The sequence below is a fragment of the Haliotis asinina genome, chromosome 1 (assembly GCF_037392515.1).
Source record: "Haliotis asinina isolate JCU_RB_2024 chromosome 1, JCU_Hal_asi_v2, whole genome shotgun sequence".
Taxonomy (NCBI): Eukaryota; Metazoa; Mollusca; class Gastropoda; order Lepetellida; family Haliotidae; genus Haliotis; species Haliotis asinina.
The window spans coordinates 28,624,989-28,697,077 of NC_090280.1; the positions used below are offsets into that span (position 1 = coordinate 28,624,989).

The 72,089-nt window shown below is 39.2% G+C and overlaps 3 protein-coding genes across 3 annotated transcripts; all 3 read right to left on the reverse strand.

Moving 5' to 3' along the window:
- Nucleotides 1-13,754: 13,754 nt before the first annotated feature.
- Nucleotides 13,755-32,245, reverse strand: LOC137271621 (putative ankyrin repeat protein RF_0381). The gene is made up of 5 exons (XM_067804061.1): nt 32,054-32,245; nt 21,131-21,215; nt 16,548-18,441; nt 14,889-15,035; nt 13,755-13,935 (listed from the first exon to the last, which is right to left on the reverse strand). The coding sequence occupies exons 1-5, from the start codon at nt 32,243-32,245 to the stop codon at nt 13,755-13,757; spliced, it is 2,499 nt and encodes an 832-aa protein (XP_067660162.1).
- An 8,387-nt stretch (nt 32,246-40,632) lies between these two features.
- LOC137271631 (putative ankyrin repeat protein RF_0381) lies at nt 40,633-45,660 on the reverse strand. Its single transcript, XM_067804071.1, has 2 exons — nt 45,636-45,660; nt 40,633-41,981 (listed from the first exon to the last, which is right to left on the reverse strand). Exons 1-2 carry the CDS (start codon nt 45,658-45,660, stop codon nt 40,633-40,635), a joined length of 1,374 nt encoding a protein of 457 aa, XP_067660172.1.
- Nucleotides 45,661-62,518: 16,858 nt separating this feature from the next.
- On the reverse strand, nt 62,519-70,313 carry LOC137271642 (putative ankyrin repeat protein RF_0381). The gene is made up of 3 exons (XM_067804081.1): nt 70,221-70,313; nt 67,426-67,510; nt 62,519-64,470 (listed from the first exon to the last, which is right to left on the reverse strand). The coding sequence occupies exons 1-3, from the start codon at nt 70,311-70,313 to the stop codon at nt 62,519-62,521; spliced, it is 2,130 nt and encodes a 709-aa protein (XP_067660182.1).
- Between the last annotated feature and the right edge of the window lie 1,776 nt (nt 70,314-72,089).

The window sequence follows — 72,089 nt, forward strand, 5'->3', positions numbered from 1 at the left end:
ACAATTACGAAAAAATAAACCGCAAACGAGCGTTATATCTGATCCAACCTAGCCTCATATGAAGACAAGCAAAATTCACGGAGGACGTGTCAAAACGAGAATTTCTTATCAGAAACGTTTCCGCCTCCTATCCGTGTGTGTGCGTGCGTGTGTGTATATGTGTGAGAGAATGAGATAGAGAACACCCATAACTGCAATTAGATCAAGTTCCACGTTACCCAAACGTAACACCTGTGCATTTCTAATATCTAACATCCTACATAACCAATCATTTCTCAATTTAATAACCACACTTCATAACCTGAACCTTTAAAAGGATATATTAAGTACTACGTGGCAGATAGTATATCCTATGTAGGAGATGCTAAGTCTTAGGTAAGTCCTAAGTAGGGGATACTAAGTTCCACGTAGGAGATACTAAGTTCTACGGGGTGCCGGTCAAATCGCCCCAGCGACAAAACGCCCCAGCAAATGTGGTCAAATCGCCCCAGATATTTGGTCAAATCGCCCCAGGTTTGGTCAAATCGCCCCAGGGGGGTAGTCAAAACGCCCCAGTTTATTCAAAGTGGTTTGATATATGCCATAAATGCATGGTTTTGTCAACTTCCATACTATATTCTTCACATAATATTATGTGTTATATTATTAGTAATATCCCATGCCTAGGTAACACCGTAATACCAATTATTTGGTAAAGAATTACAATCTGTATAAAACTTCCATGTTACAGCCTTCACATGATACTATGTAGTAATGTTTCTGATAAATATTTAACAAGTAAACTGATAAGAGCAAAAGTAATATTCATGGATAGACAGCACTTATAACACCAATTATTTGCATGTTATCTATGCTTTTGTTAATTACAAGAATTAAATGAAAGGCTTGTATAGAATGTTTTTTTGGCCGTAAATGTACAGTTTTTATCAGCAAGTATGGGACTTAATACGTATCAAAACAATCTACAGCTGCTCTTGTCAAAAAGTGCGGCCGTAAATGCATAGGTTTGGTCAACAAGTATGGTATAATACTTATCAAAACAAGAGTCATCAGAAGATGACATATCCCCCCGGCCCCCACATGTTTGAGAGGACAAATAATCTGAGAGTTACTCATTGTGTTTTAGACTAAATTTGAATTGTTTCCATGGAATTCATGAAAATTATAAATGCCATACATCTGTAACCAGCAAAGTCACAATTTCAAGATCTGTCTCATATATCTGCTGATCTGTTGAAAGATATGAAATGGTTTTCAAGTTCTGCTCCGGAAACAAAGCCCATCCGTCCATTTTGAGACTAAGAAAAACCAAAAAAATATAAATACCAAACAATCTGTAAATAGCAAAAGGCACAACCATAGGCTACATGGTATAACTACATCTATCAAGTTTGGTCTAAAAATATTGAACGGTTTCTGAGTTATGCTCCGGACAGGACAGGTTCCCCTATACCCTTTACATGCGCCATCTGCAAAGAGACACCGAGGGAGAGCAGTCCCAGAGACCACTCATTTCATGGACGAGTGGAAAGCATGATGTTATGATTACACAATGCCAGACAAACAACTATGCATTTACAGCATTTACAATAAATATTTTATACAAACCTTTTAGTGTATTCAGATTGTAATTCTTTACCAAATAATTGGTATTACGGTGTTATCTAGGCATGGGATATTACTAATAATATAACACATAATATTATGTGAAGAATATAGCATGGAAGTTGACAAAACCATGCATTTATGGCATATATCAAACCATTTTGAATAAACTGGGGCGTTTTGACTACCCCCCGGGGGCACTTTGACCAAACCTGGGGCGATTTGACCAAATATGCTGGGGCGTTTTGTCGCTGGGGCGATTTGACTGGCACCCAGTTGTACATAGGAGATATTATGTCCTACGTAGGAGATAGTGACACCCAAAACATTTTTCACCGTGGCCCCAATACGCTTAGAAAGCTAATGTTGCACACACGTCATGTAATGAACCATGTGACGTTGTGAACAGTAGAAGATGCAATCATTAGTAACATGCTACAATATATTGAAAGCATGTTGCTAACGGCCCCTCAGTGCTCAAAGAGTGAATATGGGACAATTGTGATGAAATTGCAAACCAGTAGTGAGTTAAACATTCTGGAGCTCAGTGAAAAGAACTACTGTCAAGTGAAGGCTGAATCAAGTAAGATCAGGGACAGTGAATTCTTCTGCGCAATATTGGGATCAACAGTTTGCTATCAGGTCCTTTATGGCCTTCCTGAGGAGAACTAGTCTACTTCAGGAATCAGATGATTTTAATGTCTGAGCATGTAATGTTCTCCCCTGACCGCTGTAGTTATCCACACTGCTGGGACAGGCGCTGCAGGAGTAGAAGAGCGTTGCCTCAGGCTGAAATAGCCTTAGATCCACCTTTTTCTATGACGTCAATGACAACGTACCCCATGAGATGACACATCCAGTATGACATCATAGCATCACACCATGACACGCCGTAATTTTGAACCAGTCAGCCACTATTGATTCCGACATAAACAATGGAGTGCATCATTTCAATCCAACTCTTAACAACATCTCATCTATACAGTGAAGAAACCATCAAACGATGAAGTGAACAGTCATCATGATATAGTCTTGACCAAAATAAATAGAATATTAATTTAACGGTAGGCACAGTATTCCAGTATACCCTGTCTGGCAAAGCCAACAAAATTTTATTATCGATTCAAATTCCAAATTATACCAACGTATCCAATGGGAACAGGGGCTAGGGATAAATGCAAGGATGATATTGAAATATTATACCTAAATCCCATATGTGTGTGACTGAAAATGGACCAGCCATACACATGAGACCAATATACCCTTCCATGATAACTTCCATGATAACTTGCACAGTGCAAGTAGAGAGACGCGATCTGGTGACCATGTGGAGGGGTTATCAAATATCTGTTTTATTGGCTCTGTCTTGCATACAGAGTCTAAACAACCTATGTTAATATGTTATCAGCCCATAAATTACTCCCTACTCCGTCAAACTAAAATGATTTTGCATTGAATGACTGCGTCATGATAAGACAAGATGTGATGTATTTTAAATCTAAAAGCCTTACATGTTCTTATACACTGGTATGTCAGCTTTGGCTGTAGCAATGTTGAGGACTCGTCATAGCGACTGTACGTGCATTTGCAACATATTAATAAATACAACTTTCTAAACTTCTATCAGACATGGTGTGTAATTGTATAGTGTTATACTTAGCAATCATGTATGAATGACAATGCATTGGTGTGTATAATTATTAATACAATTATATATCACCATAGTCCATCTCACATGTATGCTCATAGCGCTGGTACATTTTGCATCTCTCACTGCATGTCAGTCTCAGTCATATTACCATTCTCAATGCCCCGGCGGATTATCCAACATACACTAGGCGCACCGAGTTCATATTGCTTTCCCGTCGTAACGATACATGAAAGGCAAAAATAAAATAGAAATAGGTTTCATGTTTCATGTTTTTTTATCTACTCGACTGAGTAGATCTTTGGGAGAGGGGTACTGTACATTATCTTCATCATCGCCCTGTTTTTCACTCTCGGTATTGAATATCACATCAACATCATCGTCATCGTCATCGTCATCGTCATCGTCATCATAATCATCACCACCACCAATAAGGTTTTCTACCCACAGTCTATATTTGTAAAGTTTGCCAAGCACGTCATGAAACACATGGTTTAACTCTTGTATTTTCTTGAGTGATTCACGTCTTTGGACCACACTCCATAAGGTACAGATCAGAAATATATCGGGCATACGTCTTTTTAAACGTGCTTCAGATGAATGTCTTCAGTTTTGCTTGGACCATGTCTTGTTTTAAACCTTGTTTCATGCATTTAAACAAGTCTTTACTAAGCTCACGAAATACGTGACTATATTAGTCTTATAGTTTACTCTTCGACATCAGCCATGTTATTCTTATTGTCATCACTGACTTACTCATCATAGTTCATCAGAGGATACTGTTTATCGTGTAAATGTTTCTGTAAGTAGTGGTTATCGCTAAACACTTGTCCAAAAAAGTCACAGTCCACAAACGGATGGTGTGCTTTCTCAGTGGAGAAGTTGTTGTTGTCTTCCTCCCACTTCTTTTTAACTTGGGGCATCCCTGGTGGACCCACTGAAGCCTTTCATTAACACCAGTTTCTTCTATGCTTTTGCCAATCAGAAGGATCATGAAATGAGAGACCATGGTCATCACAAGATGGCATGGTTGAGAGGTGTTCTTCACACGTCTGCTCACTCCGAATGTCTAAGTCAGACAGAAAGGTCCTACGTTTTGGTTCAAGGCAACCATTGACAGATTATGGCGATGACGTCATTCTGTAAATAGACATGTTACGCGTGGATCTTTGATGGCTGCTGACATTAAGTCATTGATAATAGCCACATCCAACACACGGGGGTCCAGAAACGCATCCGTTTCCAGGTCAGACGGAATGACTTGATGAAATTCAATTGAGGGATAAACACAGGTTTGAATGGTGTTATACAAGGGCTGCCACCGTTTGTAGAGCTATAGAATGTTTTCAGGATAAGGTTTAATGTTCATCCATTCTAATACTTGCTCTACCGAGTAGGTTTATCCACAGGAAGTCAACCCCGAGACGATCCTGGTAAATGGGTGTAGGAGCCTAAATTCTTCCAAAGCACCCACATGTGACTGCACTGGTGGCTGCTGCTGTCATTTATTGCTGCTTGAGATCTTCTATTCCATGTTTGTTCGAATATGATAGGATAAGTCAAGAACCAAAACATATTGTTTGGAGCAAACGGGGCAGGGATGCATGTTCAAATGTTGATAGACCAACTACAAATGATACATTTAGCCGGTTGTCTCAATTTAAACATATGTTTTCATTCACTGTGTTAACACTGCTTCAGTGGTGGTTGCCCCATGGACGACACTTTCATTTTCCCTCTTCAGCTTGAACTAAACTGATGGACAAAAGAAACGCTGGCAACATTTTTTCTTATGAAATGAAAACGTAAGACAATATATGTAAGCAATTATGACTGTATATCAAAGAGATGGTAACTGACAACAGGTGTACACGCTCTAACAAAAATATGGTGGATATTTAAGAAATTATAATGAAGTTTGTTCAAGCAGTTGGGTTGTCCATAAGTCGATCACACCGAAATCACCCAAAATTAAGAAAATGTCATCAGTATGGAGTGTGTCCACCTCTAGCACGAATGCACGCCCTGACACGACGTCTAACAGATGTAACCAGTCTCCTGACAGTTGCTGGGGTGATTTGACGCCACTCCTCTTGCAGGGCTTGCGTTAACGTCTGTCGGTCATGAGGACGTTGTTGACGTTGCTTAAGACGTCTCCCGAGGTGATCCCACAGATGTTCTATCGGATTCAAGTCGGGGGATCTGGCTGGCCAAGGAAGAACCTGGATGTTATTAGCGTTCAGAAAGTCCCTTGTAACACGTGCACTGTGTGGAGTGGCGTTATCCTGTTGAAACAGAGTTCTTGGATTATTCTCTATGAAGGGAAGCACGACTGGTCTCAATACCTGGTTGATATATCCTTGAGCATTTAGATTACCATTAATGACAACCAAATCAGTCTTCCTGTCACCACAAATACCGCACCATATCATCACACTGTCGCCACCATCGGGTTGCACCTCTTGAACACAACAACGTGACGTCCGTTCCCCTCTACGTCTGTACACGCGCAGTCGGCCGTCAGCATTGAAGAGTTTGAATCTGCTTTCATCCGAAAAAAAACACTCTGTCCCACTGTCGTCTTTGCCAGAGTTGCACAGTTCGAGCCCACCTCAATCGGTTCCGTCGATGTTGCAGGGTCAAGGTCATTCCACTGAATGGTCGATAAGCCCTCAGTCCATAATGGCGGAGACGTCGGGCCACGGTCTTCCTGCTGATGGGGTGTAGTAGTGCATCTCTTGCTGATGACGTAACAGTGAGGAATCTGTTACGAAGGTGAAGCAGACGTAAATAGCGGTCTTCATTTTGCGTTGTTACCCGCGGTCTTCCACTCCGTGGTCTGTCTGATGTCTGACCAGTCTGTCTGACACGTTGCACTAGTCTCTCTATCGTGGTTTTATGACAGCCCATGATTGTCGCAACCCTGGACTGGGTTGCACCCATCTCCAGCATTCCTATCGCTCTCTCGTGCTGTACAGATGTTAAACGTGGCATTCTTGTTCATCAAATCTAAACGGTCGAATGTCAGAGAAGAGTTTTAGTCATTATTTATACCCGATCTTTGCACGAAATTTTCGTAAAAGCACTTTTGAAATTATATGCAAAAACGCAGATTTCACCCACAAATCATGCTGCACGTTCATTACATGTTATCAGCCAAGAAGGTTGGGTTTGCAAGAATGTTCCTATATTGCTGTAAACAATGTTTTTGAGTTTGAATCAGTTTTGCAACCAGGTTTGTGAAACCAGCGTTTCTTTTGTCCGTCAGTTTACTTGTTGCGTGAAAGACGACAGAGCAAACGTGTCTGTAGAAGGGGTAGGTCCATCTTGACCACGTGCAACTCGTAATAGATCACAAATTATTAATTAGTAAAGGGATTGCGGTAGACACAAGCCTGCAAATTGTAATATTTGGTCCATTTCTATCTATCATCCAGATAGGGTCACCAGTATCTCCTGTTAATTACTTTTTGTTCCGATTGAAAAGTGACTTTCAGGCAGTGATTGTAGATGAAGTGTCACTGTGAGTGGTCCACGGCTAAATGAAGCTAAATGAATGTTTCTGTCCTTTACATAGATATTTACGTTCTATGTATTTTTTCAGCTTCACTTTTTACATAGACATCTCTTGAGGTAGATGAGTGAGTGAGTGAGTGAGTTAATATTTAACGTCACATCGGCAATATTTCAGCCATATCGTGACGAGAACATTTAATACTGAAATGTAAGATATGTATTTCATAAATAAGCCTGTCGTCAAAGGACAGTAAAACAACCAGAATATCACAGTTACAATTTAAAACTAGTGTGGAAAGTTAAAACTAATATCACTATTGGGACAATACAATATAAGATCAGGCTATAGATTGCCAACAACTGAAGGTAGATCACCATACAAGGGGCCATGGGGACGCACAGTACCTTTGCCACATGCATGGACCCTAGTTGGATTTACATCATCCACTCAGCCGTTAGCAATTTAGTCACATCTAGCCAAAAATTAAAAATACACATATACTACGATTAAAAACAGTGGAAGTCTAAACTTACATGAAATGTTTTGGGACTTACGTACACTCTCAGGAGGACAATAATTTTTACCCTTTGAGGGTACAGCCACTAACAACTAAAGTTACTAATCTAAACTACCATGAATTAAAATGCAACTATCTACAGAACATAATAATCAAAATTCATTGATGAAATCAATTTCTTTTAAAAATCCAAGAATTAAATGAGAACTTAAGGTGTTAAAAAGGTCCTTAATTGTTTTGACATTGAAATATTTATCCCTTGTGGTGGAGAATTCAACACAGTCAAGCAGGATATGCTTGGCCGTGGTTCTCTCATCACAAGGCATGCAAAACGGAGGATCCTCACCTTTCAATGATATATTCACCTATATGAATGAGTATATCTACTATGGCCAATACGACATGATTACCTCTTCAAATCTGGACTGACAACCCAAGTAGGAATAACCAATAGCGGTGTCCATATGTTTACGGAAGTGACGTCACAAACCACGCTCACTCAGACATGGGTAGGCAGAAAGCCACAATGGTTGATGATAACGATGGGAACCGGTGTAGCGTGAAAGGCAAACAATGGTCGGATTATGTACTTAACATTTTATTTCTATCTGATAGACACCCCAGGTCAGTTCACCCTCGAATCTGTGAGACCCTTCAAGTAACTAAAAGCATATGAATATGTGGAAAGTGGACACGTTTTTCCGACACAGTACCACAATGTCGATGACAAAACACCTCTGTGCTTGCTGGATATCTGCTACGAGAAAATTATGTCTGTGAGATGACTGTTTAACTTACATATTGAATTGTTAGGAATAAAGAATATATTGCTGATGCCTACTACAAGTGTGTCTGGAAAGTTTTGAAACCACCCTGTTGGTGAGATTAGCCTAGATCAAGGCTGCTTTTGTATGTGTTTTTTATAAGTAGGAATTAATGTGATGACATGGTAACTCAATGCCATTTAAAGATTTAGCTTAGATCAATGCTACTTCTTTATCTGTTTTCATAAGAAGGAAAAGCTGTGATAAAATGGTAACTCAATGCCATTTAGATGCATGTGTTGTTATAGTTGACAAGGAAGGTTTGGGGTGGTGTTTATGTAACATGTATGACTGGCAGGTGAGGCAGATTACTCACCTTTCCTGATTATGTCATTGACAATATGTAAGCAAAGAAACAGTAAGTGAGGGATTATTTGTTTAAAATTTGTATTGTTTGAAAGAAATGCGAGACAAACACTTGGGAGTTTTTGCATTACATTCTTGCTTTAAAAAACGAAGACTTGCAGTATTGGACCAGAGTGAAGTATGAAATCTGGATATTGTCAATTAGATACTTTCCACAAATGTTTTAGAAAAATAAAGGTTGTGTACCTGTCTCATTATACAACACACCAAACGAAAAAAGAAAACCAGATCGGGAGGAGTTGTTACGCATGACAAGTCAACGATCAAATGTATGCAGCTTGTGTGGTTCTCTCGTGTTTATGTTTAACTTCTGCCTACCGGAAGTACTCGGGCGCGTCACGTGATCAAAACACTGACGTCACCGTGGCCTCTCCTATATAGGGTTTTATTTCATGTAATTTATTGATGCCTACCTGGGTGTCCCACTTCTTCTGCATCAGATCACGGATATAAGATCTAATGTTAGCTTTATAATCAGTGTATGGAATAAGAAGTGGTGTCACAGATTTGTTTAGAGCTGCCTTGGCAGCAAGATCGGCCATTGCGTTACCAGAAATGCCAGCTTGGCTTGGTAACCAACAGAAGACGATGTCGTATTGGCCAGTAGCAAGATTATTATACAATTCAATAATTTCAATTAAAAGTGGATCTTTACAAGATAAACTTTTAATAGGCTGAAGGGAAGAAAGAGAGTCGGAATAGATTATATACTGTTTATGTTAAGGGTGTTTTTGGATATATTTAAGTGCCGTTAGTATTGCGTTAGCTTCAGCTGGAAAAATAGAACTGTAGCCTGGTAATCTAGAAGATATTGTTCTGGATCCAATGACAGTGGCACAGGCCACTATGCCACCGTCCTTGCACCCATCTGTAAATAAGGATTTATAATTGCTATATTTATGTTTTAATTGATTATATTCTTGTTTGTATTGTAATTCATTTGTTTCTGATATTTCAAATGTGGTCAATGTTAGGTCCACTTGGGGCCTGACCAACTCCCAAGGAGGAGAAGAAAGAAGACGGGAAGGAGCTATGTTTTCCAGCTCAATGCTGGAAGCAGCAAGAAATGGCTTAATTCTGAGCCCAAGAGGCGGAACAAGGGAAGACTTTTTGTTATACAAATCCTCATACAGAGGATTAAAGACACAATTAAATGCAGGGTTAGACTCATTAAAAGCTATGTTTGTAATGTATTGTAAGGATAGTTTTATAAGGCGTAAGTTGAGAGAAGGCTAATCAGCTTCGACGTATAGACTGTCGATAGGAGAGGTTCTAAAAGAACCGAGACAAAGTCTTAGGCCTTGGTGGTGCACAGGATCTAGGATCAAGTTTTAGGTTGCTTTTACAAGCTCCACCATATACGATGGAGCCGTAATCAAGTGTAGATCGCACCAGTGATCTATATAAGTGAAGAAGAGTAGTTTGATCCCCTCCCCATTTTGAATTTGAAAGAACCTTTAATAAATCGAGTGCCTTCAGGCATTTGGCTTAAAGGGATTTAATATGCGGTAAAAAAGTCAAATATGAGTCGAAAATAAGTCTCAAGAACTTTGCCTCCTTGACCACTTTGATTGCGGTACCACTGAGAAATAACTCTGGGTCTTTATGGGGTTTGTATTTACGACAGAAGTGTGTACAACTAGTGTTTGATTTAGAAAATTTAAAGCAGTTTTCAAGACACCATTTATCTCTTTTGTTTAAACACAACTGCAGTTGCCGTTCAATAGTATGCATATTTTTACCACGGCAAGAAATATTAAAATCATCCACAAATAAAGATCCATCTATTAAATCGTTTAAAACTTTAGATAAACTCTTGAGCTTGATGCTAAAAAGAGTGACAGACAAAATACTGCCTTGTGGAACACCCTGATCCCGATTGTAATGATCAGACAGGGTAGAACCCACGCGGACTTGAAATTGCCTGTTACATAAAAATTTGGCTATTAATTGAGGCAAACCGAAGTCATGTAAATCTCTTAAAATGCCATATTTCCAGGTTGTGTCATATGTTTTCTCAAGATCAAAAAGATAGACACAGCATGTTGTTTATTAATCAGCGCATTTTTCACAAATGATTCTAAACACACTAAAGGATCGACTGTACTTCTGTTTTTACGGAAACCACATTGTATATCTGTGATAAGGTTATTAGTTTCCGAGTACGTTCCATGGTCTTTCAAACACAGCTAGTTTGTGAAATAGGTCGATAATTGGACGGGTCCGTATGATCACGTCCAAGTTTAGGTATTGGTACTACTATGGCGTCACGCCATGAGGGAGGAAAGTTACCCGATGTCCAAATGTCATCAAAAAGATTTAGAAGAGTTTCTAGGCAGGATTCAGGTAAATGCTTCAGGAGTTGATAATGTATGTTATCAGCGCCTGTGGCAGTATCATGAGCTTGATCAAGAGCAGTATGGAGCTCATTAATAGAAAAAGTTTCAATCTTCCACATTATCTCAGTTGAAATTAATAGTTTTCTTTTCTTGTTGTTTTTGATACTGCTGGCATTTAGGTATATAATTAGAAGAGGAAGAGTGTTTAGCGAGGGTTTCGCCCAGTGTATTTGCGATATCTGATTTCTCCGTAAGTAACTCATCTCCATCTTTAAGATGATGGACAGTAGATTTAGTACCTTTTCCTTTAATTTTCTAGACCATATTCCTTACCTTGGACATGGGTATGCGAGAATTTATTTTAGATACATAATTTTTTCCAAGATTGGCGTTTCTTCTTTTTAAAAGTACACCGTGCTTTAGCATTTAAAATTTTAAATTTATTTAAATTATGCACCATAGGATGGCGACGGAAATAAGGTTCTGCTTTATCCCATGCCTTCCTAGCTTGTTTGCAGTCATCATTGAACCATGGTTTTCGAATATGTGAAACTACAAAGGACTTTGGTATACACTTATCAGCTATGGAGTTCAATTCATCAGAAAAGCATTTAGTAGCATCTGAAACGTCAATAAAACGTTCAGGTTTAAGTTTTTCAGAACACAGTGTTTCATATAAAACCCAGTTAGCCTTTTTAAAATTCCGCCTTGATGATGGAGGAACATCAGATGGTGTTACAGCTTTTAATATAGTAGGAAAATGGTCACTTCCACAGAGGTCATCGTGGACTGACCATTCGAATTCATTAAGTAGTTCTGAATTTGTCAATGACAAGTCGAGAGCAGAAAAGGTCCCTGTACCAGGGTGTAAATATGTGTTGGAACCATCATTATAAATACATAAATCATTGTCAGAACAAAAGTCCTTCAACAATTTACCTTTAGTGTTTGTAGTTACACTACCCCAGAATGGGTTGTGACCATTTAATTCTCCCATTATAATACAGGGGTTCGGGAGTTTTCATGTAAAGCTTGAAGATCAGTTTTGTGAAACGCCAAAGACGGTGAAATATAAAGTGAGCATACTGTAATTATAAACACTACATGTAAAGTAATTCTCACTGCAACAGTCTGCTAATTAGTAGTAAGTGAAACAGGGCTTTGAATAACATTTTGTCTGACTAGAATTGATGATCCGCCAGTGGCCCTATCACCCGGAGGTGAAAAGCAATGATACGCATTAAAATGACGAAAGTCAGATGTATCTGTTTTGGCGAGATAACGCTGAAGGTGTAAAATCTTGGACTAATAGCTGTAATTCATGTAAATTAGTCCTCAATCCTCTGCAGTTCCACTGTACAATACTACTGGAATAAACTATCCTTTGGGGGAAATTATTGGGGATCTGCCCAGCACTCTTTTGGAGGGCGACAAGTTATGTGCCCTAGAATGGACGTTTTCAGGTACGTCCATGTCTTCAAGAGACCCATATTTATTAAACAACTGAATTTTATTTTGTGACCCTTTAGGAGCTCTGCCACTTTGTTGTTTTGAAGAATCAGGCTTAGACTTAGGTTTACTTTTCACAGTTTGTTAACTATCAGCTGTCGATTGAGACTTTGAGTGTGACTGAGATGATGATGATCATTTGTGATCAGAAGAAGACTTGGATGTACTAGGAAATGAATCCTCAGTCTGAGATGATATGGCAGGGTACAAAAGCTGTGGAGAATCGCAATTTACCCAGGTCAAGGTAGTCTGGCAGCCTGTGGATGATTTTGTTATTTTAGAGGTAGACTCCGATGATGTTTTTACTACTGTAGTATAACTTTCTGGAAGATCAGACCTCTTTACCAGTTTTTTGGCCTCAGAAAAGGAGATATTTTCAGTAAACTTAATTCTGTTTATCTCCATTTGCTCTTTCCAAATAGGACATTGTTTAGAAAATGAGGAATGGTCGCCTGAGCAGTTGGTGCATTTTTTGACATTACTGTCACAATCTTCTGTTGTGGGTGTCTTTTCACTGCAGTGAGCACATACAACAGACAATGTGCAAGTATTGACACTGTGGCCGAACTTTTGGCATTTGAAACTCCGAAGGGGATTCGGAATGTACTTTTCCACACTGATATTACAGTATCCAGCTTTAAGTGATGTTGGAGCAGTAGGTGATGAGAAAGAAAACATATAGGTATTAGTTTGAATAGTTGTGTTGTTTTTAGGGGTTGTGAAACGTTTGACATATAATACACCCTGATCTTTCATTTCAGAAAGACGGTAACCGGAGTGCCAACGAAAGTGTCAGTGTTCAAAAGGTTCGTTGACTGTTGCCTTTTCGATCAACAGTGCACCAGAACGTAATTTTCTAATGTTCTTTACATCACCGGCAATGCCTTGGATACCCTTAGACACCGCAAAAGGGTTTAATTTAAAGGTGCATTATCTTTGGTCTCGATGACGATAAAACGTGGCGAGTAGTCAATGTGTTTATACGGCCTGAGGTCATCAACAGGGTCATTTTCAAGAGGACGCGTACGTTTGCTCTTTTCAGTTGGGATTTCGTAAGCCATGGCGAGTTATTTCGGTTTCATCATCCGAGCTCCCCACCCACCGCGGAGTATCACAAGGACAATGCTAAAGTAAGCGGACCTCCAGCCTGCAGCACCAAGGATACCCGGATGATATACTCCAGTAGAAGAATTATGAATAATTGATCCACCAGATTGGCCCATGAGCCATCGCCTTCTGGGCATATGACTCTAGGCAAAGTTCTAAACGTCATAATTCAAATCTAACATGTTTATAAAAAAATGAAGCCAAGACCAAAATTACATTAATTTCAAATTATACTTGTGCAATGATAAATATATAGAGATTCCATGCACAGGGCTTGGCATGACCAGCCGATAGGTTGAACGGGGCCCATTCAACCTCCCGTCTAGGTGAAGTAAGGATCAAAGGGGTGTGTTGAGCAAAGGCCCTCAATCCCCAGACTCCCGTCCTCCACCGACACAGGGCCGCAACCCACGGCACACGGGTTGGTGGACCAAATATCCCCCCGGGTCCACAGCGGGGGTTTTGGCGAGCTCTTGGCGTTACCCAGCACCCACCACGAGTGCCTGAGGAAGATAATCACTATATATTGTTTAAACTTGGGTTGAAAGTAAAGCAATTAAGAATATCATTCAGTGAATGTCATCTGGCTTTCATCATCAGGTATTTAACTGAGTCACCACCATGATTGATTTGTGCGCTCAAAGGTCATTTTGAGGCCATGCTTCCAGACAAGTCTATGACTAATGAGGGTAGGTGTACAATGACATTATAAAGAAAATGAAGGATAAATGACTTGTTTATTTCAGCTTGTACTCAGACACTTAAATAGTTGACGAAAGAGCACATTTACTTTTTCAATCATATTTGAAGGCAAATGCAGATATGAATGAAACACGTATTGGTGTTAGTTTGCATGATTGTGAACATCTTTGTTGTGGTTGACTTTGTCTTGGCATGACCATCAAAAATGAGAGAGTTTCTTGTGAGAGTTTCTTGCTATGAATCTATTAACAAATGCAAGCTATGCGTTTATTTTTTAAACATGCCTTTTAAGTTCCATTTTAAATCAGATTTCAAGATGAACTTTTCTTAAACAACATGGGGTATCATATCAAAATCAAGAATTTTGCAGCAGATATTGATTTTTAAAAATGGGCACAAAAGTTGCTTGGAAGCACTGAGCTGAGTTCAGTTGGTATTTCAAATCACACTTATGACTATACTCACGCGCACAAGAAATGCGTTTTGTTTATCCAGAACGGCAACAAACGGCTTTCGGATGTTTGGAATCTGCAGTATTAGGAATGTTTGTCCAAAATGTGCCCCGCTATTACGACGTAAACATAACCAACATTTAAAGTCTCCATCATCAATACAACGCTACAAAGACCATAGATGGCCTTTTTGGAACGGTGGTCTAAGGGTCAGCATAAGATCAGATTTCCTGTCAACACTAGCGAGATCCAGTTTACCTTCCACAGACTTATTTATAATGTCATCAAGGAGCGACAGTTACGATATGACTGTTTCCATCTGCAGTGAGCGAGGGTTCAACAACACTCCATGTTTCGTTCCCAAAATGCTGAGGTCGGCAGTGCGACACATCTGGCTGGCTTCATGTTCGATGAGGACATCTGGCATATCCCGGTCCCAATTGACATCACTATGTACAAACAGAAAACATAGTGCTGTTACAAACGTTTTCCTGATTAGGACTAATTAGGAGATACTGAACCCTAATTAGGAGATACTAGGTCCTAATTAGGAGATACTAAGTCCTAATTAGGAGATAAAAAAAATTCAAGCTGTGGCACTAGGACGTTTCCGTATTTGGGTGCTCCCATCATTGTAATTTTTATTTCAATTGGGAAATTGTTTTTACCGTAACATTCTGTACTACAACAGAAATATTGTGATCTGAAAGGATGAGGATGCCACAGTACCCTATTTGGCTGAATAAATAACTTCCTAGACACTTTCAGCTGTCCTTTTCTCTCCACCTCTCCCTCATAACAAACAGTGAACTGTGTCAATACTTCAATGATAGTTTGTTCAACAGTTTATTAAATAATTTTCAGGTAAAAGATTCTGCACAACACTGCACAGAGTTGATATGATGTTTTGATTATGATTATCGTGTCACTGTGTGTATATTTGTTGTCGAGTAAGATTGCAATTATTCATCGGTCTGTTTTTGAGGCACACGGCCTATAGATTGATGATATCTTAATGCCCGTCACATTTGTTGCTTGGTTACTATAAATTTGTGCTTTGTGCATGCCCAGCCGATTTTATATATTCAAACATCGGTACGTTAACAAAACATCACGTTAATGGGTTACAGCAATTTTACATGAAAAGTCATTTCGGGGTGAATCTCTGTTGCTAAAGAAAAGACACAAATGTTTGTGTTTGTGAATCTATTCTACTGATAGTCATGTCTATGGTGGTTTGTTAGGTATTTTGAAAGGAAACTTTATATGTAAAATTTAAAAATTCTTAAGAAAACTACATAAATGCAAGAGCCACTTCAATGATATGAACATCATGATTGATTAGGGCATTTTATTAAATTAATAATGGTTATTTTATACACGTGCTAATAACTAGGTATTTCAATTTCAGTCTTTTAGATCAAGCAAGTATGAATGTGCATTTAAACAGAAATCTTTATCAGTTCAAATGTCAGATCACTGTTGTTACAGCAACAAACGTTAACAAACTTTATTTGCATCTAACAGATAAAGATAGTATGACTTGTAATGTAGGAAACCCCTGACTTAGAGTATTTTTGATACGAAATAGTTTGTGGTAAGGACGATTTTTTATTTGTAATTATTTTTTCGCACACAAAGACAATACCCTTATTCATATGGAAACGAAATTTAAGCATTGTTTCTAATGTACGATTTTAGATTTTAGATATTAGGTCATTCCTATGACATGTGATCTAGTATTTGCTTGTATTCTCATGCTCGTGGATAGTCACATTTTAATGCTTAGTTTGGATCTATATCTGTGATTATCTAGTTATCTTGCAGTCCTGTCGACGTAACAGGTAGTATAGCCAGCGTTATCATTGTATGCAGATTGCAAAAGTCTGTTGCAAAATAGCGTTCAACATGGATCGTCCTCTCTGTAAGGCGTGGCAACAATGTGTCGTGTGGACACATACTTCACTATATGTGTATTTTCTCCATCACAAGCCAGATTTAGAATGTTATCGCCAGCATCATTGACAGCTGTTAGATCAGCCTCATGGTCAACAAGTAAGAAAAAGGTGGCCTCATATCCTTTACGTGCTGCAATCATTGCTGCTGTGCAGTCGTCCCCATCTCGGCTGTTAATATCCACAATGTTGTTTGTGAGAAGGTACTTGACTATCTCAACACTGTCGCGACAACAGGCCAAATGAAGGATGTTGTCACAGCGATCATTCAGTAGTGATAGATCAGCTCCCCATTTCACAAGTAAGTCAAACGCGTGTTTACGCCCTTCCAAGGCTGCACGCATTACTGGCGTCAAACCACAATGATCTCGACTGTTGATGTCCACACTTTCATGGGTCAGGAGGTAATTGATTATCCCCAGTTGTTCCCATTCACAGGCAGCATGAAGGATGGTTTCATTGTTATGGGTTACTTGCGACAGATCTACTCCTGCTTCAACAAGAACGCCAAACGCGTCATTATGTCCCTCAGAGACCGTATGCATTACTGGTGTCCAACCGTTCTTGTTTCGACTGTTGATGCCCACAGTGTTATGCCTCAGGAGGTACTTGATTATCTCAACATTACCCCCTATACAGGCCAAGTGAAGGATAGTTTCTTTGTCACCATTCACCAATGATAGATCTGCTCCTTTATCAACAAGGACGTCAAACACATCCTTATGTCCATGACTGGCTCCATGCATAATTGGTGTCCAACTTTTTCCATCTCGACTGTCAATGTCCATAATGTCGTGCTTTAGGAGGTACTCGATTATCTCAACATTACCCCCTATACAGGCCAAGTGAAGGGTGTTTATTTTGTTGTTACCCATTATAAACAGATCTGCTTCTTTCTCAACAAGGACGTCAAATACATCCTTATGTCCATGATTGACTCCATGCATAATTGGTGTCCAACCTTTTTCATCTCGACTGTCAATGTCCATAATGTCATACTTTAGGAGGTACTTGATTATCTCAACATTACCCCCTATACAGGCCAAGTGAAGGGTGTTTATGTTGTTGTTACCCATTATAGACAGATCTGCTTCTTTCTCAACAAGGACGTAAAACACATCCTTATGTCCATGATTGGCTCCATGCATAATTGGTGTCCAACCTTTTCCATCTCGACTGTCAATGTCCATAATGTCGTGCTTCAGGAGGTACTTGATTATCTCAACATTACCCCCTATACAGGCCAAGTGAAGGGTGTTTATTTTGTTGTTACCCATTATAGACAGATCTGCTCCTCCTTCAACAAGAACATCAAACACATCCTTGTGTCCACACTTTCCTGCATACATAACTGGCGTCCAACCGAGCTCATCTTGTCTGTCAATGTCTACAATGTCTTGTGTCAGGAGGTACTTGATTACCTTAACATTACCCCCTTGACAGGCCACGTGAAGGATTGTTTCTTCTCCGTCACTCACTAGCAAGAGATTTGCTCTTGCTGCCACAAGTACGTCAAACACATCACTGCTATTGTAAAAGGCTGCTTTCATTGCTGGTGTCCACCCGTATTTATCTTGACTGTTGATGCTTACAATTTTCTGCACGAGGACAAACTTCACGACATCAACATTTCCCCCAGTACAAGCTAAATGAAGAATGTTACTATCTTCATCATCCAGTAAAGACAGGTTGGCACCTTCCCTGACAAGTAGGTCAAACACTTCTTTATGTCCCTCCATTGCTGCATACATCACCGGTGTCATGTTGTCCTTGCCCTTTGAGTTGATATTTGTCCTGTCATCAAATAAAATGGACTTGACTCGGGCCAAATCTCCAACCATGCAGGCATCGAAGAGTGTAGTGTTTGGTTCAGTATACGCTTGCGTCTGAATCCGTTTCTCTGAAGGAAAACATGAATTTATGAGACAGTACATGATCATAGAGAGGTTGTGGCGTATGTGCCAAAATGATTATTCTAACATCTTCGGCGTCTTCGTTATGTAGCATTCTTCAAAATGATAATATTTCGTGTTTGAAATCAAATGGACCATGAACAGACTTGCACATTCGTTGACAATGCTGCTAACACTCGTTAATATCATTCCTGTCTGACAGTGAATTTTGAACACTGATGTCATCATTCTCTCATCGAGTGGGCAATTCAAGCAGAAGCCACAGTATCATTCAATAACACTAAACACAACGTGTGGAAGGTTTAGGTGGTGCCTAGATGGCATTTGTACACAGATGAAAGAGATATTAATCAGATTCTAAATACTTTTAATAACCATATATCATTCCCACAACTGAAAAACTACTGAAACTCTGGACTCAGTGTAAGCTACCAAGAGGGTCAGCCATTTCCCACCATTTGTAACAACAGACATTATCTAGACTCATGTAAGAATGTCGTGTTTGGATTGGTTCACGTAATAAAATAACATGTACACCCGTCCCGTTCCGCGAGCAGGGAGTACAAAAGTCATATTATTCCGCTACGCCTCGATGACCACGGGAAGTGAGAATAGCCTGTATCGTCAAGCCTTTAGTAACGTGCGCTGCATTGGAGTCAATCGATCAGCTGGTGTCAATATGGCAACAAGGAAACGTGAACCGTGGCATCTCACATAAACGAAAACAAGTCTATTCGATGCGAACTGTTTTCTTCTGATTTCGTAAAAACGTTCGGCTAGATAAATCCGTTATCACAGCTTGTTTCAGGAAAAACAGGGATTTATCAGTCCATTGTAATGTATCTCTTTTCCCGAGACACAATGCGATAACTCGTAACACACTTCAGTCATTTCATGAAACCTCATTTCATCTATATCGGGTGGACAAGGGTTTGTGCTGGACACAGCACTGTTCAAACGAACATGTGTAAATGTTTCAAAACAAAGTTTAAGTGTTTTAACTGTTAGTGACAATACGTGAAATTGTTGAAATTGCAATCCACTTTTCCAGATTAAGTTTTGGGGAGAAATGTCAGGAACTGATTGAAATATATTGCTTGTTCATCCACAAAATCACGCTAGATGGCAGACCCTTTTAGTCTTTTCACGAAATGATTGATTTTGTTTTGTCACGAAATGACACAATCTGACTCTATATATACTTAGTGCTGAAACAGATGCCTACTGATTCTCCAATCACACCATGATGATTACAATCGAGCTAACTGATAGGTCTATATTAAAAGGAAACCTTGAGTCGCAGATCCAATCAGTGGCACGTCTCTATACGAGACTAATTATTAATAAGTCAAGAAATTTCAAGAAATGTCTATATTCATAGGAATCCAAACTCGGGAAATTGAAGAAAATGGCAAAATATTTTGATGATTGCTGATATGAATCGTCTTCATAAACGATCACATAAACGGAAATAATATGCATGTAACTCACCAATGGGCTGGACGACATAAACTACACTCCAAAAGTAGTAACTCAGTTAATCCATCACTTTTCTACTCTGCATGATAATTCACATTATATAAGAATTAGGGGACCAACCCTAAGGTGAAGTTCAAGTTTGTTAGTTTTATTCCATGTTGAATCATACGAACTCCCCAGTTCAGCATATCATTCTAAAAGTGGCATCCATCCATTTTGCTTCAACGAGGAAACATATGCATGAGACTTTTACCATTATATTTAGTTCCTTTGTGAATGAACGAACGAGTGAAATCAGGAGAAAATAAAGAGAACTGAGAAAATAAAGAGAACTGACTCAGGTTTTTTTATATCTGGTTATTCTGTACTACCACATGAGGAATAAAGCCTCCAAATGTACATCACGGTGAAGCTGATCATATACAATGCACATAAGAATTTCAACAAAGGAAACGAAATACCCAGACAACCAGAGTGTCTTAGAGATATAAGGAAAGATTATGGATGTGTTTAATTTTCTTTTCCTAATTTCTTTTGTTGTAGGGAGAAAATTGTGTAAAAGCATTTACAGACGCGGAGAATCGAGTACAGATATCTCTAATTACCTAGAGAGTTGCATTATTACCTCCTCCATGTAACGTGGTCCTTACGCCCATCAATAGACAACTCTTTAGACAAGAAATGCTTTGACCTAATCGTAAAATGCTTTCTCCAACACGCACTCTCATTAGATGATGTAATATACAATCCCTCGTCTACAGTGAGAGAGTGAAGTTTACACCGCTTTTAGCAATATTCCAGCAGTATCACGGCGAAGGACGCCAGAAATGTGCTTCATATCCATCCTTCATAAGGTTGACAAGCTATGACATAGAATACTGTCGAAAGCAGTATCAATGCCCCTCCCCACCCCCATTTTCTCACCCAATATTTGGATTGATGTACTGCAGTTCAACCTGATGACAGCGCAGTTAGATTAATCACAAGAACCAGTCGCCAGGAGCATATAAGCCTAATTCCATGCGGTCTGCTCTGCTTGCCGATTCAACAAAACCTGTGTCCAAAATACTCGTCATAGTGCTCAAATCCCTGCATAGGCTAAATAAATAATCACAGTTTAGCTGATTCGTGAATGGGTGAGTTTTTATGCCGACATAGGATTTTTATCATATCATATTTCACACCCTGGACATTTACCTTTCACACATTCAGTTTTGCCAGTTCGAGTCTCCAGACACCTCATGTTTGGGCAAGTCTCCAACTGACAGGAGCCAGCTCGGACCTGAAACAGGATACAGGTCTTGACTTTATTTAATAATCAATATTTTTATATCTCAAGATTTTGTGTACAAATTCTACTTCATATATTTTTAATATCATAATGCAGTTCCTGGCGATATTAACCAAAGACACAACAGATGCATCATGTTCACCCACGAGAGTATACCCAATGTGGCATGTTCATAGTCCCCATTTATCACATTAAAAATGCTCGTTCCCGCTCCTGGTCTTACGATGTGTGCTTTTGACATATTAACCACATGTAATCTCAGTGAACTGCAATTTACACTGTTTCTACCTAAAAGCGTGTTCATTCGATTCAGCAACATCATGATATTCCACTTACATCTGTGTAAGAGATGCCTATAAATAATGATAATAAGTTAAGCATTTCTATAGTACTTTAATTGAGAAAACCGTTCGACCGCTTGAGAAAACCGCTTAGTGGTATGCTCTGTTGAACATGAGAGCTTTCAGTTCACTTCTGAAACCTGTGAAGTTAGATTTGCCACGTAAGTAGGCTGGACGTTTGTTTCACAACACAGATCTTGCTTTGCAGAATTATCTTTACGCGTGTGTGACAGTACGCGTGACAGGCACAATCACAAAGAGTGTGGACACAGATCATAATGTCCTCCTTAGATGATACAGTGATGAGGTTCCGAATGTATTCTGGGGCAAGACCTGAAGACAAACAATAGAAGTTTGAATTCAATTCTCTTGCTGACTGGTCATGCCTAAAGTAGTTCCTTGAGCACAGGTTGTATACGCTCGTTCTTCTTTGTGTGGGTAACACTCTTGTTGCTGAGGTATGTGTTTGCTGAAGCTTGTCCAAAATGCTGCTTCTGCATCGTGATCAATTGTGTCAAATACAGCAGAGAGGTCGAGCAGTATAAACATGGAGCGTCCATGGAGTCCATAGAACAAGGAATATCTTCTGTACTCGCAGAAGGGCAGTTTCCTTGTTGTGGCCTTACTTGCAAACGGATGTAAGGGGTTTACCAAGACTCTTTTGTGTGCCTGAACGCATGATGCCAAAATACGTTCCAAAATTGTTTGATAAGAAAGTCAGATTAGAAACAGGCCTGTAGCTTTGAAGTATTCCGTGTGCAATTGTGTTTTCTTAACTAAATGTGTCATGAATGTTTCCTTGAGCTAGTGGTTCACATGAGCAGTCTACAATCTTAGTGATCATCAAAAGAAGCGCATCAGAAATTGTACGTAATTACACAACGTTCGTCGCAGTAAAAACACATTTTAATTTTTACGCTGTTTTTGGCCCAAGTTCGGGCCCATGAAAAGTTGACAGATGCCAGGCAGCTTTTTTACACGGCTGAATGATGAGACATGAGCTATTGAGCTATTCATACTTATAGTCAAGAAGCCAAACCCCAAAGTGGTTAAGGTATGGTTTAGTTCTGGCGACTGAATGGGATGTGATTTTACACAATCAGGAAAGATTTAGGTTTGGTTTAAATTCGGTTGTTATCAGCCACAATGCTTGGCTGCCATACAGGGAACCTTTTAAAGTGCAACATGTCATGTCTGTCATGGCAATATCTTAATCGATAGCTGGATAGTTTAATTTAATATAATTCCGGCAGCTCCTACTTGCAGGTATCGGAAGCTTCCCGTGGTTGGTGTCAAAATCAGAGATTTAGCAGCATCAGTTTACCCTATATACTGAACTCATATCACATAAGTCCCTCAAAATTGCAGTTTTTCTGACTATTACGTGTGGACGAGAATACACGTCCTCATGTTCGGAAAATTACGTGTAAAGTTGACAACTCATATACACTATGTGCACACATCTTTGTTCCAGTTGATGTCTTGTATGTGCCATGTTCTTTGTGCTAAGTGGTTAGATAACTGATGCAGCATATTTTAATGCTTTGGTAAAAATTACAAACTTGTCATGTAGGAAAACCAGACGTTATATACTACTCACACCTTGATGAGGACCAAATTATGGATTTAAATCATGGAGTCTTTGGTTTAAATGTCTAACCTTTTAGTAACCATATATCCTAGGTTTTGGTATGTCATTCCTTCTTGTGGATTTCGCACGTACTATTGACATGTGTTGTTTATTTGTCATGGACTCGTTCCATGATTTCCAAAATGGTTGATTGATGCCATGAAAACCATTTCTATGGTTACTCAAGTACATAGAGTTGTGAAATTTTGTGACGGATATGACGTAGTACGATAATTCCAATTCTGTTCGCAAATGCTTAAGTTCATTTTGTGGTTGAACAACAGTACTTCTTTGGTCTTTTATCTTGGAACACATTCCGACTTTGGATGACAGCTTTCTGAGACAGAAAGGATTTTGTTTTCGGCTGATGTAAGCGATATGTTCACTTTTACAGGAAAGTCTTATTACAAACATGACAAAGAAACTTACCTCTGCTAAGTCCTTTGCTCCAACGAAGTATTGTGTCTCGCTCACAGTAGTATCATGATCAATTTTTGACAAGTGACAAGTGAGAGTGGAAATGGTGTATACAAGAGCTCGACACAAGCCACTTTGTATACATTTGGTTTGGCATAACTTGATACCTATGTTCTTGAAGACCACCGAACTATGGGTCGACCTAACTGGCGGTTGACAAATAGTCACATCGAAATTGAGGCACGTTATTAAAATTAGGGACATATTTCCAAAACTGAGAAAAGTCCACTTAGCCATCTTGCTGTTTTTGAAGCTAACAACTGAAAACATGCTCCAGGTGGTAGAACAGACAAAATAAAATGTTTCAAAAGCAATTAAATATGCAGCCTTTTTATGATATCGTTATTTTATATGTCTTTTCGTAACTGCCTAAATGGCATTTTGTCATCTTGCTGTTCATAAACAAAATTTGATAAGAACCGGAAGTATTACCTACATCGCCCATTTTGTAAAACGGAAATAGAATGTCCCACGTCATCATGCATGTATATAATATTTCAACATTCTGTGTAACGAAATGACTTCTTATCGAACGATCAATTTTTATCTGATGTGGGCATTTCGAAAGTTTCACCATTAAAATGCCATATAGTAACGAAAACAGCCAAGAAACACATTATCTGATTTTGCGTTAAGGTAAACGAGTCCTCGTTCACTGTGAATGATGTAAACTATTGAATATATTTTGTCATGATGTGTAAGAGCTGCTGACGGAAAACAGATACAAACTAAATATATTCAGCTAAATATATGCATGTGAATGTATGTGTGTGTGTGTGTGTGTGTGTGGGGGGGGGGGGGGGGGGGCAAATGTGTGAGGGTTTGTAAGATGCATGATGAATTTCGACGTAACCACACATTCATAATCTACAAAAATGCATATATCAGTGAAACAAATATGGATAGGCTTTGTATAATAGTGATCAATGTTATTTATCATAATTTTCTTTTTAACTGGTCTCTCTGTGGGAACACAGTTTACAATCGCAACTAGTCCTGCAACACTTAACAAAACTGACTGGCTAAAACAGTCATGATCCGGCTGAGGGTAAATCAATTTATATGCCACTGGTGTAAGCATTGAGTCAATAATGTTTTTATGTGGAAATGTGGTAATCCCTTTCAGTGGAGATTTCCCATACTATTGCTCTTAACTGAGTGATAAACAATTGACACTCCAAGGCCGTTATCGATAACTCTTTATTGACCATGATCCGTTTCTGGAAGACTTCCTACTTGACACGTAGATAATTTCACATACCACCAGCTCATAAGTAAGTATGTAGATGCTATCAGAACCGTATCTGTTATATTGTAGGGAAGTATTGTTGTTGACATTTTAGTTGACAGTGCTGTATGTCTTTGTCTGTGTTACCTCTTCAACAACATGCTCATGGCCTGGAAATGCATTGGTCTGAACCATACACACTGGTGACATTATCAATGTGTGATGATATCCATGTTACGATGATTCCAGCTGATGCTATGTTCAGCTAATCGATGACATCTGATTCATTAGTTGTCATTTCAGAGCGTTTTGGAGTGATAATACCCAAAACATTTATTCATGTTCTAAATACAGAGTTATTTTTTTAAAAAAAATATTAAACAAAATCCGACCTCCCCATGACGGCGCAGGCTCAGCCTCTTCATCTTAATCAAAGCGGTTGGGGTGGGGTTTTCCGTTCGATGGAAGATTGAGTATATGAGGTGCGCATGAGTATATCTTGTATGACCACTACCACATCGTCCCAAAATGATCTCTTGAAACTGACAACCCAAGTACTTATAGCCAATGTAGGGTTTTATTATGTGTAGTTTACTTATACCTATTTGGGTGTCCCACTTCTTTTGCATCAGATCGCGGGTGTAAGCTCTAATGCTAGCTTTGTAGTCAGAACAAGGAATAAGAATCAGTAATGTAAGGCTTAATTCTCAGCCCAAGTGGCGGAACGAGAGATTTCGTGTTATACAAATCTTCATTAAGAGGAATAAAAACATGTGGTATGCAGGATTAGGCTCAATAGAATATAACTTTGTAATATATTGTAAGGATAATTTTATACGGCGTTGAGTAAGAGATGGTTAATCTCCCTCAACGTAGAGAAGGTCAATAGGAGAAGTTCTGAAAGACAATGACTCAGGCCTTCGTGGTGGACAGAATCTAGCAATTTTAGGCTGCTTTTGCAGGCTCCACCATATAGGATGGAGCCATAATCAAGTTTTGAGCGGACCAGTGATTTATAGAAGTGGAGGAGGGTAGCTTGATCTCCTCCACACTTTGAATTAGAAACGACTTTTAATAAATCCAGCGCCCTCAGGCATTAAGGTTTTAGTATATTTGATATGAGAGGGACAAGTTAAATGTGAGTCGAAAATCAGACCCAAGAACTTTGCCTCCTTAACAACGTTTATGGGAGCGCTTATGACAAGCCCGATTACTTATACCTGAAACTGCTGAACGTCCATCTTATGCCTCAGCAGCCAAAAAGGTGACCACGTCTGTTCCTTCTCAAACTCATTTAACTTGGGTCACATCGGAACATCCGAAATCCCTTTCCAAAACAGTGCTGATTTAAATAGCAGCTCCGGATGCAAAACAGCCATCATTAAAACCAACAGGAAGAACATCTTCTACACAAACAGAATGACATCAAATGTAATTGTCAAAGTGTACCAAAGGAGATATTAAGAACAAGTAGAGTCAGTCAGATAGATTGCGAGGACACTAGAAGACACTGTGCTACTTGAGAATATGGATACTAAAGTATCCACACGAGTGAGCGCTAGTGGCCATACATGTTTAGTGGTCACTCACCGAAAAGGAAAGTGAGAGCAGTATCTCCTGTTACTGCTCCTTAGATATTTAAACCACCATGGGTTATTCACCTAATCCATTACAATGGAATAGCAGAGGACTTAAAAATAACTTAAATGAAGTACAGGTGTTGGTTCAAGATGTTAAACCGTCAGCACTATGTCTCCAAGAGATTTATCTCAAACACACGGATACATTTGATTTAAGGCAGTATTGTTCGTTTTCTCCTCCAGGGAATAAAGCGACCAGAGGTTCAACTATATTAGTTAGACAGAATATCATTCATAGCGCTGTTCACCTGAATACAAATCTCCATGCCATTCGCCTCAGCTTGCACATTGCGATTACTCTATGCTCTTTGTACATTCCATCCTCGTCTGCTCTTCGACAAACTGATCTTCAGAATCTATATGATCAGCTACCCAAACTCTGTATTATCATGGGCGATTGCAATGCGCACAACACTCTATGGGGAAGTACAATGACAAACAATTTAGGCAACATTATTGAGGATGTTATATCTGATAATAGCTTATGTGTTTTAATGACGAATCAAACACCTATTTACATCCTGGTACATGGCCCTATTCTGCACTTGATCTGTCAATCGCTGATTCGAATGTCCACAACGAATTTTACTAGTCTGTTCATAACGACCTTTGCGGAAGTGACCACTTCCCAACTGTCCCAAGAGTTTTCAAACCGGACGATGACCCATCTTTATCGCGGTGGAATTTTAATAGGGCAAATGGGTCTTTGTATGAAACACTGTGTGCAAATTAATACTGGAAACTGTTATCAATATATCAAACCCGATAGAGTTCTGTTCTCCTCAGTTAAATGAAATTGCTGACCAGTCTGTTCTTCACATCCTCACATCCGTAAATCGTGCTTCAATAACGAATGTAAACAGACCAGAAAGTGTAGGAAGAAAGCTGAAGTGTATTTTCGCCGACACGCTACCGTACATAATCTAGATAAAGTAGAAATTTTCAATGCCAAGGCTTTCAATTAAGACAAGCGTCAGTCGTGGAGAAATTACATTAGTAAAACAAAGTCACTCACGCCAATGACAAAAGGTGTGGAACATGATTCAAAGAATAGAGGGCAAAGGTTCTAAATCTACTGTTCATCATCTAAAGAATGGTGATCATTTATTAACTAACAAAACTGACATTGCAAATAAACTTGGTGAAACCCCTGCCAAGCATTCATCTTCATCCAGTTACGTCCATGAGTTTCAAAAGTTTCAGAAACAACAGGAGAAGAGATTAAATTTTAACACAGACAACGGTGAGGATTATAATGATTTATTTTCAATACATGAGCTAAATACCGCCCTTGAGCAAACTCTTGATACATCAACAGGGGCTGACAATATACACTATCAACTCCTGAGGCATTTGCCCAAATCGTGGATATGTTACTATTTTTTTTTTCATTCAATATGGACATTAGGGAAATTTCCATCTTCCTGGCATAATGTCATTGTAGTCCCAACACCAAAACCTGGAAGGGATCATACGAATCCGTCGAATATTACAGACCAATATCTCTCACTAGCTGTGTCTGTAAAACCTTATCACAAATATTCAATGTGATTTCAGGAAAAATCGTAGTATCATTGATCATCTGGTACGACTAGTGTCCTTCGGTAAAAATGCTCTACTAAATCAACAACATGTAGTATCACTCTTCTTTGAGAAAGCTTATGATACCACCTGGAAGCATGGCATTTTAAAGGAGTTACATGACTTTGGTTTAAAGTGTTGTTTACCTCTTTTTATATCACAGTTGTTAAAAGAAGGTCACATATACTCTAATAGGGTACAAACGCAAAATCACTTGCTGACATCGTTGTAAATGAAACCCCGTCATTAAAAATGCTCATTTCGAATTTTAATTACCTTAAATCGACCTTTTTGTCAACAGTGCAAAATTCTTAACCGCAAACGAAATTTCAACCAATCAGAGCGGCGCGTCTCCGTGACGTAATAGTGGGTATAGAAATGAGCGTTTGTGCAGTATTCATCTACATTTCAGGGGTTGAACTATTTCGTTTTGTACAAACCTGAAATCGCGAAAACTGTTGAGAAAAATGAAAGCTATATGTTCTCACAATCTACTATCATTTAGTTTTGTCCCCTGCTTTGCCTAGTTTTCGAGTTACAACCCTTGTTTTCATAGACGATTCTGTCAAAATCACTTGGTGTCGCTATACCTACACGTTTTTTGTCTTCATTCACTTGATGCTCAGTTAATGAATTTATAACAGGTATAATTAGTGGTGACGCCACTTAGATTACCCGACAAAGGCCCCCGGTTGGCATTTCTTTTGTCTTGATCGATCAAAGGATTAACCGATAACACGCTGATTGATTAATTAGTTTTATGGGGATTTAAATGGGGGATTTGTCAAAAGGTAGTGTTTATTTATGTACATTTAGTAATCTTTACTGAATACACTCTGTCGTGTCTGTGTCTGTAAAACAACGCCCTTCTTTCAAAGGATTAACCGCCAATACATTGATTGATTGCTCATTAATTATAGGCTAAATAACTTTTCAAAAAGAATGACGCACATTATGCAATTAGTTGCCAGGTGTGCTATCTTGGGTAACCAATGAAACTATACAGCAATGTGAAAAACCTGAAACGATACATCACGTTTTCGAATTAGACTGTTAAAAGACACATCACTGGGGAAATCTGCAGTTGAATTATATATCACTTGTTTTTGTGGATATTGATGGATACATTCCTCGAAGAAGGTAACAGCCTGACATTGCTCCTTTGACTTTAATTTTAATATTTCCATTTGTTTTTAATACGCTGTCGCAGCTTTCAGCAGAATCATTGTTTTCGTCGTTAAGTGTATTGATGCAGACGACATACACTAGGGTGTGGGTGCGAATTATGATTCATATAGGAAAACTATGAAATGTCTACATATTACATTCCTGTTATACATTCGCAGATCGCTTCTTTCTATTAAGTTTCAAAATGCATACAAGTATGATTATAAAGTAATTAGGATTTTGAGACTAAATATAAAGACGTATATTGACAAGTGTCTACATACTGGTGAGTGAACGTTACGAACCAAGTAAATTTAGCAAGTGAAGAAATTTATCGCGCAGTATTTTCACTTCGACCCCGACCGCGCTTAGGTTATGTTACAGGTTGTGTCATGCAAACTCCTTTCGGGAATGATTCAAATACATATTTATGTAGTTTTGATTTTCTAACTTGATGAGAACAAACCATACATAATCTCATTAATTCAAATGGATTTGACTTCACGATTTTCAAAAATGGCGGCGCCCGGTCTTAGGATGAATGCTATTTAAGTTTCTTTTTCTTTTTTTTTTACTACTGATAGTAAACTATGTATTTTATTGATGGACGTTAGGATTTTACATGACATTGCTTATAACATAACAATTTCACTCTTGCTAGTTAGGTGGAGGTCAATATACAGTGACGTCTATGACGTCACTGTAGGGCTCTGGTGACAGAGTTACGTAACCTGTCTGCGGTTTCGTTTGTGGGCGGGAGAGAAGCAGACGGCTTTTTAGCAACTTTTAAGCGTTTGGTATTAATTAACCACAAGTTTTTTAAAAAGAAAATGGTGTTTCGTTTATGACTAACCAAAGGTCTGTCATATGCGGTGATAAAAAGAGTACCAAAATTGAGTTTAGTGGGCCTTTAAAAGACAGACAGTTTGAAGTCTGAGTGAGTTCAACCCTGTCTGACCATTATAATCAGGATCAGGGTGTCCCACAAGGCAATATAGTTTGTCTGTAACACTTTTAGTATCAGGATAAACAATTTACCGAAGGATTTAAATGATTCAGTCGATGGGTCACTTATTGTGGATTAATATTTTTTGTCGAGGTAAAAATATGCGTATTATTGAACGGCAACTACAAACTGTGCTTAAACAAAATAAATGGTGTCTTGAAAACGGATTTAAATTTCCTAAATCGAAAACCAATTCTATACAGTAGAAAATACAAACCGCATAAAGACCCAGAACTGTTTATAAATGACACTTCCATCAAAGTTGTTAAGGAGGCTAAGTTCTTGGGTCTGATTTTCGACTCACATTTAACTTTTCGCCCTATATGAAATCTGCTAAAAACTAAATGGATTTAGTAAAAGTCGTTTCTAATTCAAAGTGGGGAGAAGATCAAGCTACCCTCATCTACCTATATAGATCACTGATCAGCTCAAAACTTGATTATGGCTCCATCCTATATGGTGGAGCCTGCAAAAGCAGCCTAAAATTGCTAGCTTCTGTCCACCACGAAGGCCTTGTCTTGGGTCTTTCAGAACTTCACCTTTTGACAGTCGAAGCAGATGAACCCTCTCTTAACCTCTCTCGCAGTATAAAATATTCCTTACAATATATTACAAAGTTACATTCTAACGAGTCTAATCCTGCCTTTCATTATGTCTTTAATCATCTTTATGAGGGTTTGTATGACAAAAAGTCTTCTACTGGCCAATACAACATCGTCCTTTGTTGGTTACCCAGTCACGTTGGCATTTCTGGGAATACAATGGCCGATCATGCTGCTAAGGCAGCACTCAACAAATCTGTGACACCACTTCTTATTCCTTATTCTGACTACAAAGCTAGGATTAGAGCTTACACACTTGATATGACGCAGTAGGTATCAATAAACTACATGAAATAAAACCCTACATTCGTTATACCTAGTTGGGCTGTCACTCCAGATTTTGCGGCGATGTGGTCATTTCAGATTTGAAGAGGTCAACAATCGACGAAGTTGTATTGGCCATACAAGATATACACATGCATACCTGTTAGAAGGTGATGATCGTCCGTTTTGTATCCCTTGTGATGAACGAGTCATGGTCAAGCATATCCTGCTATATCCTGCTTGATTGTCTTGAATTCTCATTCACAAGGGATAAATATTTCAATGTCAAAACTGACAAGGATCTTTTTACCACTGTAAGTTCTCATTTCATCATTGGTTTTGCAAAGGAAATGGATTTCATGGTTGAATTTTGAGCAATATGATTCTGTAGATAGATGTATTTTAATGATTGGTAGTTTAGATTAGTGGCTGTACCCTCAAAGGGGGTTTAAGTATTGTACAATTATTGTCCTTCTGAGAGGGAACGTAAGTCCCAACGCATTTGATGTATAATTAAAGTCTACCAGGTTTTTAATTCTGTTATTCATGTTTTTTTTATTTTTGACTAGCATTTCATATACTTGCCAGCGGCTGAAGGGATGACAACTAGGGTCCATGGAGGTAGCAAAGGTACTGTAAGTTCCCATGGTCCCAAGTATGGTCATTTATCTTCAGGCGCTGGCGACGTATAGCCTGTTTTTTTTATTGTTTTGTCCAAATACTGATATCAGTTTTAACTTTCCACGCTAGGTTTAATGATACTTGTGATATTCTAGTTTTACTGTCCTTAGTCGACAGGTTTTTATATGTTTTCTTTTTAATGTTAAATGTTCTCGTCACGATATGGTTGAAATACTGCCGATGTGACGTTAAGTATTAACTCACCCACCCACTTGATCACAATAGTCACAATCCGACAGAGGCCGTGGTCTCTTCACATCAGACTTGTCTTTCTCCCATTTCCTTCTAACTTGGGGTATTCCAGGAGGACCCACTTGGGACTTTTCGGGACTCCAGTTTCGTCTGTGTTTTTGCAAATCAGAAGGATCTTGAAACATGAATCCACAGTCATCACAAGATGGCATGGCTGAGAGCTGTTCTTTACACGTCTGCTCACGATGAACGTCAATTCGGACTGAATCGTCATAACGTGGAGGCTTCCTTTTAAACTGAACTACAAAGTCGCAAATGGGGCGGTGTTTGGGGTTTTAGATCAACCAGCAAACGCCCATAAAGCTTCTGGGTAGCGTTTGAAACTCGTACATGAAAATGTCTGTGTTACCCGGATACATTTGCCTTGTCAAAGTCACGATGGGCTGTGTACCAATAGGGTTGTTTAACAGTGAGTGAGTGAGTGAGTGAGTTAATATTTATCGTCACATCGGCAATATTGCATCCATATCGTGACGAGAACAAGTAATGATGACATTGTAAAATGAACAAATATAAGAAACGAAAACCCTGTTGACAAAGAACAGTAAAACCACTAATATATATCACAGATATCCATTTAAGAGTAGTAATTGAATCTAAAACAGTTTAACTATAGTGGACAATACAATATCAAAATGGGCTATAGATTGCCAACAACTAAAGGTAGATCACCACACTAGGGACCATGGGGACTTAATTACTTTTGCTACCTGCATGCATCCTAGCTGGATTTACACCAGACCAGATATTTATCCCTTGTGAAGGAATATTCGACACAGTCAAGCAAGATATGCTTGACCGTGATTATTTCATCACAAGGGATGCAGAACGGAGGATCCTCACCTTTCAACGTGTATTCATGAGTATATCTCGTATGGCCAATACGACATCACCGCATGATGACCTCTTCAGATCTGGACTGACAACCCAAGTAGCTATAACCAACATAAGGTTTTATTTCATGTAATTTATTTATGCCCACTTGGGTATCCCACTTCTTTTGCATCAGATCACGGATATAAGATCTAATGTAAGCTTTATAATCAGTGTATAGAATAAGAAGTGGTGTCACAGATTTGTTGAGTGCTGCCTTGGAAGCAAGATCGGCCATTGCGTTACCCGAAATGCCCACATGGCTTGGTAACCAACAGAAGACGATGTCGTATAGGCCAGTAGCAAGAGTGTTATACAATTCAATAATTTCAATTAAAAGTGGATGTTGACAAGAAATATTTTTAATAGCCTGAAGGCAAGATAGAGAGTCTGAAAAGATTATATACAGTTTATGTTTGGGGTGTCTTTGAATATATTTCAGAGCCGTTAGTATGGCGTTTGCTTCAGCTGTAAAAATAGAACTGTTGTCTGGTAATCTAGAAGATATTGTTCGCGATCCAATGACAGTGGCACAAGCCACTGCGCTACTGTCCTTGGACCCATCTGTAAATAAGGATTTATAATTGCTATATTTATGTTTCAGTTGATTATATTCTTGTTTGTATTGTAATTCATTAGTTTCTGACTTTTTAAATGTGGTCAGTGTTAGGTCCATTTGAGGCCTGACCAACTGCCAAGGAGGAGAAGAAAGAAGACGGGAAGGAGCTATGTTCTCCAGTTCAATGCCGGCCGAAGAAAGAAATGGTTTATTTCTATCTCCTAGAGACGGGACAAGGGAAGATTTCTTGTTGTATGAATCCTCAGAAAGGGGATTGAAAACACAGTTATAGGCAGGGTTAGATTCATTAGAGTATAATTTAGTAGTGTATTGTAAAGCTAATTTTATACGGCGCTGCTCAAGAGATGGTTCATCAGCCTCAACGTAAAGGCTTTCAACGGGTGAAGTTCGAAAACACCAAAGACAAAGTCGTAAACCTTGGTGATGGACAGAATCAAGACGTTTGAGGTTGCTTTTTCAGGCTCCACTATATACAATGGAGCCATAATCAAGCTTTGAACGGACCAGTGATCTGCAGAGGTGAAGGAGGGTAGCTTGGTCCCCTCCCCATTTTGATTATTTTTACTAATCAATTTTTTTTATTAAATCCAGAGCCTTCAAGCATTTATTTTTAAATATGCGGAAGAAAAGTTAAATGTGAGTCGAAAATTATACCCAAGAACTTAGCCTCCTTGCCCACTTTGATGGGAGTGCCATTTTGAAACAGTTCTGGGTCCTTATGTGGCTTATATTTTCTACAGAAGTGTAGACAATTAGTTTTTGACTGGGAAAATATAAAACCATTTTCGAGACACCATTTGTTTACTTTAGTTAAACATAACTGTAGTTGTCGTTCAATAGTGTGCATATTTGTACCACGACAAGAAATATTAAAATCATCCACGAAAAGTGATCCATCTATTGAATCAATTAAAACTGTGGATAAACTGTGGATCTTAATACTAAACAGTATGACAGACAAAATACTGCCTTGTGGGACACCCTGATCCTGATTATAATGGTCCGACAAGGTTGAACCCACTCGAACTTGAAATTGTCTATCGTTTTAAAAGTTTGATATAAATTGAGGCAAACGACCCCTTAATCCAAAATAATGTAAGTCTCTTAAAATGCCATATTTCCACGTCGTATCGTATGCTTTTTCCAGATCGAAAAAGATCGACACTGCATGTTGTTTATTAATGATGGCATTTTTAACAAAAGATTCTAAACGTACTAAATGATCAATGGTACTTCTGTTTTTTACGGAAACCACATTGTATATCAGTTATAAGGTTGTTGGTTTCCAAGTACCAAACTAATCGGTTATTGATCATGCGTTCTATGGATTTGCAAACACAGCTAGTGAGTGAAATTGGTCGATAATTTGAAGGATCGGTATGATCACGTCCGGGTTTAGGAATTGGAACGATTATAGCCTCACGCCATGAAGAAGGAAATTCACCAGATGTCCAGATAGTATCGAAGGTGTTTAAAAGTGTCTCTAAACAGGATTCTGGCAAGTGTTTGAGGAGTTGATAATGTATGTTATCAGCTCCTGTAGCAGTATCGTGAGCTTGGTCAAGAGCTTCATGAAGTTCGTGAATAGAAAATAACTCATTATAGTCTTCTCCATTATCGGTGTTGAAATGAATAGGTTTCCTTTCTTCTTCTTGTTGATATTTTTGAAATTTAGGTACATAGTTAGAGGAGGAAGAGTGCTTAGCCAAAGTTTCACCTAATTTATTAGCAATATCTAAAGGAGCTGTTAATACTTTATTTTCCTTCTTAAGGTGGTGGATGCCAGGTTGAGAGCCTTTACCTTTGATTTTTTGGACCATATTCCATACATTGGACATGAGCGTACGTGAATTGATTTTTTATATAAAATTTCTCCAAGATTGACGTTTACTTTGCTTAAAAGTACGCCGAGCTTTTGCATTTAAAATCTGAAATTTATGGAGATTATGGACCATAGGATGGCGACGGAAATAGTGCTCAGCCTTTTCCCGTGCGTTCCTTGCTTGTTTGCAGTGATCATCAGACCATGGTTTTCGTATGTGAGGAACAGCAGAGGACTTCGGGATACATTTATCAGCAATTATATTCATTTCATACTGGAAACATTTAATGGGATCAGGAGTGCCCCAAAACAGCTCGGGTTTCAATTTGTTAGCACAAAGAGTGACATACAATTGCCATTCAGTTTTTTTAAAAAGATGGGGACACAGGTTTCAAAATAGTCGGAAAATGGTCACTTCCACATATATCATCATGCACTGACCATGTGACTTCGCTCAATAATGTTGAATCTGTAAGAGACAGATCTAAACATGAATATGTACCTGTAGCAGGGTGCAGGTAGGTTTCAGAGTCATCATTAAACATGCACATGCACATGTCATTATCAGATATGAAATCTTCAATCACTTTTCCTTTTTGATTCATGGTTGAACTTCCCCATAAAGGATTGTGCCCATTTAGGTCGCCCATGATGATAAAGGGCGTAGGGAGCTGATCGCATAATTGCTGAAGTTCAAGCTTTTGAAGAATTAAAGAAGGAGGAAGGTACAAGGAACAAAGTGTAAAGGTACTCTGCAAGGTAATACGAACGGCTACTGCTTGCAGGTTTGTGTTAAGGGGAACAGGACTATGGATGACGCCCTGTCGTACCAAAACAGAAGCTCCACCAGTAGCTTTATCACCCGGGGGAGAATAAGAATGAAAGGAATTATAGCGTCTGAAGTCAAATTTATCGGTATGTTTAAGGTAGGTTTCTTGTAAACAAAATTGCTGATGGATTTATATCCTGAGTTAAGAGCTGCAGTTCATGAGAGTTATGTTTAAGTCCTCTGTAGTTCCACTGAAGAAGATTCATATGGCTCATGGGGGATCTATAGGTGATCGTTCACGTGAACGCGAGGAGTAGTTAGTACTACCAGGACGTTCACAGGAAGGGGTGATATCCATCTCGAGAGGGTAAAAAATGTAAGTAGTTTTGATTTTCCTATGTTGCTTCTTCTTGTGAGGATTGGGCACTTCATTTGTTGATTTTGTTGTACCTGATGGTTCAGGAGTTGGGGCACACTGAGATGCTGGAGGGATGTCATGTTGTTGACTATCTGTCGACGTTGTTTGACTTTTTGATGATTTAGAAACAGGCTGAGGGTGTTCCGAGTTTGTCCATGTCAAGTCAGTTTGACATTCTACGGATCTAGTAGAAGATATGCGGGAGACAACTGCAGCATAAGTTTGTGGTGATGGAGGCGAACGGCTTGCAACAACACTTTTAGCTTCCTGAAAGGAAATGTTGTTTTGACATTTTACTGTCAAAATATCTTTTTCATGGATCCACGAAGGACAAGATTTAGAAGAAGCGTCATGTTCACCCTTGCAATTTACACAGTTTAGTGTAGCCCTACAACCAGTGTTTTCATGAGTACCTCCACATCGAGAGCACGCAGACGGACGATTGCAGAATTTAGAACCATGTCCAAATTTCTGACAATTGTAACTCGGTAGTGGATTGGGTACATACACTCCCATGTTGAAATAGCCAGCTTTAATGGATTTAGGTATATCAGCCAGTGGGAACAAATAGGTATTTGTTGGAGTAGAAGCATCACCATCTCTTCTCATGAAACGTTTCACTGAGGTGACATGCTGTCCAGAAAGTTCTCTCAAGATTTCTTCCTCTGTCGTTTACGCAAGACAACGGGCTCTGTCGCGGATGATCCCTCGACTAGAATTTAGAGTTCTGTGCTCAGAGATTGCAACTTCAGTGTTTGCAAATGTAGAACATTTCAAAAGGTTGATAGCTTGCTGTCTCCGCGCACACTCAATTAAAAGGGAGCCGCCTCGGAGACGTGAAACATTCATCACCTCACCACAAATACCTTCGATTGCTTTGGAAATAGCAAACGGGTTGATTTTTAAAGGAAGACCATTCTTAGATTCAACAACAATAAATCGTGCCCAAGAGTTAGAATTTGTTGCAAGAGAAACACCATCATCAGACGACAATATCTCGGCTTCATTTCGGGTAGAACCAGAATGATTGCGAGCCATGATTATATCAAAGAGATTCGACAACCCTGCTCCACACCCACCATGGAGTGTCAACAAGGACGGCATCTAATTGCATCGGGTCTCCAGAATGCAGACACCAGGGATACAGGGATGCTATACTCCAGCAAATATGACATGAATAGCTATATTCGTTTCTTAAATGTATTGTCAGGTTGGTTCTGCCCATAATAACTTAAAAAACATATAGAATTCAGCGGTCAACATCACTAGATTGGCTCATGAGCCACCGCCTGCTGGCATAGGACTCTAGGCAATAGAATGTCATGAAATAATTGAAGTTTCTAAAAGCCAAGATCAAATAACATATCAAATATGTGCAAAAATACCCACTATGCACAATGCTGGCATGACCAGCCGATTGGTACAACCGGGCCCATCCCACCACCCGTCCAGGCGAAGTGGTGCGTTGAGCAACAGGAACACTGGTCCTGCTCCCATGCCCTCAACCACCAGGATCCCCTCCTCCACCGACACAGGGCGCTTGATGCGAGCGCTACCCCAGCTAACAATTTCATGCTTTCCTAGTGACAACGTTATTCCGTGGACTCCCAATTTACGTTGTAAAAAAAACCTGAGAGGTCAAGGTGAAACGAAGGCATGCAAAAATCAGATGGTTGAGATTATTTTATCTGAGTAGAATATGCCTTTAACAGAGCTGGCTGACAATGTGAACTGCAGGGACATTGCAAGGGAACTACTAAATAGTCATTGTTGTAGATTCTGATGGCATGAACCTTTTCACTTGTCATGCTTGACAGTGTATTTTCACTGCGTCTTACACTAGACGTTTTGGTGCTGGTGTGGTGACGATGTCCTTTAAGTGAGTTTAACATCACTTTGTATGGTGTAGGTGTTTGGGGTCTTGATAGACGGTGTATCCTGCTGGTGTTTTGTCTGACTGTGCATCGTATTGGTGTCTTGCCTGGCGGTGTATTGTTCGTGAATTTCTTGATGGTGTATCATGTTGGTGTCTTGTTAGAGTATCGTGTTAATGTCTTGTTAGAAGATTTATCACTTTCGTGTCTTGCTTGATAGTGTATCATGTTGGTGCCTTCCTTGAAGGTGTATCGTGTTCGTGAATTGCTTGACGGTGTATCTCGTTGGTATCTTGCTTGAAGCTGTATTGTGTTGGTGTCTTTTTGGGTATGACACGTTTACACACGGGTGTATATTTTACATGGTATGTTAATTATCTCATGTGTGTAAACTGGTGCAAGAGAACGGAATAATTTAATTATTATGTTATATTTCACGTCATTCCAGGTTGTCATGTAAGACTTTTACGGACTGGTTGACACGTAAACTCATGACATGTAATCAGGCAAGCGCACGAAAGCTGAACTGAGCGCCAAACATTGTTAGGGAGCTTTCAAATGTGCAAGTGGTACTTCCCGTACCATTCAGCACTATAACAGAAATATTGTGATTTGAAAAGATGAGGACGCCAAAGCACCCACATGTGGCTGAATAAATAACTTTCTCGGCACTTCTTCTCGTGTTTCTCGAACACCCAGATGTCTTTTTTACACCCTTTTTCTCACAGTGAACTGTGTCAATACTTTAATGATAGTTTGTTCAGCGGGATATTTTTTTTATTTTTAGGGCCAAATTTCTGCAAAAACCGCACAGAGTAGATATGATGTTTTGATTATGATCATCGTGCCATTGTGTATATTTGTTTTCGAGTTAGATAGCAATTCATCGGTCTGCTTTTGCGGCAAATATAGATTGATAATATCTTAATGTCCGTCACATATGTTGCTTTCTTAACTACCAATTTGTGCTTTGTACATGTCCGGTTGATATTATATATTTAAACATCGGTATGTTAACAACACATCACGTTAATTGGTTACAGCAATTTTACATGAAAAGTCGTTACGGGATGGATCTCTATTGCTAAAGAAAAGACACAAATTAATGTTTGTGTTTGTGTATGTATTCTACTTATAGTTATTTTTATTGGCCTGTTAGCTATTTTGAAAGGAAACTCCATATGTAAAATGAGTTTTCATTTCCTAAGAAAACAATATCAAGGCAAGTGTCACATCAATGATGTTAGCTATGGGCTGTGTGAACATCACACCTGATTAGAGCATTTTATTAAATTAATGTTGGTTATTTCATACAGAGCACACACGTGTTAATAGCTAGGTATTTTTATTTATGTCTTTCAGATAAAACAAGTATGAATTTCCATTTAAATACTCAGGAATCTTTAGGAGTTCAAGTGTCATACCACTGTTGTTACTGTAAGTAGATCAATAGAATGTTTGAACATCACACTTGATTAGTGTATTGTAATAGTTTTAATTGTAATGTGATAAAGAGCACACACGGTTTAATAACTTTATTTGCATCTGACAGATAATGTAGGAAAAAACGGCCTATGTGAAATACTGAGAGGAGTCATAATTTGATGTCATTCCTGTAACTATTAGATTTCTTCTTGTAAACACTGACTTAGAGAATGCAAAATAGTCTGTGGTGAGGAACATTTTTTAATTTGTAATTATTTGTTTGGAAACAAAACAATTCCCTTATTCATATAAAACCGTAACGTAAACACTGTTTGTAATGTACGATTTCATTGCTAAATATTAGATATTGGGTCATTCCTATAACATGTGATCTAGTTTTTAATTGTATTCTCATATAGTCACATTTTAATACTTACGTACCACTTTCGATCCACATCTGTGATCATCTAGTTATCTTGCTGTCCTGCCGATGTGACAGGTTGTATGGCCAGCGTTATCAATGTATGTAGATTGTAAAAGTCTGTTGCACGATTTTACTGAAGTATAATGATTAAAATTAGAATGTCCTTTTGTATATCTGTTAAATCTGACTTTAATGAAGTTGATAGAATTACACTACCTCACGGGGCAACTTCCTGATTGTCTGACCAGCATCAATATAATAAACATCCACTTGACACCTTTGGCATCAGTTGGTGAGAGATCAGCTCCTTCTCCCATAATCAAACATTTCTTTACATATGACAAAAAACTGCATTCAACATGGATCGTCCTCTCTGTACGGCCTGGCAACAATGTGTCGTGTGGACACATACTTCACTATATGGGCATTTTCTCCTTCACAAGCCAGATATAGAATGTCATCACCATCATCATTCAAAACTGTTAGATCAGCCTCATTTTCAACAAGTAAGAAAAAGACGGCCTCACATCCCTCGCGTGCTGCAATCATTGCTGGTGTGCAATCGTCCCCATCTCGACTGTTGATATCCACAATGTTGTTTGTGAGAAGGTACTTGACTATCTCAATACTGTCGCGACAACAGGCCAAATGAAGGATGTTGTCACAGCGATCATCCAGCAGTGATAGATCAGCTCTCCATTTCACAAGTAAGTCAAACGCGTTTTTACGCCCCATTAAGGCTGCACGCATTACTGGTGTCAAACCCCAATTATCTCGACTGTTGATGTCCACAGTGTTACGGGTCAGGAGGTACTTGATTATCTCAACATTACCCCCTTTACAGGCCAGGTGAAGGATAGTTTCTTTGTCACCATTCACCAATGATACATCTGCTCCTTTATCAATAAGGACGTCAAACACATCCTCATGTCCATCATTGGCTACATGCATAATTGGTGTCGAACCTTTTCCATCTCGACTGTTAATGTCCACGATGTCATGCTTTAGGAGGTACTTGATTATTTCAACATTACCCCCTTCACAGGCCAAGTGAAGGGTGTTTATTTTGTTGTTACCCATTATTGCCAGATCTGCTCCTCCTTCAACAAGAACGTCAAACGCATCCTTGTGCCCATGATTTGCTGTACACATAACTGGTGTCCAGCCGAACCAATCTTTTCTGTCAATGTCCACAATGTCTTGTGTCAGGAGGTACTTGATTATGTCAACATTACCACCCTGACAGGCCACGTGAAGGATTGTTTCTTCTCCGTCACTCACTAGTAACAGATTTGCTCTTGCTTCCACAAGTACGTCAAACACATCATTGCTATTGTAAAACGCTGCTTTCATTGCTGGTGTCCACCCGTATTTATCTTGACTGTTGATGCTTACAATTTTCTGCATGAGGACATACTTCACGACATCAACATTTCTCCCAGTACAAGCTAAATGAAGAATGTTCCTATCTTCATCATCCACTAAAGACAGGTTGGCACCTTCCCTGACAAGTAGGTCAAACACTTCTTTATGTCCCTCCTTTGCTGCATACATCACCGGTGTCATGTTGTCCTTCCCCCTCGAGTTGATATTTGTCCTTTCGTCAGATAAAATGGACTTGACTCGGGCCACATCTCCAACCATGCAGGCATCGAAGAGTGTAGTGTTTGGTTCAGTATACGCTTGCGTCTGAATCCGTTTCTCTGAAGGAAAACGTGAATTTATCAGACAGTACATGATCATAGAGAGGTTGTGGCGTATGTACCACAATGAATATACTAACATCTTCAGCGTCTCTGTTATGTAGCATTCTTGAAAATGATAATATTTCGTGTTTGAAATTAAATGGACCATGAACAGACTTGAACATTTGTTGATAATGCTGCTAAGACTCGTTAGTATCATCACTGTGTGACGGTGAAATTTGAACACTGAGGTGGGCAATTCAAGCAGAGGCCACAATATCATTCAATGACACTAAACCCAACGTTTGGAAATTTTACATGGTGTCAAAGAGGTATTTGTACACAGGTGAAGAGATATTAATCAGATTCTAAACACGTTTAAGAATTATATATCATTCTCTCAACTGAAAAACTGTTAAACTCTGGATTCAATGTCAGCTGCTAAGAGGGTTAGCCAGTTCGCATCATTTGTAACAACAGTTGTTCTAAGTCTGCTACTTCAAATCAATATCCGCCATTTTGAATTTATAATTAGACACCTGGACACCTGGTGTGTCTATATTTAGACCATGAGGCACTCCTCTCTATTGTATATTCAGATGTATTATGTCAACATCTGGTGTGTTTAATGTTCAGAAAATCAGTCACTCCTCTCTACTGTATATTGAGATCTACACCCAGTGTACCTGTTTCTAGAACATAATGTACCTCCTCACATTGGCGCAAACGACATGTAAGGGAGAACAACTTACCTTTGCGTATCCCTTGAAAATCCCTTGACACACCAATGTCCATGAACACATATATACATTGTATCCAGCAGCACACATATTTCCATGAAATATCCAGGTATGTCCAATATTGACAATATATCCAACATGTCTATATGTTTAGAGGGGTTGGGACAAGTAATCATTTCATGTGAAAAAACAGATTGATTCTCACTGTACTCCAACAATGAATGACTCATTTGCTCACCCGTAAGTCCCACCAACAGCCATTCAAAGGTATGTTTACGATCCACTGAAGGGAACCCCCTCTCCCGCCCAAACATGAAGATTAGGAAAAAAAAGTGAGTGAGTGTGTGAGTTAATATTTAACGTCGCATCGGCAGTATTGTAGCCATATCGTGACGAGAGCATTCTTGAAAAAGGAATCTATGCATATGATAAAATCCTGTCAACGACGGACAGTAAAACAACTAGAATGTCACAATAAGAAATAAAACTAGCGTGAAAAGTTAAAACTAATATCCCTATTCAGACAATACAATATAAAAACAGGCTATATAGATCACCAACAACTGAAGGTAGATCACCATACTCTGGGACCATGGGGACTTACAGTACTTCTGCCACCTGCATGGTCCCTAGCTGGATTTACACCATCCTCTCAGCTGCTGGTGATTGTATGCAAGATTAGCCACAAATTAAAATACGGCGACAGAAATACTACGGCTAAGAAAAAATGGAAGATCAAATTTGACTTCAAATGTTTTGGGACTTACGTACACTCTCAGTAAGACAATAATTTTACAGTGCTTTAACCCCCCTCGAGGATACAGCCACTAACACTCTAAGTTACTAATTCAAACTTCCAAGCATAACATATTTATCTATTTACAATTCATTTAGCAAATCTAATTCTTTTAAAAATGCAATAATTAAATGAGAGCTAACATGATTAAAAAGATCCTTCATGGTTCGTGAATTAAAATATTTATCCCTTGTGATGGAATATTTAACACAGTCAAGCAGGACATGTTTGACTGTGATTCTTTCATCACAAGGGATACAAAACGGAGGATCTTCACCTTTTAATAGATAATCGTGAGTATACGTCGTATGGCCAATACGACATCGTCGTATAATGACCTCCTCAAATCTGGACTGACAACCCAAGTAAGTATAACCGATATTAGGTTTTATTTCATGTAATTTATTTATACCTACCTGGGTGTCCCACTTCTTTTGCATCAGATCACTGATATAAGATCTTTTTGGTAGCTTTATAATCTGAGTATGGAATAAGAAGTGGTGTCACAGATGTGTTGAGTGCTGCCTTAGCAGCAAGATCGGCCATAGTGTTACCAGAAATGCCAACGTGACTAGGTAACCAACAAAGGACGATGTCGCACTGGCCAGTAGCAAGATTATTGTACAATTCAATAATTTCTACTATCTAGCCTCATGTAAGAATGTAGAGTTTTGATTGGTCCACATGACTCTGTTAAAATACCATGTACATCCATCATGATCCGCCAGCGGGAGTATAAAAGTCGTAAACTCTCGCTACGCCTCGGTGACGACGCGTGAAGTGAGAAAAGCGTGCATCGACAAGCCTTTAGTAACGTGCGGTGCATTGAGGTAAAACGATCAGCTGGTATCAACATGGCAGCAAGTCGATTCGATGCGTGTTGTTTTGTTTGATTTAGTGAAAACATTCAGCTAGATAAATGCGTTATCACATCGTGTCTCGGGAAATACGGGGTTTTATCAGTCCCTAATAAGGTTGTGGTAAGGTTGTAATACAACCTTACTCGGGAATGATAAAACCCCGTATTTCCCGAGACACGATGTGATAACTTTAGTGTGGTGTGATCTGTGTTTGCAGATTAATTATAGGGAGAAATTTCACGAACTGACTGAAACATATTGATTTTTGTTACACAAAATGACGCGAGATGGCTGCCCCTCTTAGTCTTTACATGAAATGACTGATTTTTTGTCACGAAATGACTGATTTCACAATCTGACTGGAACATTTACTTGGTGCTGAAACAGATACTTAGTCCTGTTGATTCTCCAATTAGAGACACTGAGGATTACAACTGAGCTAAATGACAGGTCTGTAACAAGAATTTGACAAACGGAAGTCCAGTCAGTGGCACTTGTTTATGATGAACTGAGTTTTGGTAAGTGAGTATTTCACGAAATGTGTATTTTCATAAGAATCTAAATTCAGCAATTTCTCCAAAGTGACCAAAAATATTTTGATGATTGCTGATTTGAGTCCTTTCTATTCTCTTTGTTAATTCTCAATATGTCAGAATTAGAAGACCAACTCTGAGTTGGTTAACGTCTGTTAGTTTTATTCCAAGTTGAATCATATGAACTCTTCAGCAAACCATTCTAAAAGTGGTATCCATCCATTTTACTTCAACGAGGAAATATATGCCTGGGTCATTCCGTTGTGAATGAATGAACGAGTTAAAACCAGTATCAGAAAGAAAAAAATAGAGCTGAATCAAGTCTTTCTATATCTGTTGATTATGTACTACCACTTGAGGTATACCAGCTGATCATATACAATACACATACAAAATTTCGTTTCATGAACGTTTTCTTAAAGGAACAAAATACCCAGACTACCAGAGCGTTTTTACCGATATAATAAGAGATTAGGAATGTGTACCTATTTCCCCATTTCATTTGTTTGTATTACCAACTCCCTCCCTGTAACGTGGTCCTTATGTCCATGAACAGACACAAACGCTAGCCAAGCAATCCTTTAACCTACCTATAAAATGCTGTCTCCAACAAGCACTCTCATTAGATTATATACATATACACGCTCTCGTCGACAGTGAGTGGGTGGATGTTACACCACGATTAACAATATTCCAGCAGTATCACGGCGAAGGACACTTGAAATGTATAAAAGCCCTCCTACCTCCTCCTTCGCCTGCTGCCCCCATTATCTCCAGCGCAGTCGTGTTCAAATCCCTGCATAGTCTAAATATATAATCAAAGTGTGGCTGGTTGTAAGTTCGTGAATTGAGAGTTTAGAGAGTTAGGATCCCGACGTACGATTTTCATCATATCAGATTTCACCCGCTGGACATTTACCTTTCACACATTTAGTTTTGCCAGTTCGAGTCTCCAGACATCTTATGTTTGGGCAGGTCTCCAACTGACAGGAGCCAGCTCGAACCTAAAACAAGAGCAAGTAGGACACATGTCACATCCATATTTTTATATGTCAATCGAGCGTGTACTTATTCTAGTTCAGATGCTTTGTTCACCAGCGAGAGCAAACCCATGAGGCATGTTCCTCGTCCCCATTTGTCACATTTAAAATGCTCGTTCCCACTCCTGGCCTTATGATGTGCGCTTTTAACATGTTAACCACCAACAATCTCACTCGACTGCGATTTACACTGTTTCTATGCAACAGGGGTGTGCGATTCAGCAACATCATCATATTCCACTTACACCTGTGTAAAAAATGCCTATACATAATAATGAAAATTGGTTAGGCACTTTAATCCAGAGAACAACTTAGTCGTATGCTTTCTTGAGTGAGTTTGTGAGGTAATATTTAACGTCACATCGGCAGTATTTTAGCCATATTGTGACGGGAACATTTAACACTGAAATGGAATATATGTGTATTATAAAAACCTGTCGACGAAGGACAGTAACTAGACCTGAATATCACAGAAAAGAATATGAAACTAGTAATTAGACCTAAAACAGTTTATCTACAGAGGACAATACAATATAAAAATGGGCTATAGATCAGCATACTAGGGACCATGGGGACTTATAGTACTTTTGTTACCTGCATGGACCCTTACTGTATTCACATCATCCCCTCAGCCGTCAGCAATTTGGGAAATCTAGCCATACAGTAAAATGACACTTATTCTACGGTTAAAAACGTGGAAAGTTTGAATTTACTTTGAATGTTTGTGGACTTACCTACCCTCTCAGGAGGACAATAGTTTTACAGTACTTCAGCCTAAGAAAACAGTACTTCAATCCCCTTTGAGGATACAGCCACTGACAATCACAGTTATGAATTTAAACTTCCAAAAGTAAAATATTTATCTATTTACAATTCAGTTAACAAATCTTATTCTTTTACAAATGCAATGATGAAATGAGAACTTGTATTATTAAAAAGAATATTCAACACAGTGAAGCAAAACATGACTGACTGTGATTCTTTCATCAAAGGGATACAAAATGGAGGATCTTCACCTTTAAGCAAAGATTTATGTGTATATCTGCAGTCCCTCCGGGGCAATTTTTTTAGAATTGCGCGGCAAATTTAAGCAAATTCTGAACCCCATTTTTTGAAGCATTTAGAAAAACAAGAAAAAACATTATAGGTTAATTATCCAACACAGAGATAAAGTTAACTCGATAGTACACATCACATCTTGAGTAAGTTTGATGACAAAACGACACCTTTTTCTGTGTTTGAGAATTAAACATTCGCTGAAAGATAATTCTCTCCTCTCATTCGTAACTTTGATACAGACGAACAACTACCGGTTTCATGCACATAACATATTTATATTTAAACGAATTCTGAAATAATTTCTATTTTCAAAATGATCAATTTGAGAACGTAATTGTAGTGTCAGATTCATCTTAGTTTATTTGAAACATGCCTAAAATGTCCTTTATTAATAAAGTGTCTTTAATCGTAATTATTTTGAAAATGTTGTCATAATAAATATGTCAGTTCCTTTAATGTCTAGCCGATCTTACTTCGGACATTAACTCTACTTTTAGTTTCGGCTGTCACTCAGTTTTTAAAAGAAGCAAATTCAGCGGCAGAAAAGTGGCAACATTTGCACGGTTTCTGCACGAAATACTTTTTCCACGGACCAGACGTTTTTTCTGCATTTAAAGGAAAATTCCGCGAGTTCGCAACCGCGGAATCGCGGAATCCAGGAGGGACTGATATCTTGTGTGGCCAATACATCGTCGCATGATGACCGCTTCAAACCTGAACTGACAACCAAAGCTTAGGTGTAACCAATGTAGGGTTTTATTTCATGTAATATTTTCATACCTACTTCAGTGCCCCACCTCTTCTGCATCAGATCACGGATGTAAGATCTAATGGTAGCGTTATAATCAATGTAGGCAATAAGAAGCGGTGTCATAGATTTGTTGAGTGTTGCTTTAGCAGCAAAGTTCTAAAGGACCCAAGACAAAGTCTTAGACCTTCATGGTGGCCAGAATCTAATAGTGGTAAGTTCCTTTTGCAGGCTCCACCACGAACGATGGAGCCATAATCACGTTTAGAACGCACGAGTGATCGATATAGATAGCTTGATCCCCTCCCCTTTTTCAATTTGAAACCACTTTCAACAAGTCAAGTGCTTTCAGGCAATTACTTTTAAGGGATTTAATGTGCGGTAAAAACGTTAAGTGTGAATCAAACATTAGACCCAAGAACTTAGCTTCCTTCACAACTTTAACTGGCGTGCCGTCTAGAGATAGTTCAGGGTCTTTATGTAGCTTGTATTTACGACAAAAATGTATGCAGTTAGTTTTCGATTTAGAAAATTTAAAGCCGTTTTCAAGACATCATTCATTAATCTTGTTGAAACACAACTGCAGTTGCCGTTCGATGGTACGCATATTTTTATCACGACAAGAAATATATGAATCACCCAAAAACAACGATTGATCAATTGAATCATTTAAAACTTTTGATAAACTATTTATATTTATACTAAAAGTGTGACAGACAAAACACTTCCCTGTGGAACACCCTGATCCTGATTGTAATGATCATACAGGGTAGAACCCACCCGGACTTGAAATTGTCTGTCTTTTAAAAATTTGACTATGAATTCAGGCAAACGACTTCTGAAGCCGAAGGCATGTAAATATTATAAAATACCATATTTCTAGGTTGTGTCATATGCCTTTTCTAGATCAAAAAGATAGACACAGCATGTTGTTTATTAATTAGTGCATTTTAACAAATGATTCCAAACGCACTAAGTGACCGACCGTACTACTGTTTTTACAGAAACCACACTGTATGTCTGTTATGAGATTATTTGATTCCAAATTGGTACTACAAGAGCGTCAGGCCATGAAGACGGAAATTTATCTGAAGTCCAAAAATCATAAAAATGTGTAAGAGCGTCTCTAAACAGGATTCTGGTATATGCTTCAGAAGCTGATAATGTATGTTATCAGCTCCTTTAGCAGTGTCATGAGCTTCATCGAGAGCAGTATGGAGTTCATGAACAGAAAATGTTTCATTATATACTTCCCCATTATCTGCGTTGAAATTAATATTACTTTTTTTTTCTTGTTGTGTTTCATACTGCTGGAATTTAGGTACATAATTAGAAGAGGAAGAGTGTTTAGCGAGAGTTTCACCCAGTTTATACGCAATATCTGATTTATCAGTGAGCAATTAATCTCCATGTTTAAGATGATAGTGTCTAGATTTAGCACCTTTACGTTTAATTTTCTGGACCATGTTTCAAACCTTGGACATGGGTGTCTGAGAATTTATTTTGGACACATAATTTTGCCAAGATTGGTTCTGTTTAAAAGTACGCCACGCTATAGCATTTAAAATTTAAAATTTATTTAAATTATGCATCATACGATAGCGACGGAAATAATGTTCTGCTTTTTTCCTTGCCTTCTTAGCTTGTTTGCAGTTATTGTTGAACCATGGTTTTCGAATTATGTGGAACTGCAGAGGAATTTGGTATACACTCATCATCTATGGAGTTCAATTCATCAGAAAAGCATATAATAGCATCAGGAACGTCAATAAAACGTTCAAGTTCAATTTTTGCACCACACGGTGTTTCATATAAAGCCCATTTAGCCTTTTTAAAATTCCGACTTGATGATGCATGGTGTAAATATGTGCTGGAACCATCATTATAAATACATAAATCATTGTCAGAACAAAAGTCCTCCAACAATTTACCTTTAGCGTTCGTAGTTACACTACCCCAGAGTGGGTTGTACCTATTTAAATGTCCCATTATAATACAAGGCTGCGGGAGTTGATCGTATTGAGCTTGAGGATCAGTTTTGGCAAACGTTGAAGATGGAGGGATATAGAGAGAGCATAGCGTAAACGCTACATGTAAAGTAACTCTCACTGCAACAGCCTGCATATTAGTATTAAGTAAAACAGGGCTATGGATTACGTTTTGTTTGACTAGACCGGATGATCTTCCGGTGGCCCTATCACCCGGGGGGGGAAAAACCATGATATGCATTAAAATGACGAAGGTCAAATGTATCTGTTTGTTTTAAATATGTCTCTTGGAGACATATCGCTGAAGGTGTAAAATCTTGGACTAATAGCTGTGATTCACGTACATTATAAGTCTTAAATCCTCTGCAGTTCCACTGTACAATATTATTGGAATAAACTATCTTTTGGGGGATTTACTGGGGATCTACCTTGCACTCTTTTGGCGGGCGACAAGCTATGTGCCCTAGAATGGACGTTTTCAGATACGTCCATATCTTCAAGAGACTCATATTTATTGAACAACTGAATTCTATTTTGTGACCCTTTAGAAGCTCTGCCACTTTGTTGTTTCGAAGCATCAGGCTTTGGCTTAGGTTTACTTTTCACCGGTTGTTGACTATCAGCTGTCGACTGAGACTTTGAGTGTAACTGAGATGATGATGATGATTTGTGATCAGAAGAAGACTTTGAGGTACTAGGAACTGATTCCTCAATCTCTGATGATATAGCTGGGTACAAACGCTGCGGCGAATCGCAGTTTACCCAAGTCAAGGTAGTTTGGCGGCCTGTTGATGATTTTGTTATTTTAGAGCTAGGATCCAATGATGTTTTTGCTTCTGTAGCATAACTTTCCGAAAGTTCAGATCTCTTTGACACTAACACTTCTGCTGTCGATTAAGACTTTGAGTGTGACTGAGATGATATTTTGTGATCGTTTTTTTTATTCCTCGGTCTGAGATGATATAACAGGGTACAGAAGCTGCGGAGTGTCGCAATTTAAGGTAGTTTGGCATCCTGTGGATGATGTTGTTATTTTAGAGCTAGACTCAGGTGATGTTTTTACTACTGTAGCATAACTTTCAGGAAGATCAGATCTCTTTATCAGTTTCTTTGCCTCAGAAAAAGAGATATTTTGAGTAAATTTTACTTTGTTTATCTCCATGTGCACTTTCCAAATATGACACTGTTTAGAAAATGAGGAATGGTCGCCTGAGCAGTTGGTGCATTTTTTGACATTACTGTCACAATCTTCTGTTTTGTGTGTGTTTTCACCACAGTGAGCACACATAACAGACAATGTGCAGGTATATTCCTGGCATTTAAACCACTTGAGTGGGTTGGGAATGTAGGTGTGAACTTGAATGTTACAGTAGCCTGCCTTCACTGATTTGGGTGCATTTGAAAAAGTAAACAGATACGTATTCGTTTTGATGATTTCATTGTTTTTCCGAGTTGAAAAGCGCTTGACATAAAGCACACCTTGATCCTTCATTTTTGATACTATATCAAGGTCCGACATATCATCAAACAATCGATCCCGATCTCTAACGATACCTTTACTAGAGTTCCTTCATCAGGGACCGTGCTCCTTCAACCGTCACAGCCTGGAAACGTCCTGATAGATCCATCAACACAATCGTCAAACAAGATTTCGTGATCAGTCGTGTCAAATCCAGCTGAGAGGTCGAGAAGTACCAACACAGGAGCGTCCATGGAGTCCATGGAACAAGGAATATCTTCTGTACTCGCAGAAGGGTTGTTACCGTGTTGTGGCCTAATTGCAAACGGATTGAAGGGGTTTACCAAGACTCTTTTGTTTCATGCGTGCCTGAACACACGATGCCACAATACGTTCCATAATGTTTTATAAGAAGGTCAGACTAGAGACAGGCTTGTACCTTGTGAGGCAATCCGAGGCCAATTGTGACTAAAGATGTCATGAATGCTTTCTTGAGGTAGTGGTTTATAAATGGGCAGTCTGTGATCTAAGTGATCATCAAAGAAAAAACATCAGAAATTCTACATATTTACACATCGCCGTGAAAACACGTTTGATAGTTGTGCTGTTTTGGGTACTTTAGTTTAGGGCAGATGTCAGGCAGCTGGTTTGCACGGCTGAATGATGAGACATGAGATATTCATACTTGTAGTCAAGAAGCCAGGGCCTAAAGTGCTGAAGATGTGGTGCAGTTCTTGCGATCACCATGTTTGACTACCATACAGGTGCTCTTTTAAAGATCAACCTGTCATGTCTGTCATGGCAATACCTTATCGATAGATGGATGCTTTAATTTAATAATTCCGGCTGTTCTTACTTGCAGATGACAGGAGAAGCTTACCGTGGTTGACGTCAAAAGCAGTGCTGAGATTTAGCAGCATGAGTGTCCTCAACATGCTGAGCACGCATCATATAAGATCCTCAGCATTGCAGTATTTCCGACTATTACGTTTGGACGAGTGAGAGAGGTGCACGACAAATGGAAACAATATTATACACGTCCTCATCTTCGGAACATTACGTTGAAAGTTGACAATACATGTGCATTGTGTGCACAAACCTTTGTTCCAGCTGACGTCTAGCTCTTGCATGTGCCATGTTCTTTGTACTTAGTGGTTGAATAACTGATTTTCAGGCTTTGGAGACAACTACAACCTTTATTCACTACTCACATTTTGCTAAGAATCAAATCACGGATTCAACAGAAAACTATTCTGTAGAGTCAACCTTTCAGTAAGCATAGATCCAAGGTTTCAGTATGTCATTGCATCTTGGGGATCCCACACGTGCTATTGTCATGTGTTGTTTATTTGTCATTTCTATAGTTACTCATGTCTCATGTACATAAAGTTGTGAAATTTTGGGATCCTTAGCAAAGTGTGAGTGGTATATGACAAATGGATATGTCAGAGTACGATCATTTCAATTCTGTTCGCAAATGCATGCTCAAGTTCTTCTTGTGGTTGAACATCAGATGTTGCATAAATTACTGTTTCTGTCTTGCCTCTTGGAACACAATCCGACTTTGGATGACAGCTTCCTGAGACAGAATGGATTTTGTTTTCGGGTGATGTAAGCGAATTCTCTATGCGTAGAGAAAATGACAGCCACAGTAAGGAAAGGCAACGCTCATGACAAGACAAATAAACTTACCTCTGCTAAGTCCTTTGCTCCAACAAAGTAATGTGTCTCGCTCGCAGTAGTATCATGATCAGTTTTTGACAAGTGACACGTGAGAGTCGAAATAGTATATACAAGAGCTCGACACAAGCCAATTTGTATACATTTGTTTTGGCATAGCTTGATGCCTATGTTCTTGAAGACTACCGACCTATGGGTCGACATATCTGGCGGTTGACAAAGGGCTACATGGAAAGTGAGGCACGTTATTAAACGTAGGGACATATTCCCAAGATTGAGAAAACTGCTCTTAGCCATGTTGTTGTTTGTGAAGCTAACAACTGAAAACATGTTCCATGTGGTAGAACAGACAAAATGAAATGTTGCAAAAACAATTAAATAAGCAGCCTTTTCATGTTATCGCCATCCTATATGTGTTGTGACTGACTAAATGCCATTTTGTCATCTTGCTGTTCATAAATAACATTTGATAACAATCTGAAGTATTACCTGCATCGTCCATATTTGTAGATCGGAAAAGAAAACACCGAAATATGAGATTCAACAGTCACGATATCACCATGTATATATACATATTATTTTAACCTTCTGTGTAACGGGATGGCTTGCTATGGTTTCCGCTTCTTATCGGACGATCAATTTTATCTTTTATTTGATGTAGGCATTTCGAACGTTTCACCATTAAAAATGTCATATAGTAACAAAAATATCCAAGAAACACGTTATATGATTTTGCATTAAGGTAAACGAGTCCTTGTTCACTGTGAATGATGTAAAATATTGAATATATTTTGTCATGATGTGTGTGAACTGCTTATGGAAAAAACAGATTCAAAACTAAATATATTCAACTAAATATATGCATGTGAGTGTGTGCGTGAGTGAGTGAGGGTTTGTAAGGTGTATTCATGAATTTCGACGTAACTACACATTCATAATCTGCAAAAATGTGTGTCTCAGTGAAACAAATATGCACAGGCTTTGAAATGCGTTATTTTCGTCAGTGAGGAATGTTATTTATCTGCATAATTTCCTTTTTCAGTGGACTCTGTGTGGGAACACTTATTACAATCGCACCAACGTCTGCAACACTTAACAAAACGTGAACGGCCATGGGTGCTGGGTAATGCTGAGAGTCGTTCACCCCCGTTGTGGACCCAGGGGGATATTTGGTCCACCAACCCGTTTCTCGTGGGTTCCGGTAATGTGTCAGTGGAGGAAGGGATCCTGGTGGTTGAGGGCAATAGGGGCCTGCAACCGCGTTCCTGTTGCTGAACACACCACATTGGCCCTAACTTCGCCTAGACGGGTGGTTGAAAGGGCCCGGTTCAACCAATCGGCTGGTCATGCCAAGCCCTGTGCATGGAATATATATATATATATATATATATATATATATCTTGATGCGAAAAAGTGTGACAGACAAAATACTGCCTTGAGGGACACCTTTATACTGATTGTAATGATGAGACAGGGTAGAACCCACGCTGACTTGAAATTGTCTGTTATTTAAGAATTTGGTTATGAATTCAGGCAAACGACCTCGCAAACCGAAATCATGTAGATCTCTCAAAATGCCATATTTCCAGGTTGTGTCATATGCCTTCTCAAGATAAAAAAGATAGACACAGCATGTTGTTAATTAATCAGCGCGTTTTTCACAAATGATTCTAAACGCACTAAGTGATCGACAGTACTTCTGGTTTTACGGAAACCACATTGTAATCTATTATTCACCATACGTTCCATGGTTTTGCAGACACAGCTAGTTAGAGATATCAGTCTGTAGTTTGGCGAATCTATTTGATCCCTGCCAGGCTTTGGTATTGGGATTACAATGGCATTACGCTATGTCGGAGGAAATTACCCAGACGTCCATATTTTATCAAATATATCTAAACGTGTCATCAAACATGGTTCAGATAAGTGTTTCAGAAGCTGGTAATGGACTCAGGAACATTATTTGTCAAGAGTTTTTGGGAAGAGTTTCGCCGACTTTATTTGCAAGTTTAGAAGTATCAGTAATTAAATCGTCACCATCTTTGAGATGCTGTACGGCAGAATTGGAACCTTTCCCTTTAATTCTTTGAACCATGTTCCAGACCTTGGAAATCGGCGTGCGTGAATTAAGTTTCTAGACATAGTTTCTCCAAGATTGTCGTTTGTTTTGCATTCAGTATTTTGAATTTATTTAAGTTATGGACAGTTGGATGACGGCGAAAATAATGTTCTGTCTTTTTCCTCGCTTTTCTGGCCTGTCTACAATCTGTATTGAACCACGGTTTTCGTACATGTGAAGTCGGAGATGACTTTGGTATACAGCCATGAGCTATTTTATTTAAAATGTCAGCAAAAGTTTGAATGGGATCAGTTATATCACTGAAACACTCAGGTCGCAGTTTTGATTTACACATAGTTTGATATAAAAACCAGTTAGCCTTCGAGAAGTTCCATCTCGTAAACAATGGAGAATCAGATGGAGAGGAGAGGATAGTTCAGAAAACTATAATGGAAACTTCCACAAAGGTCATTATGAACGGACCAATCAAATTCATTGAGGAGGTTAGAATCTGCAAGAGATAAATCTAGAGAAGAATGAGTGCCAGTTGCAGGGTGATAGGTGCGCGAATCACCATTAAATATACACAGATCGTTATTTGAAACGAAATCTTCAAGTATTTTGCCTTTAGTATTAGTGTTAGAACTACCCCATTATGGGGTGTGACCTTGTAGGTCACCCATAATAACACATGGCTTTATGAATGCTGGTCCTTAAACCACATATTTTTCTGTTGTTTGCTTGTCAAATATTATTCCTTTAGATCCACAGTCACCTGGGTTAGATTTTGTGTTGACATGTTTTCACTGACTCACATCTGACCCTTCATGAATGATCGATAGCCTGTTTGCAACAAATTTCTTGAACCTTGATAGGGTATTGTCGATATACCTGAGAGCAGACATGCTATCTGTCCAGAAGAATGTATTGTCTATGTTGTATTGGAGCTCCTGAAGAATTACCCTGGAGAGACGAACAGCGACTGTCGTAGCTGTCATAGCTGTCAGTTCCATGCGCAGTGTTATTTTATTTAGAGGGGCCAGTCTTGACTTCACCATCACCAGCACACAGTGAACATGGTCATCTTCATTCGTAAGGTGACTATGCTTGTCGTAAGAGGCGACTAACGGGATCGGGTGGTCAGACTAGCTGACTTCGTTGACACATGTCATCGGTTCCCCATTGCGCAGATCGATGCTCATGTTGTTGATCACTGGATTGTCTGGTCCAGACTCGATTATTTACAGACCGTCGCCATATAGCTGGAATATTGCTAAGTGCGACGTAAAACTAAACTCACTCACTCATTCGTAAGACGTAGATTCCATAGTCAGCTTCACTACCATCGCAGAATACATGTAGTTGTGCAGATGTTATATTTCCAAATTCTTCAGGTTTGTAGCATCTTTTTAGATTTCTATATAGGTTTGACAGATCATTCAGCCACTGGAGCCATAATTTCATTGAAGTCTGGCCAGTCTCCTCATCCCATCCAAACTTCATCTTGCATAGATTCTGGAGCAGCTGTTTTGCAATCAAAGTAACAGGCGCAACAAACCCTAGCATATCACTGATACTGCTTACTACTGAAAATATTCCTCAGCTTGTGTTTGCTCTGCCTTTACTTTGGATTTTGAAGCCAAAAGAATCTGTGTCAACAAAGCAGAAGACACCAAGAGCCCTATCGTTGGAGAGAGAGACTCGAATTCATGATTCAGTTCTTTAACATCCTTGGCTCTTTCATCAGCCAGGATTGGCATCATGACTGAATTACTGATGGAGATCCACTTAGTGAGGGGAAATCCTCCATCTTGGCATAGTTGTGATAGTTCTTGGATGATGGATAGCGCGAATTCATTTTGCGTGGAAGCTACACAATCATCAGCATAGATGCTGTCTTTTATCATGGTTACTTTTTCAGTATCATACCTTCCTTCACTGTTTTCTGCAGTTCTTAGCAGGGCAAACGTGGAGCAACTTGATGATGATACAGCACCGAATATATATACACACATCCTGTAGACGTCTGGTTCTTCATTACAATTCCCATCAGGCCACCAGAAGAAGCGTAGGTAATCACGGTCTTCTTCAGGTACTCTGACTCCGTAATACATAGACTCAATGTCGCCCATGATTGCAATGGAGTCCTGGCAAAATCGAAGAAGTATACTGGTCAATTCATTCATCAAGTTGGGACCTTGCAGCAGCATATGATTCAAAGATACTCCCTGGTAGGTATCTTACCAGGCTTTCATGGATGATATACACCGTGATGAGGGATGTACCATCTATGTCCTGCCTCACCATCTTCTATCGTAACCTTTTAAACATAATTCTTGGACAGTACATCTGTCATGAAAGTTTGATTCTTCTTTGAACCTGTCATCATTCAGAAACATTTTCTTCAAACTGTCAAGTCACTTGCGCACTGTTGTCGGGCATTATCATGTAATTAGCGTGGTTTTGATGTGCGTTACCTTCGCCCAGTGACAGCTGAGTTTGAGAAATAATTAGGTAGGAACAAGATGTTAATCAACCTTCGTTGGACTCTGCGTTGTTATTTTTAAAAATGTAGTGTTTCAGCCTGATCCCAGTTCATTAATCGGGCAAGTAGGGTAAATAACAGAAACAAGCAAACAACTGACAATAATTTATTACAAAACAGAATACGTAGAAAAATACAAACAAAAACTTAACAACTGATAAATGACACAGTATCGCATCAACAGGTTGATTCTAGATCAGTTAAACTTGTACTTTTAAGCCAACCCGAAACCAACCCTGTTCTTATACAAACGTTACCCAAAAGCTATAAATCCTTGTTCGCTTCCTACTCCTAATTTTCCCCTAACCCAACTTCACAGTAATAAAAGAAACCTAACAATACATAGTCTAGTCTACAGTTTAATGTTCCACTCTATAAACGGGCAGGGAATGACCTTGAAACAGGATCTGAAGGGCGATTTTACCTGATGTTACTCGGTTGACCGAAGATAGACAACTGAACCCTTTTACTTTTGGCCTCCAGAGCATCAGATAACTCTGTTCTGGTCAGCATTCTTGATTCCAATTCCTCCTAATGTCTGGGTTTTACAATTTCCTATAAAATCCACTTATCTTTCCACTATCTAGAAATAGCGATGTCCAATAATACAAATGTCCATTAGTGTTAAAGCTATGTTGCTTTTGTTGCGAACAACATGATTCTTGTCTATCATATGGATGTAGGTATGACCTTATTGAATGTCCACCTGTTTGGCATGTCCATCAATTCCATCCATTCCAATTCTAATTCTTATATTCAAATTTCCGTTGTCTTTTACAGTAGATTAACTGAAAATTGTAGAAGAACAAAGTTTTAAGAAATTGCAATCCATAAACAGAATTTAACTTGCTAAAAAGGCAAATGTCTGAACTGCCTCTTCCAAAACTCATTCAAAAGTCTAAAGCATAAATATTGTCATATGCTCCTAAGCACATTTGAAATACGATAAAACATGAAAAACATGAAAACTCCTAAGGGTTGTTAATAAAGTGGCAGTGGTATTAAACAAAATAGGATTAAAATTACACTTGGTTTAATAACAAAAATGAAATTTATTGAAAAATGGTTTTGAAAATTAAAGTTTTATGAAAATAAGTGTTTTGACCGTGACAGCATTCACTCACACGTTTAACATTGAGATGATCGAATATGCGGTTCTCTACCTCTTCCTAATCAGCGTCTGAACACTCACTAGTGTTGTCTTCCTCCTAACCTATAAATCTGGAACTGCAAGACATCATACGCGTGTTGTAATCTTGGAGGTATCGACAACTCCTAAGGCAATGGGTATTATAAGCACAAGATACAGTATTTATACACTGTGGGATTAACGTTTCCAGACATCTGGTTGTGACTAGTAGGTGGGTGGACGTATAAGCTCCAAAGGCTTTAGTGTCGTCAAGGCTACGCAGTTCGTCAAGCAACGACGATAGGGTTTGTGAAATCTCCAGTGTCAGACCCATACTTTTGTTTAACAAGCCGAGGGAGACCAGGATGGATCAGATGTAACCACAACACAACGACCATATTTTCCATGGTAGGTGAGGGCTCTTTATCAACAACTGGTGCCTGACCATATTGTTGAATGTCACATCCGGTAGTGAGAAGGTTGTCTTTTATAAAGGCTTCAAGCCTTTGACATAAATCCTCTGGACGTTCATCCGTCTGAAGTTTTATGGCCATGATATCTGGGAAATGCAATCCTGTGGACGGGATATCATAATGCTGTCTGACCTTCTGCCATACGTCATGAACAGACGTGGAGTATTTGATGATAGAATTTCTGGATATGACGCTGCAATAATTCGCAATCTGACCGAGCAACAAGTCTAGCTGCATATTTTTCTGCACTGCTGTTTTTCTATGTCGTTGCGGGACACTTTCGTCATCATCATGTAAGCCCCGAGTAGGTCTGACGGCAGATTTTTTTCCTGCGCGAGAAAAGGGTAAAAATTTCATCTAACGACAAAATATACACGAGAGTTTGGCGCCAGTTTCCAAAAGAGTTTATGGTTTCATGTCTGGTCAGTTGCCACTGCTTTGAAGCCCGATTTTGAGGCATGATTTCGATTCAATAATGTCACGAATTTGCAACCACTCACGAGGTTATGTGTAATACCAATACCTAAGTCGAAAATGTCTTGAAATACACTTGTTCATGCAGGGTTGCCCGCCGATTGTGAAGATATGAGGGTAAACGATGTCACTGGAATCCTGCTTGTCGGATTATTGATGTGAATAATAACTTACCTGCCACCACGCCAGTACACAACGCCGATCTCTCAAAACCATGCTGTTTATTCGGCGACCATTACAAAGACGAGCCAAAACTGGGAATGGTACACTATACCATTCCGGACAAAGAAAACGAAAAGAACGCGGATCGCGAGTGATGGCGTAACTCATCTACTAGCCGCCCAATAGTCTTCTTTTATTAAACTGTCCACACACAGTATCTCTGGAAATGTTGAAGTGAGACATATTTGGCTGACATTTTACTGATGCGATGTATGTATGACTCAAACAGTTTTGCAAAAACGGTGACTGTAAGCTGGACTTCTGCCTAACTTGTTTCTTGTCACCTTGCCACTGGTTTAATATCAAACTGAAAAAACTATCAAATTCCTGTTATCTGATTAGATTTCGTTCAAGGATGAAATATGCGACTTTGTGGTGTCCCACCTTTATATTGCCAGGACATTGTAAAAGCGGCGTCAAAACATACTCAATCAGTCACCCACAGGGCGGAGTAAAGTATCGCGTTTATATGATTAAAATTGCGGTTTATGTCAAGAGCATTCTTTTATACCATGACTCCTATCCCGAAGGACTCCCTATGCTGGGTACTGGAGATGTTCCAACAAGAACGATGTTACACTCAACAATGTGATGATAAAGATAGTAAACCGCCATTATAACGAATTTCGAGGTGTGAGTATAGCAAGTGGCTGTATCTCCCAAACAGTAAGTTATATTCGCTGATTCGATATAAGTGTATTCGTAACAAACGTATTTACTCTAGTTAACAAAATGGATGTTTTCTATAGAGTATGATACAAAATGACAAATTTAGTTGAGAAAGATTTGTTGTAAGTTTCCATGAGATAAAAATATTATGTTTCTCACCACCACTGGCAATGAAGTGCAACAACGGTCAAAACTAAAAACATGATTTCATGCACACTCTTATTAAAGAGTCTCTATGCCGGGTTGTAGCAAGAACAGGGCCAGCACAGATAAAAATCTCTATCCCCTACATTGGCCAGACCTCACACCAAATAAGCAGACTCGTGAAGGAACAAGCCGATATAGGAACCACATTCTCCACTTCACGAACTCTAAATAACCTTCTACAGGCCAAAGGACATAACCACTCCAAAAGCAGAAAGTCCAGCCCCAAGGGTGTTGTCGACAAAATTGACTGTAACTGTGGACAATCATATATCAGCGAAACATCCAGAGTGAAAGAGCACCAGGCATCATCAAACAAATCAGACAACAACTCAGCTATATCAGAACATATTCAGTCCAACCCCAGTCACCACATCAACTGGACAGAATACACACTACTGTCCAACAACCATCCCGACTTCACCAAATGGAAATTAAAATAGGCCATCCACGTCAAACGACACTGACTCCAGATGAACAGAGATCAAGGTTACATCATCCAGTCAGCATATGACGAACTCATCAACGAACGTTAAGTGCTTGAAACATGTCCCACTCTCCTGCTCTGTACCACTCACTGGCCTCTACATGTAATCCCTTGTCATCACATTGCTCCTGTACTTCCATACTAACTATCAATCAATCCTAAGAACTTATATAAACAGGTCTATACTCTCCAACCCTGTACATCCCATAGTCTGTTGTTAATGGCTTCTACATGTAAATACTGTCCTGCCCAACTAGTTCCAGTTGTTTTTGTTAAATATTTTCTGTACATATTGTTAAGAATTTACCATGACAAACAATGTAAGAAATCCCCTTGTGAACCAGCAAAACAGAACAAAGACAAGTCATAAACGTTCAAATTATGTATTATTATGCAACGAAAACAAGGTATACAAGGTCACAAGTCAATTTCACAATACTGATTTCAAGTACAACTCAAGAGAGACAAAATCTAAGTCAATGGGTCACAAAATACAATATAGCAAACTCACCAAAGTCATAGTCAACTATCCAGATTGTAAACACAGTGAGCGGTCTGACAACGGATGATTTAGATAAGGCGTTGATGGATTGTTGGCAATGATCTAACTCCAATGATGTGTCCTTCGTGACACGGCAACCAGCCTTTATATATACCTTCAGTCATTTCCCGAAAGTTCGGGCACATACGACCACCGTCAACGCTCTAGAATGCCCTCGAATAAGTCTCCCGGAATTAAACACGTAGAAAACTAGGAGCAGATAAATTCCGGAAAACCAGAATCCTAAATGTGCTGACCATCTGTTAAACGAAATGTGACCCATCATAATTATTATTCAAAACACTAAATGTTGTGATCAAATAATAATTATTACTGAATTAGTAACAAAATATACAGAAACTACACGCTCGTAGCAATATATATGTGCCATCCTGTCTTATCTGCCTCTTACTTGCTTGACTACGATACAAGAAGCTGTATCAAAACGTCGCTCAATCCGATTAAAGAAGTTGCTCTTACATAAAGTTTCTCCTTATTTAACTTACGTAGTAGGTTAAATCCATATCTGTGATCACCTAGTTATCTTGCTGTCTTGCCAACGTGACAGGTAGTATGGCCTGCGTTATCATTGTATGTGGATTGTAAAAGTCTGTTGCATGATTGTAGTTAAGCAGAATAATTAAAATCAGAATGCATCACCTTTCGTATATATGTTAAAGTTGACTTTAATGAAGGAGATAGAAGTACAACACTTCGTGGGGCAACTTCTGGGTTGTCTGAACAGCATCAGTATGATCGTAACCTACATGACACCTTTGGCATCAGTTGGTGAGAGAACAGTTCCTTTCCCCACAATCAAACATTTCTTGACATGTGACAAAAATGCACTCAACATGGATCGTCCTCCCTGTAAGGCGTGGCAACAATGTGTCGTGTGGACACATACTTCACTATATGTGTATTTTCCCCTTCACAAGCCAGATTTAGAATGTTATCACCAGCGTCATTCATAGCTGTTAGATCAGCCCCATTCTCAACAAGTAAGAAAAAGGGGGCCTCATATCCTTCACGTGCTGCAATCATTACTGGTGTGTAATCGTCCCCATTACGACTGTTGATATCCACAATGTTGTTTGTGAGAAGGTACTTGACTATCTCAATACTGTCGCGTCTACAGGCCAAATGAAGGATGTTGTCATTGCAGTCATCCAGTAGTGATAGATCAGCTCTCCATTTCACAAGTAAGTTAAAAGCGTTTTCACGTCCCATCACGGTTGCACGCATTACTGGCGTCAAACCCCAATCATCTCGACTGTTGATGTCCACCGTGTTATGGGTCAGGAGGTACTTGATTATCCCCAAGTGTTCCCATTCACAGGCAACATGAAGGATGGTTTCATTGTCATTGGTTACTTGCGACAGATCTACTCCTGCTTCAACAAGAACGCCAAACGCATCATTATGTCCCTCAAAGACTGTATGCATTACTGGTGTCCAACCGTTCATGTTTCGACTGTTGATGCCCACGGTGTCATGCTTCAGGAGGTACTTGATTATCTCAACATTACCCCCTTTACAGGCTAGGTGAAGGATAGTTTCTCTGTAACCATTCACCAATGATAGATCTGCTCCTGCTTCAACAAGGACGTCAAACACATCCTTATGTCCATGACTGGCTCCATGCATAATTGGTGTCCAACCTTTTTCATCTCGACTGTCAATGTCCACAATACTATGATTCAAGAGGTACTTGATTATCTCAACATTATTTCCCTCACAGGCCAGGTGAAGAATTGTTTCCTTGTCCTCACCCACTTGTGACAGATCTGCTCCTTTATCTATAAGGACATCAAACACATCCTTATCTCCCAAACTGGCTCCATGCATAATTGGTGTCCAACCTTTTTCATCTCGACTGTTAATGTCCACAGTGTCATGCTTCAGGAGGTACTTGATTATCTCGACATTATCCCCTTTACAGGCTAGGTGGAGGATAGTTTCTCTGTCACCATTCACCAATGATAGATCTGCTCCTCCTTCAACAAGGACGTCAAACACATCCTCATGTCCAAATTTGGCTCCATGCATAATTGGTGTCCAACCTTTTTCATCTCGACTGTTAATGTCCACAGTGTCATGCTTTAGGAGGTACTTGATTATCTCAACATTACCCCCTTTACAGGCCAAGTGAAGGGTGTTTATTTTGTTCTTACCCATTATTGACAGATCTGCTCCTCCTTCAACAAGAACGTCAAACACATCCTTGTGTCCACATTTTGCTGCATGCATAACTGGTGTCCAATCGGACTCATCTTGTCTGTCAATGTCCACAATGTCTTTTGTCAGGAGGTATTGGATTATGTCAACATTACCACCCTGACAGGCCACGTGAAGGATTGTTTCTTTTTCGTCATTCACTAGTACCAGATCTGCTCTTGCTTCCACAAGTACGCCAAACACATCATTGCTATTGGAAAATGCTGCTTTCATTGCTGGTGTCCACCCGTATTTATCTTGACTGTTGACGCTCACAATTTTCTGCATGAGGACATACTTCACGACGTCAACATTTCCCCCAGTACAAGCTAAATGAAGAATGTTCCTATCTTCATCATCCACTAAAGACAGGTTGGCACCTTCCCTGACAAGTAGGTCAAACACTTCTTTATGTCCCTCCTGTGCTGCATACATCACTGGTGTCATGTTGTCCTCCTTCCTTGAGTTGACATTTGTCTTGTTGTCAGATAAAATGGACTTGACTCGGGCCAAATCTCCAACCATGCAGGCATCGAAGAGTGTGGTGTTTGGTTCAGTATACGCTTGCGTTTGAATGAGTTTCTCTGAAATGTATCAGACAGTACATGAAATAGGCATGATAGAAAGGTTGTGGCGTATGTGCCCAAATAATTATACTAACATCTTCAGCGTCTCCGTTATGTAACTTTCTTCAGTTTGCTAATATTTCGTGTTTGAAAGGAAATGGATCATGAATAGAGTTGAAAATTTGTTGACAATGCTGATAACACTAGCCTCATGTAAGAATGTAGAGTTTTGGTTCACGTGATAAAATACCATGTACACCTTCACGATCCGCGCGCAGGGAGTACAAAAGTCATATTATTCCATCATGCCTCGGTGACCACACGAAGTGAGAAAAACGTGTATCGCCAGGCCTTTAGTAACGTGCATTTGAAGTCAACCGATAAGCTGGTGTCAACAACGCAGCAAGGATTCTGAACCGTGGCATCTCACATAAACAAGAGCAGGCCTATTCGATGCGAATTGATTTCTTTTGATTTAGTAAAACCTTTCGGCTAACAAAGCTGTGTGTCACTGAATCCAGAACAAAATCTTCTAGATTACCCGATAATCTAGCTGTCTATTTTGACAGGGAAACAAATGCCATCTTAACGGCTCTTAAATATATTCAAAGGCATTCTACGTATAAACAGTACATAATCTATTCAGACTCTCTTTCATGTCTTCAGGCTATTAAAAACGCATCATGTAAACGTCCACTTTCAATAGAAATTATTGAATTATATAATGACCTTGATACTGGCCAATTCTACATCGTCTTTTTCTGGTTACCCAGTCATGTTGGCATTTCTGGTAACACAATGGTCGATCTTGCTGCCAAGGCAGCATTCACTTCTTATTCCATACTCTAAAAATAAAGCTGTCATCAGATCTTACATTCGTGATCTAAAGCAGAATAAGTGTGACACTCAAGTAGGTATTAATAAATTACATGCTGTCAAACCCTATATTGGTTACACCTTCTTGGGTTGTCAGTCCAGATTTGAATAGGTAATCATGCGGCGATGTCGCATTGGCCACACAGGATATACACATGAATATTTGCTTAAAGGTGAGGATCATCCGTTTTGTATCCCTTAATGCATATCATACTTGACTGTGTTGAGTATTCCATCACAAGGGATCAGTATTTTAATTCACGAAATATTACGGATCGTTTTATCAATATTAGTCCTCGTTTAATTATTACATTTTAAAGGAATTAGATTTGTTAAGTGAAATGTAAATAGATATTTTATAATTGGAAGAGTAAATTAGTAAATCAAATCGATAGTGGCTGTACTGTCAAAGGGGGTTGAAGTACTGTAAAATATTTGTCCCCCTGAGAGGGTACATAAGTCCCAAAACATTTAATGTTCATTTAAGTTTTCCACGTTTTTAATCGTAGAATAAGTGTTCTTTTACTGTATGACTAGATTTGTCTAAATTGCTAACGGCTGAAGGGATGATGTAAGTCCAGCTACGGTCCATACAGGAAGCAAATGTATAGTAAGTCCCCATGGTCCTTAGTATGGTAATGTACATTCAGTTGTTGGCAACATATAGCTCATTTTTAAAATGGTATTGTCCTCTGTAGATACATTGTCTAATAACATTCTACCCTGTGATATTCTAGCTAGTTTTACTGTCCTTCGTTGACAGGTTTTTACAATGTATGTGCTATTAATTCATTTGTATTTTTTTTTAATTAATCGTTCTCGTCACGACAAGGCTGCAAATTTGCCAATGTGACGTTAAATATTAACTCACTCACTCACTCACCCGAAGCAAAGCTGTGAAGTGCAACAGTCACTGCCACAATAGTTTTAACTGTTAGTGACAATACGTGATGTTGAAATAAAGATCCGCGTTTGAAAATTTTTACAAACTGATTGAAGTAAGATGATTGTTGCTACACAAAATGACGCGAGATGACTGACCCTCTTAATCTTTTCACGAAATGATTGATTGTTTTGGTCACGAAATGATTGGTTTCACAATCTGACATCAATCCAACATGCACTTATTGCTGAAACAGATGTCCTGCTGATTCTCTTATTACAGACCGCGATGATTAAAATCGAACTAAATAATAGGTCTGTAGGTAAACCTTGAGTCTTCCTCCTCCTCGTCCTCAAAGAATTTGACAAATGCAAATCCAATCAGTGGCACGTGTTTACGAGGGACTAATCATTGATGTCAGTTTTTCATTCATCAAAACGAGAAAAATATTTTCATGATCGCTGATGTGAATCCTATTCATGATCGATCAGACAAACGTAGATGACATAGATGCATCTAACCCATTAATAGGTTAGACTACATACATTTCACACCTCTTCTGCAAAAGTCGTAACTCTGTTAATCCATTACTTTTCTGTGATCGCAGTTGATTCTCAACATGTCAGAATTAGGAGACCAATTCTGAGGTGAAGTTAAAGTCTGTTAGTTTTATTCCAGGTTGACTCATACGAACTCCCCAGTTCAGCAAATCGTTCTAAAAGTGGCATCCATCCATTTTGCTTCAACGAGGAAACATATGGGTGAGGCTTTTACCATTAGTTCCTTTGTGAATGAACGAACGAGTGAAGTCCAGAATCAGAACTTAATCACGTTTATATATCCGTTATTACGAAATACCCAAACAAGAGCGTTTTTACAGATATAATGAACGCTTAGGAATGTGTTTCTATTCTACATCTCATTTGTCTGTACAAAGATAGACAGACGCCGAGAATTGAGTACGGATATTTCTAATTACCTAGAGAGTTGTGTTATTACCAACTCCCTGTTACGTCGCCCTTATGCTTTCCCTCAAACACTTCTTAAACTGATGCACTGCAGGATATTATACAATCCTGAGGGCAGCACAGTCGTGTTCAAATCCCTGCAAAGTCTAAATAAATAATCAAAGTGTGACTGATTGCAAGTTTGTGATTGGAGTGTTCGGATGCCGACATTTTTATCACATCACATTTCCCATGCTGGACATTTACCTTTCACACATTCAGTTTTGCCAGTTCGAGTCTCCAGACACCTCATGCTTGGGCAGGTCTCCAATTCGCAGGAACCAGCTCGGATCTGAAACAGGAGCAAGTAGGACACGTATCTTGACTCTATTAAACAATCCCTATTTTTATATCGCAAGCTATTTTGTGTACATTTTAAAATAAATATCATAATGCAGTCCCTGACGATAATACCAAAAGACATAACAGAAGCGTCATGTCCACCCACGAGAGCATACCAAATGTGGCAAGTTCCTAGTCCCCTTTTTGTCACATTAAAATGCTTGTTCCCGCTCCTGGCCTTATCATGTGTGTTTTAACATGTTGACAAGCAGCAATCTCAGTCGACTGCGATTTACACTGTTTCTACGTAACGTGCGTGTGCGATTCAGCAACATCATGATATTCCATTTACACCTGTGTAAGAGATGCCTATGACTAATAATAATCAGTTAGGCATTTCTATAGCACCTTAATCCACAGAACCACTCAGTAGCGCTTAGTCGTATGCTCTCCTGAACGTAAGGGCTTTCAGTTCAGACCTGAAACTTGTAAAGTTGGACTTGTCACGTAGGTAGGCTGGAAGTTTGTTCCACAACGCAGATCTTTGCAGAGTTACCTTTCAGCGTGTTTGAGAAGGCAATCACTAAGAGTGTGGGCATAGATCGTAATGTCCTCCTTAGCAGATAGGAGTAATGAGGCCCCGGATGTATTCTGGAGCAAGACCTTGGAGACAAACAATAGGAGTTTGAAGTCAGTTACGTCGCTGACTGGTAGCCAAAGTAGGTCATTGAATACAAGTGTTATATACTCGTACGCCTTTGTGTGGGTAACACGTTTTCTGGTGGTTATGTGTTCGCTGAAGCTTGTCCAAAATGCTGCTTCTGCATCCAAACAAAAGGCTGTTGCAGTAAGCGAACGTGGATGTTGCAAAGGCGTAAGGAAGGGATTTAAATCTTTCTTGTTCATGTATACACAATCGCTTTATCACGTACCCTAGGCTCTAATACTGTGGTGGAAGGGTTTTCTGGTTTTCAGTCTAATGATGAGCAGCTCCGTTCTATAATCGTTGAGCTTTAAGTATACTATTCTCATCCAGTAGTTGATCTCAAAAGATGAAGTTGAAACTGAACTGAATCCCAGGATTAGCTGTTTATCATCAGTGTATAGGTGGAAACTTAGCAATTCTGCCAAAAGAGGAGGTAGAGATTGTGAAAAGGATTGGACCAACAACTGGTCCATCGGGTACTCCAAATGCCAGTTCCAGCCTCGGGGACCGTGTTCCTTCGACCGCCACAGCCTGGAAACGTCCTGTTACGTAGGACCTAATCCACCGACACAATCTTCCAACAGGATTTCGTGATCAATCGTGTTAAATGCAGCAGAGAGGTCGAGGGGGAGAAGTACCAACACTGGAGCACGGATGGAGTCCATGGAACAAAGAATATCTTTCTGTACTAGCAGTAGGGTACTTACATACGGATTGAAGAGGTTTACCAAGGCCCCTTTGTTTCTGATTCCATAATGTTTGATTTAGAGGGTCAGATTCGAGATAAGGATGTAGCGTGTGAGGTCTGAGTCTGAGTCCAATTGGGGTTTCATCACTAAAGGTGCCATGAATGCGTCCTTGAGTTACTGGTCTATGATCTAAGTGATCCCAAAAGAAACGCACCAGATGTTTTACATATTTACAGGACATTCATCTCAGTGGAAACTCTTTAATATTTACGGTGGTGTGGGTTCTTCAGGTTAGGGTCCATGAAAAGAAGACAGATGTCAGGCAGCTGGTTTGCACGACTGAATGATGAGACAGATATTCAAACTTACAGTCAAGAAACCAGACCCGAAAATGGTGAAGATGTGGTACAGTTCTCGAGACCGAATGGGATGTGATTTTTCACAATCACGAAAGATTTAGCTATACCATACAGGGGACCTTTTATAGTGCTACATGTCATGTCTGTTAATGCAATATCTTAGCCCGTTGTTTATTTTAAGAATTCCGTCATTTCCTACTTGCAGATGACAAAAACTTTCCGTGGTTGATGTCAAAAGCGGTGCAGGGATTTATCAGTATCAAAGTACTTTGTGGACAAGTATATTACGTGTGGACAAGTGTGAGGGTGCACGACAAATTGAGATAATATTATACACGTCCTCGTATTCGGAACATTACGTGTAAAGTTGGCAATACATATGCATTATGTGCAGAAACCTTTGCATACCTTGCTAAGGATCAAATCAACGATTCTAATCATAGAGTCTTTGGTTTAAATATCGAACCTTTCAGTAACCATAGATACTAGGTTTCAGTATGTCATTGCATCTCGTGGATCCCAAATGTGATATTGACATGTGTTGTTTATTTGTAATGGACTCGTTCCATGATTTGCAAAATGGTTGATTGGTGCCGTGAAAACCATGTCTATGGTTACTCACGTGTCAAGTACAAAGTGCTGTAAAACTGTGATCCTTAGCAAAGTGTGAGTAGTATCTGACAAATGGAGGTATGAGAGAATACGATAATTTCAATTCTGTTTACAAATGCTCAAGTTCGTTTTGTGGTTGAACAACTTATGTTGCATAAATTTACTTTTGCCTATTGGAACACAATCCGACTTTAAATGACATCTTCCTGAGACAGAATGGATTTTTTTCCGTTGATGTAAGCGAATTGTTAACTTTTACATGAAAGTCTCATTCCTTGGGCAAACGCTTAGAGATAATGACAGCCACAACGAGGAAAGGCAACGCTCATGACAAAAAAACACAAAGAAACTTACCTTTGCTAAGTCTTTTGCTCCAACGAAGTAATGTGTCTCGCTTGCAGTAGCATCATGATCAATTTGTGATAGGTAACAAGTGAGAGTCGACATAGTGTATACAAGAGCTCGACACCAGCCACTTTGTATACATTTGTTTTGGCATAACTTGATGCCAGTGTTCTTGAAGAATACCGAAATATGGGTCGACCTATCTGGTGGTTGACAAATAGCCACATCGAAAGTTAGGCACGTTATTAAAATTAGGAACATATTCCCAAGATTGAGAAAACCGCACTTATCCATGTTGTTGTTTGAAGCTAACAACTGAAAACATGTTCCGTGCGGTAGTCCAGACAGAATGAAATGTTTCCAAAACAAGTAAATATACAGCCTTTTCATGATATCGTCATTTATATGTGTTTATATGACTGACTAAATGCCATTTTGTCATGTTACTGTTCGTAAACTAAATTTGATAACAACCGGAAATATTACCTGCATCGCCCATTTTGTAGAACGGAAAAGAAAATAAGCGAAATATCACAGTCGACAATCACGATATCACTACGTATATATATTTTAACATTTTTTGAACGAGATGGCTTGTTAAGGTTTCCACTTCTTATCGGACAGTCAATTTTATCTGATGTGGGGTACTTCGAAAGTTTCACCATAAAAATGCCATTTACCAACATAAGTATCCAAGAAACACATTATCTGATTTGCAGTAAGTTCTCGTTCAATGTGAATGATGTAAAATATTCAATATATTTTGCCATGATGTGTGTGGACTGCTTATGGAAAACAGATACAAAACTAAATATATTAAACTAAATCCAAGCATGTGTACGCGTGTGTGCGTGAGGGTTTGTAAGGTGTATGATGAATTTCGACGTAACTACACATTTATGATCTACATAAATGTGTATATCAGTGAAACATATATATGAACAGGTTTTGAAATGCGTTATTTCCGTCAGAACATAATAGTGAGCAATAATTATTTAACTGCATAATTTCCTGGTCTCTGTGTGGGAACACGTTTTACAATCGCAACAAGTCTTAACAGTTAACAAAACGGACTGGCCAAAATATTCATGATCCAACCGTGGATAAATCAATTTATAAGCCAGAAAATGCTATTGGTTTAAGTATTGCGTCAAAAATTATTTTGAAATCTCCCTACTAATCCTCTACAATGAAGATGGCACCCGTGGCGAGCCACCTCCTCGTGGTGGGTGCTGGGTAACGCTAAGAGCTCACCGACACCCCCGTAGTGGACCCGGGGGGATATTTGGTCCACCAACCCTTTTGCCGTGGGTTTCAGCCTTGTGTCGGCGGAGGAAGGGATCCTGGTGGTTGAGGGCAATAGGGGCTTGCAAACGTGTTCCTGCTGCTCAATACACCACTTTGGCCCTGACTTCGCCTAGACGGGTGGTCGAATGGGCCCGGTTCGACCAATCGGCTGGTCATGCCAAGCCCTGTGCGTGGAGAATATGTATCATTGCACAAATTTTATCTGGATTTTTACTTTCGGTCTATTATTTCTAATTCTTCTGCTGGAGTATATCATCCGGGTATCCCTGGTGCTGCTGGAGGCCCGCTTGCTTTAGCATTGTCCTTCTGATACTCCGTGGTGGGTGGGGAGCTCGGATGATGAACCATATTACACTAACCATGGCTTATGAAACTCCAACAAAAAAAAACGGAGCGTCCACTTGATATTGACCCTGTTGATACTGACCATAGACCGTCTGCATCGATTGAGTATTGGCCTCGTTTCATTGTGATTGAGACTCCTCACAAGACACCTTTGAAGTTGAACCCCTTTGCTGTATCCAAGGGTATTCAAGGCATTGCTGGGGATGTGAAGAACATAAGACGCTT

Excerpts from the sequence above, each read along its gene's own strand:
- LOC137271621 (XM_067804061.1), bottom strand. The coding sequence starts at position 32,245 with ATGCCATCTTGTGATGACTGTGGATTCATGTTTCAAGATCCTTCTGAT. Across the intron at positions 21,216-32,053 it reads ATTGTGACTATTGTGATCAA|GTCCGAGCTGGCTCCTGTCA; the intron begins GTGGGTGGGTGA and ends ATCCTGTTTCAG. Across the intron at positions 15,036-16,547 it reads GAAAATACACATATAGTGAA|TGATGTCAATTGGGACCGGG; the intron begins GTATGTGTCCAC and ends GTTTGTACATAG.
- LOC137271631 (XM_067804071.1), bottom strand. The coding sequence starts at position 45,660 with ATGGGGGCAGCAGGCGAAGGAGGAG. Across the intron at positions 41,982-45,635 it reads GGCAGCAGGCGAAGGAGGAG|AGAAACGGATTCAGACGCAA; the intron begins GTAGGAGGGCTT and ends GTTTTCCTTCAG.
- LOC137271642 (XM_067804081.1), bottom strand. The coding sequence starts at position 70,313 with ATGTCGACTCTCACTTGTTACCTATCACAAATTGATCATGATGCTACT. Across the intron at positions 67,511-70,220 it reads GAGCAAAAGACTTAGCAAAG|ATCCGAGCTGGTTCCTGCGA; the intron begins GTAAGTTTCTTT and ends CTCCTGTTTCAG. Across the intron at positions 64,471-67,425 it reads CAAAACTGAATGTGTGAAAG|AGAAACTCATTCAAACGCAA; the intron begins GTAAATGTCCAG and ends GATACATTTCAG.